General features: G+C 45.0%; 1 protein-coding gene across 2 annotated transcripts; it reads right to left on the bottom strand.

Annotated features, from left to right (window-relative positions):
• Positions 1 to 26,110: 26,110 nt before the first annotated feature.
• Positions 26,111 to 47,559, bottom strand: Mcur1 (mitochondrial calcium uniporter regulator 1). 2 transcript variants are annotated; one of them, XM_057787623.1, is made up of 9 exons: positions 47,101 to 47,559; positions 40,349 to 40,468; positions 37,393 to 37,496; positions 36,829 to 36,930; positions 35,356 to 35,397; positions 34,501 to 34,572; positions 31,041 to 31,094; positions 28,770 to 28,884; positions 26,111 to 26,839 (listed from the first exon to the last, which is right to left on the bottom strand). In XM_057787623.1, exons 1-9 carry the CDS (start codon positions 47,444 to 47,446, stop codon positions 26,793 to 26,795), a joined length of 1,002 nt encoding a protein of 333 aa, XP_057643606.1. In that variant the 5' UTR covers positions 47,447 to 47,559; the 3' UTR covers positions 26,111 to 26,792. The 2 variants fall into 2 exon arrangements, with proteins under 2 accessions (XP_057643606.1, XP_057643605.1); XM_057787622.1 differs by having other exon boundaries at positions 26,111 to 27,057.
• Positions 47,560 to 72,089: the final 24,530 nt, after the last annotated feature.

Genomic DNA, 72,089 nt, shown 5'->3' on the forward strand with positions numbered 1-72,089 from the left:
ACTTCTAGTTGACCATAAATAGAGTCAAGTGATAATGGACCATCACAATTACCTATTTTATTTAGGGCACTCAGGATTGGTACCTCTGACAACAGTTACTAGAGTACCAAAGGAAGGAAGAGGCTTTATCTGCAGAGGCTCTGTCCACTCCACATAGACAAATTACAGATTTTAAATCACAGCGACCCTCTAGTCTTTCTAACTCTACACGGTTGGCATAGCTCATGAAATATCTTCATATGGACTCCATAGTACTGTATTGAATAAGATACCTACATACTTTGTTAGATATATTTGTGTCTTGTTAATTAACTCACTCCACAACTGAATTTACATGGACTAATGCTGCCCTAGGGGATGGAAAAAGTTTTCCTGACTAAATGATATTTCAGGTAAAACCTTAAGGATGCTAGAGGCAGTCCAGGGAAGAGGGCAGGGCAGAGGTAGCTTACTCATCTTGAGGATGTCATTCTCTGGGTGACATGGTCCAGCCTTGATTTTCTAAGCACTGGATTATTGTAAACCAAAATTGTCCTCTGATCCTCTGTGTGGGCATTTTGGGGTATGCATGTCCTTTGTACCCTTCCCATGTTGTGATCAGGTGTGTTCCACACACTGATATTTTATTACAAGTTGATCTTTTTAAGTTTTTATTGAGCTATATAATTTTCTCCACTTCCCTTCCTTCCTCTCCCTTCCCCTTCTACTCTTTCCCATGGTCCCCATGCTCCCAATTTACTCAGGAGACCTTGTCTTTTTCTACTTCCCATGTACAATAGATCCATGTATGTCTCTCTTAGAGTCCTCTTCGTTGTCTAGGTTCTCAAGGATTGGGACCATTTGGAGTCCTGGCCTCCAGCTGTTCTTCCCTGCTAGTGATCTTTACTTTCCTTCTGATTTGAGTTACTAAAAGATGTGTCAAAGTTGTTTACCAGCTCTGCTTCACGAGCACGTGTTGCCTTGGCCTTGATCAGAGGATAAGGTTTCACCTGTTGGCCCACTTGACCGGTGGGTATATAAGCCTCCATGGTGCTATTGAATAAGGGGCTTCTTATCAGTGACTAGAGGTCCATGTCTCTGTCTGTGTGTCTTTGTATGTTTCAACCTCCAGCCCCTTGCCCAAAACTCGCAAACTGTATGGTAGTGCATTGAGCACAGACAGGCATTGTGTCCGGCAATTATACACTTTTTTTTTGGCTTTATGCCTAAAAGCCATTTATGAATGAGTACATATGATATTTGTCTTTCTGGGTCTGGGTTACCTCACCCAGTATGATGTTTTCTAGATCCATCCATTTGCCCGCAAATTTCCAGATGTCATTTTTTTCTGCTATGTAGTACTCTGTTGTATAAATGTATCACATTTTCCTTATTCATTCTTTGGTCAAGGGGCATTTATGTTGTTTACAGGTTCTGGCTATGACAAACAATGCTGCTATGAGCATAGTTGAGCACATGCCCTTGTAGTACGATTGAGCATCCTTTGGGTATATACCCAAAAGTGGTATTGCTGGGTCTTGAGGTAGGTTGTTTACTAATTTTCTAGAAATCACCATACGGAGATCCAAAGCAGCTGTACCAGTTTGCACTCCCACCAGCAATGCAGGAGTGTTCCCTTTACCCCACATCCTCTCCAGCATAAGTTGTCATCAGTGTTTTTGATCTTGGCCATTCTTACAGGTGTAAGATGGAATCTCAGAGTTGTTGAGCATTTCCTTAAGTATCTTTCAGCCATTTTAGATTCCTCTGTTGAGAGTGCTCTGTTTAGGTCTGTACCCCAATTTTTTATTGGATTATTTGTTCTTTTGATGACCAATTTCTTGAGTTCTTTGTATATTTTGGAGATCAGCCTCTGTCTGATGTAGGGCTGGTGAAGATCTTTTCCCATTCTTTGGGCTGTTGTTTTATCTTGTTGATCATATCCTTTGCTTTACATAAGCTTTTCAGTTTCAGGAGGTCCCATTTATTAATTGTTTCTCTTAGTGTCTGTGCTACTGGGGTTTTATTTAGGAAGTGTTCTCCTGTGCCAATGCATTCAAATGTACTTCCCACTTTCTCTTCTATGCAGTTCAATGTGGTTGGTTTTATGTTGAGGTCTTTGATCTATTTGGACTTGAGTTTTGTGCATGGCGATAGATATGGATCTATTTTCATTCTTCTATATGTTGATATCCAATTATGCCAGCACCATTTGTTGAATATGCTTTCTTTTTTCCATTTTATATTTTTAGCTTCTTTGTCAAAACTAAGGTGTTCATAGGTGTGTGCATCAGTATCCGGGTTTTCGATTTGGTTCCATTGGTCCTCCTGTCTGTTTTAATGCCAATGCACGCTGTTTTCAGAGCTACAATACTGTAGCTCTGTAGTAGAGTTTGAAGTCAGGGATTGTGATGTCTCTAGAAGTTCCTTTATTGTACAGGATTGTTTTGGCTATCCTGGGTTTTTTGCTTTTCCATATGAAGTTGAGTATTGTTCTTTCGGGGTCTGTGAAGAATTTTGCCGGGATTTTGATGGACATTGCATTGAATCTGTAAGATTGCCATTTTTACTATGTTAATTCTACCTGCCTAAAAACATGGGAGATCTTTCCATCTTGTGGTGTCTTCTTCAGTTTCTTTCTTCAAAATTTTAAAGTTCTTGTCATACAGATCTTCCACTTGCTTGGTTAAGAGTTGCTCCAAGATATTTTATGTTATTTGTGGCTATTGTGAAGGGTAATGTTTCTCTGATTTCTTTCTCAGGCCATTTATCATCTGTGTACAGGAGGGCTACAGACTTTTTGGAGTTAATCTTGTATCCTGCTACATTACTGAAGGTGTTTACGAATTGTAAAAGTTCCTTTGGGAATTTTTGTTGTCACTTATGTAAACTATCATATTATCTTTAAATAGTAAGAGTTTGATTTCTTCTTTTCTGATTTGTATCCCCTTGATCTCCTTTTGTTGTTTTATTGCTCTAGCTAGGACCTCAAGAACTATACTGAATAGATATGTAGAGAGTGGAAATCTTGTTCCTGATTTCAGTGGGATCACTTCTGAGTTTCTCTCCCTTTAGTTTGATGTTGACTGTTGGCTTGCTGTATATTGCCTTTATTATGTTTAGGTATGTTTTTTTGTTTCCCTGTTCTCTCCAAGAACTTTATCATGAAGAGATTTGTATTTTGTTGAAGGGCTTTTCAGCATCTAATGAAATGATCATGTGGTTTTTATTTTTCTGCTTGTTTATATGGTAGATTACATTGACAGATTTTCATGTTGAACCATCCCTGCATCTCTGGGATGAAACCAACTTGATCATGGTGGATGATTTTTCTGATGTTCTTGGATTCGCTTTGCCAGTTATTTTATTGAGTATTTTTGCATCAATGTTTAGGAGTGAGATTGGTCTGTAATTCTCTTTTTTAGTAATGTCTTTATGCAGTTTGAGTAACAGGGTAATTGTAGCCTCATAAAAAGAGTTTGGCAATGTTCCTTCTGTTTCTATTGTGTGGAACAATTTGAGGAGAATTGGTATTAGTTCTTCTTTGAAAATCTTGTAGAATTTTGCGCTGAAACCATCTGGCCCTGGCCTTTTTTTTGGTTGGGAGACTTTTGATGACTGTTTCTATTTCTTTAGCAGTTATAGGTCTATTTAATTTGCTTATCTGGTCTTGATTTAATTTTGGTAAGTGATATTTATTCAGAAAATTGTCCATTTCCTTTAAGCTTTCCAATTTTGTGGAATACAGGTTTTCAAAATATGATCTAATGATTCTCTGGATTTCCTCCGTGTCTGTTGTTCTGTCCCCCTTTTCATTTCTGATTTTGTTAATTTGGATATTCTCTCTCTTACATGCTGGTCTTTAAATGGTGTGTGTGTGTGTACGCATATTGCATTGATGCAAGTATGTGAAGACCAAAGATCGGCATCAAGAGTCTTTCACAATCTCTCGCCACCATATTTTAATTTTTTATTACTATTGCTGTTATTATTTTGTGTGTACTCACACACATGTGCAGAGGCAGGCATGAGTGTGCCTTGTGGCGATCAGAAGACTACTTTCTGGAGTTGGTCCTCTCTGTTCACAATGGGCTCCAGGGATTGAACTCAGATCATCTGGTTTGCACAATAAGCACTTCTAGCTGAGGAGCCATTTCATTGACCCTCCGACAACAGCCTCTCTCGGACCTGGAGTCCATAGGTTTGGCTAAGCTGGCCGGCCGATGAGCTTTAGGGGTGTGTTCATTTCTTTCCACCAGCCCTGGGGTTCCGGAGCATGCTGCTGCACCCGGCTGCAACAGTTTGGGGGATCTGAACTCAGGCCTCATGCTTGCATGGCAGGCCAACAGAACCATCTGTCCAGCCTCCCCCAAACCTGGAAAACACTCCCATTGTTCCCGATGTGTGTTTCCTTTAGGTCCTGAGGGTGACTGGCTTTGTCCCCTTAAATTCTTCATCCCTGCTTTACTGCCAGGCTTGGCTGGGCATTTATTCAGCAACATCTGGAAAATAACTTTCCTGCTCCGCGTTTTCGGTTTTGAAAATGCTGTTCTTTCGTCTCACAGCTGTATTGTGATGGCCTCAAGTTGTTTTTCTTTTTTTATTTTTTAACAAATCTCTGTGACAATTTGAAGAAAATATTATATAAGGGCTTTTAGCTCTGTGCTGGGTGGATAGAAAAGCGGAACTGTGATTATAGGTATACCCTGATTTGGAAAAATGGATACATGGAAATTCTTATAGTCCAGGCTTTATTTGGAGATCATTCGTGTTAAAAAAAAAAAAATCCCCACTGTTTTCTTTTACACAATTCCTTCAGTATAGTTAAAATAAGCACTTTTTAATTTTTTTTATAGAACTGCGTTCCCATCCAACTTGTCAACCCTTGTGGGAATTTATTTATTGGATGAAGGGATGCATGTGTGCACTCCAATTCCCGTCCCTCTACTGGCCACACACACAAGGCATGCTGGTCCCTTCTCCCATCCCACTAAACTCTCCTCGGTTGTTCTCTTTGTGCCTACATGCGATAACCAGCTTTCTCCCTCTGGAACAAACACCCGAGACAATCAGTTTACAAAGAGAAAAGTTTCACTTGGTTCCCAGTTTGGGAGGTTCTTTTTTTTTTCCTTCTAGGGTGTGTGTGTGTGTGGGGGGGGCGTGTGTGTGTGTGTGTGCATACTCATATGTGCTCTTGTGTGTGTGTGTGTGTGCATGCATGTGTGTGTGTGCATACTGATATGCGCTCTTGTGTGTGTGCTGGCCCATGGCTGCCTTTGAATGTCTTCCACAATCACTCCTCCACCTTATCTTTTGAGACATGGGCTCTCACTGAACCTGGAGCTCACCAATTCCATTAGGTTGGCAGGCCTTGTGAGCCACGGGGGTCTGTATATGTGTGCCTCCCTTGCTGCTGGGATTATGGGTGTGCACTGCCACGCCTGGCTTTTTCGGTGTGTGCTGGGGATCCGCGCTCAGGTCCTTGTGTGTTATGGCACTTCACAGCTGGTCCGGCTCCCTAGTCCCCAGCTTTGGAGCTTCAGCTCACTCTGCACTGGCTCTGTGACTTCTGGGCCTAGGTGACTCGGTGCAGTGTGTTGGTTTCATGTAGCAAAATGTTCACTTAAGGACCAGAACAGGAAAGAGAGGAAGAGGAAAAGACTGGTGTGTCAATATCCGCTTCAAGGGCACACCTAACGACCAGAAGACGTCTCTCTAGGTTCCACTCTTTAAGGGTTCCTCCACCTTCCAGAAGTGTCACATGCTGGGGACCAAGCCTTTAGCACCTGGATTTTCCAAACTGTAGCAACACCCACAGATCTGGCTCAGCACAGACTCTGGAGTCAGAACCAGGGCTTGCTAGCATATTCTTGGTCCAAAACCCACTCTAACTACTTCCTCTTCTCGTTGCTCCTGTTCTCATGAATCCCTTCAGAAGTTGTCCATACTAATTTTTCTCTCCTTTACATCTTGACTCCATGTAAGTCAGGTGACCATCTCCTAAACTGCTTTTATCAGGGACACCAACCAAATCTAGTGAGCACAGCTTAGTCCTCCCCTAAGCTGCCCTCACAGTGGCCTTTTACACTCTGTCTATTCTGAACTCTTTTCTTCTATTCATGATAGGGTCTCTTTGTGTGGCCCTGGCTGTCCTGGACCTCACTGTGCAGACCAGGCCTGAATTCAGAGATTCGCCTGCCTCTGCCTCCTGAGTGTTGGGATTAAAGGTGCCCACCACGCTCAGCAGAATCCTTTCTTGGCTTGGCTTCTTGACCATCATTGTCTGATGCTTCTCTACACTTCCAGATTACTCCTTGCTGTTTTCTCCTTATCTCCCTAATCCTACCCACTGGAATATTCTGCAGCTCAGTTCTCTTGACTGAAGGGCTTCCCACAGCATCTCATCACGGACCCTTCCCACGAACAGCACCCAAACTAAATGACAGAGAGTATGAGAGCCTGGCTCTTCCATCTGAAATACCTCTTGGTGTTCACTGGGTCCTCAGACTTCCCCATGTGGTTTTTGAAAGCATCCACTGTGCCACGTGACTCATCCTCTACGCATGCAGCATTGCTCCTTTCTCTCCTGCCGCTCGGAACTTCCTAATAAACATCACGTGTTCCAAGGGCCACCCCAGAACTGGATCTGGGGATCCAGTCAATGAACAGACCTCTCTGCTATTCTTCAACTCTCCAGGCACCCCTTTGCCTCAGAGCTTTAGCAATGGCTCGTCTTTGACTCATGGAACCCCATTTCCCTGTATTCACAAGCTTGGTCTTTTTCTTCCTTGAAGTCGCTACTCAAATATCCCGTGGCATTCCTTGACGACCTCACAGGGAACGGCAGCCACCAGCATCAACGCCAGCGCCACCATCTCCCTTAGGCATCTCAGGTTTCCTGGAGTATTTATCCTCAACAGTTCCACGTTTCCTTGTTTTTCTTCTCCTTGTACTCCAGCTTCCCAAGGGCAGAGAGTTGGCTATTTATTTCCTGCTATTTATAGAACAGCTAGAGCAGAGCCTGTTGGGTATCAAGTCAGGACAGTGGGATCTAGCCAGGACGATGATGGCACTGCTCTGACTTGATTCACGTCACTTGCTCACCTGCCTTATCCCTCGAGGGACACTCCCATCCCGGGGTCAGCTACTTTCTTTTCTTATTGTCACAGTATCTTACAGGAGCATCATAGGGAGGAAGGATTTTGTTTGGGCTTATGGTCTCAGAGTGTTCAGTCACTTAGCCCTGAGTGCTGGGATAAAACGTGGTGATAGGACCCTTCCTCTTCTTGAAGGCTAGGAGGCAGAGAAAGAGGGTAGGGAAGGGAGCCAGGAAACAGAGAAAATGGTTAGAGAAAGATGCCATTACAAGATCTACTGCAGTGACAAGCCCCCTGTGACCTACTTCCTTCAAGGAGACCCACCTCCTACCTTTTAGCAATTCCCAATAATGTCACCAGATGATAAATCCATGCAGGGACCTACCATGTGTTAGGGCAGAGCCCCCATCATGTAAGCTGTTTTCGGAAACACCCTTACAGATGTCTCCAAACCTTTGCTTCATTAAACCCCAAAGTCTCTCTTAATCTAATCAAGTTGGCAGGCAAAATGAACCACACCAACTGCTTTCTGTCTTGACTCCTATCATTCCACTGATTCTTGACGTTGGCATTGATCCCAGAGGGATGGGCACATGCCACTCCACTGAACTACCCATCTCCAGTCCCTATCCTATTATATCTTCCAAGGCTAAGGAGGTCTCCTCAGTCTTCCTAGAGATCATAATCTAGTACCCAGACCCCGATACCTATATACATTTTTTAGCCTAAAAGAAATCCTACCTCTCAGGCTCCAGAAGCCCTTGCATTGCCCGCTATTAAAACATACCGCAAAGACTGTCCTCATCAATGTCCTACGCCGGCAGGATCCAGCCAGCCTTTCTGAAAACCATGCTCACTTTAGGAGTCGTGCCTCAATCTCTGCATCTCAGAGGTGCTGGCACAGGGGAGGAAGTTCACACTAGGGCCAGGAGAGCCCGGGATGTAAATGCCAGCTCTGTTGCCTACCAGTTGGGCAGTCTTGGTGGGTCACTGTCTCCCTGTGTAGCAACTGCTTCCCTGGAGAAACTGAGTTTGTGATGCTCGTCTGTGCAAAGGGATGTGAGGACACATGAAAGTGCCCAGCACACAGCAGGCAAAAACTGACTCCTACTGTACTACGGTCCTTGGGAACACCTGCCCCATGGTGTTAACTGGAGAAGCACAACATCCTCAGCAGGACACTCTTGAGACCAGGCAACTCCAGGCTCGAAAATTTTTACACCAGGTAGTGGTGGTGCATGCCTTGAATCCCAGCACTTGGGAGACAGAGGCATGTAGATCTCTGTAAGTTCGAGGCCAGCCTGGTCTACAAAGAGAGTTCTCAGAAGGCCTGGACTGTTACACAGAGAAACCTTGTCTTCAAAACCAAAACCAAAAAACAAACAAACAAACAAAAAAAACAAAACAAAGAAGAAATAAAGAAAAGAAGAAAAAAGAAGAGAAAAGAAAAGAAAGCATTTGCTGTGGATCTTTAGTACAACATGGAGCTCCATGGTAATTCCACACATACTTTATGTGGGAAAATGACATTGTCAGCCAAGTTCGCTAGGTCCAGGAATTATCTCACATCTAGGAAAACGTGGCTTCCCCTCAGAAGGGTAGCCTTATTTGATCTTTTCAGTGCTAGGAATGGAATCTAGGGCCTCACTCCTATTAGGCAAGTCCTCTACCACTGAGCTGTATCAGCAAGCCCGAAGGGGTGCCTTTCCTGAACTGCTCTAGCGAATGGGCAGACTTCTCTTGACCGCCTCACTTTCGCCAGATCTAATGGAAACATTTCACTACATCTTGCCAAATTCACAGGAAGTTTCTCTAGTTCCCATCGCTGTGCTATTCGAAAGGAAGGGAGTTGCTGCTGGAGAGGTAGGGTGTGGTAGATTTACCGAGTGCTGAAAGCAAGCGCAACACAAATAACCAATGTGGGCAGATTGTGCAATTCTCAAGTTATTTTCGTGATGGGCAATGTTTTTCTTTTTCATTCCGCTTTCCTGCCTCCCGAGTTGGCTAATGATTTCCAATGACTGGAAACCTGTCCGTCAGGATCCTCTATCACACAGAGGGGACTTGCATCACTGGGAGACACTGTATTGACACTTCGTTTTTGATGGATTCCCAGCAGAGTAAATACAGAGAAGGAACCACTGTCGGGGGACTTTCTTTTGTGACTCGGTTGGGAAGTGGGTCAGCAGCTCAGCGAAGAGAACACAGCATCACAAAATAAGGTCGCAGAAACTTCTGGAGTCTTAGGGAAGCAAAACCATGTGTGGACACATTGTGAGAGTGTACTTAATATTCTGTGTGACTGGGTAGGAAGCTTCCTTGGCCAGCCCGGTGAGCTGTCTCATGTTGGTTTGGCAGGCGAGCACGGAGGAGCGTGTGATGCATGTACTCAGCTCCATGCAATCCGCCCCTGCTAGATTCCCAACCAGCTGCATCTATTTCTGCAATGCTGCCAGAGAGGCTGTGTCTAGAGTCATTGCTGATTACCCTTTAATCCACGCCGTGGAGTAAACAGAATTGAGCCTGACAGATATGGGTCCCTTCCCAACATGCTCCCTCCGGTCTAATGGATAGCGGGGAGGCTGTGTCCCTGCTTCTGAGAGGCCAGGTGGATCCCTTCCTTGTTTTTAGTACAAGATAGTTCAGCTTCCTAATAATTTGTTCCTGGGAAGCTGAGGGTGAGGTCCAGAAAGGGTATTTGAGTCAAGCACTTCCCCAAAGAAACTGAGACATTTAAACTCCACTTTGTATTTTTTGAAGTATTACATGCTACGTTTGAAAACGATCGCAGATAATCCGCATGAAGAATTGGTCTCTCTTACTTTACTGGCCCCTCCAGGGTTTTCTTCCCCAGAGGCCTCCATATGAGTCCCTTCCTTGTCCTTTCTGTGTCTAGGCAGAGAAGCGAAGCTCCGAGCTTTGAACGGCATTTTTATATGTTCAGCTCAAGTGGTTCATAAAATGCCTTTTCCAAATCTCTCTCCATGGCAACACGGCTCTGGAACACACACGGACAGACATGTACATGTCCCCACGCCGTCCTTCTTTGAAGCCCAAAATGGAGGGGAAATGATGCAACCGAGCGAGGAGTAAGAGACTAGGAGGCACGTTGCAGTCGACCGCAGTGGTTAGTGGCTTCTCAGACGGTTCCAGACAGCTTTTTATACAGAAATAGCTCCGCAAGAGCAGCCCAGCCTACTCAAACGGCAGAGCGGATCCCAGCGACCTGCCTTTGTGCAACTTTCCCCTGGAGCTCAAGTCTAAACACATCCTAGTTTGGCAGGGCCCTGCAGATACATTAGCACACAGACACCTCAGCTCCCCGGCTCGCCTCATTCTTTCTCGGTAGAACCAGCAGTTCTCCTACCATGTACACCTGTTTGCCCCAGCCCCAACTGCCACCTGGAAGTGAAAAGCCCTTCGCGTTTTCAGTCATGAGGTTGAGTGAAAACCCAATTCTCACGCTCTGAAGAGGAAAAGTAAATTCAGTGTTCTCTATCTATCTATCTCTCATATGTGTGCATTTGACAAAACCAAATTTAGAAAAATCCATTTTGAAGCTAAGCAATGAGTAGAACTATTGCATTTTTTTTTTTTTTTTTTTTTTTTTTTTTGGTTTTTCGAGACAGGGTTTCTCTGTAGCTTTGGTGCCTGTCCTGGAACTAGCTCTTGTAGACCAGGCTGGCCTCGAACTCCCAGAGATCCACCTACCTCTGCCTCCCGAGTGCTGGGATTAAAGGCGTGCGCCACCACCGCCTGGCTAAATTTTTTTTTTTCTTTTGATAATCTAAGGGAGTTTGCCTGAAGATCAGAGTGCAGAGCTAAGTCACTAAGTTACTGGTTAGCCATAGAGGCCAGGCAGTGGTGGCACACACCTTTCATCCCAGCACTTGGAAGACAGAGGCAGACGGATCTTTGTGAGTTCAAGGCCACCCTGGGCTACACGAAGTTGATCCAGACTAAATCCAGTACTTGGGAGTCACACACCTTTAAGCCCAGCTCTAGGGAGGGGGAAACAAGAAGGGATACGGCTAGGTAGAGAGAGGAACACAAGGCAGGAAGAGACAGGAGCTCAGAGGCAGGCTGAGGTTTCTTATAGGCGGCAGTCAGTCTGAGGATTCGTAGAGACAGGATCGCCCCTTCGATCTGAGCAATGGTGCAGGTAAGACCTCTCTAGTGACTGGCTGCTCTGCTTCTCTGATCCTTCAGCTTTTTCCCCTGATAGCTGACTCCGGGTTATTGAGACCAATTACAATTGGTGTTACAAACCATTCTTAGTTAGAATATTTGTCACCAGAACAGAGGTGGCTGGATAACGAGTGACAGTCATACAGTGTTCGCCGTACAAGCGTAAGGACCTGAGATCAATCCCCAGAACCCACATTTAAAATACCATGTGTGGGGGCATGCACTGGGGAAGAAGAGACATGTGAATCCCGAGGGCTCAATGGCCAGCTGGCAGGGCCTGCTTGCTGAGTTCCAGGCTGGGAGAGATCCTGTCTCGTGAAAACAAGGTGGAGGCACCCAAGGGACAATGGCCAAGGACACCCCCTGGCCTCCATCCGTACGTGCACACGGGTGCAGCCGAACAGACAGCTGCAGAAGCCCAAGGGGAAAAGCCCCTTATTGAAAGTTAAGTTCTAGCCCGGCAGTGGAGGCACATGCCTTTAATCCCAGCACCTGAGGGGCAGAGGCAGGAGGATCTCTGAGTTCAAAAAAAAAAAAAAAAAAAAAAGGACCATCTGGTCTACAAAGCCAATTCCAGGACAGGCGGGGCTACACACAGCAACTCTGCCTCAACCCCCATCCTCCCAAACACACATTAAAAATAAAGAAAGCTAAGTTTTAATACTGGAGCCATGTGGAAACAACAGAAAAAGCATGTTTTCATCCTACAACAGACACTCCTTCCTCCTGATAAAAGAAACAGCTATTTCCGTATGTGTTTTGGAATATACCAGAGAGATTAATTTCCAAGGAAATATTGCCTTATCTTCTAGCTAGTGCCTGGAGCTGTTTCATTTGTTGAGAAACATCTAAATCCTACAACAACAGATAAGAGCATAATCTGAGAAGGATAGCATCTGTAGTGCTCATTCCCATGGCCCTTAGGTGGGAGCAAGCCTTCCATGCCCATTGGGCAGGACTTTCCAGGACTTCCTTTAGTCTCTGTGGCGGCTGCCTCCCAGTGCCCCTTGCCTCTGTGTCTACATTTGTGCTCCAGTGGACGCCTTTCCTTCAGTAACCAGTAGGATGGGGCAGAAGTGACACTGGGTGGCCTTTCCAAGGCTCGATTAGGAGAAGTTGCATAGCGTCTGCATCAGCTTCTTATGCTCCTGGCTCTGAAGAAACCCAACTGGCACACTGGAAAACAAAAACAGGGACAGAGAGATGGCTCAGTCAGGAAGGGCTTGGTGCACAAATGTAAAGGCCTGAGTTTGGTCTGAGAATCCACATTAAAAAACTGGATACACCACCTCTAATCCCAGTGCTGGCGAGGCAGAGATGGGATTCAGGGAGCTTTGTAGCCAGCCAGTCTAGCTTACGAGAGACCCTGTCTCAAAAACTAAGATGGAAAGCAATTGAGGGAGATATACAATACAATGTTGATCTTTGGTCTCTATGCACACACACACACACACACACACACACACACACACACACGCATACATGTGCGCGGGCACGCATGCACACACGCACACTCCTCTTGAGATCGCCATATTGTAAAGGAAGCTCAAGTTTTGTAGAGAAGGAGATGCTCAGCCAACCCTTAGCTCTCACATGCCAGACATCTGAGTAAAAACCCCATCTTGGATGTCCAGTCCGATAGTCTGGATGGGTCTGGTCTCAACCAACAAAAGCATTAGAGACTCGGAGTGAAAACTGCCTAGCTGGGCCCAGTCAACCTCCAGAAACATCAGAAATAGTACAAAGTTGCAATTTTAAGCCACAGGACTTTGAGGTGCATTGTTGTATAGCAACAGGTTAATTAGACAATCTCCAGATTTCCTCTGCTAGGTTTTAAATCTCATGGTCCCCTCTCCAGCATCTATTTCACCCCCTTTTCACTGCGCATTGTGGGGAAATAAACCCAGGTTACCGGTATCCCTGTTTAATCTGTATGCCATTGTTGTCCAAGTGTGGTCCGATAGCACCCATGTCACTTCAGAACTTGTTAGAAAAACACATTCTCGGGCTTTCTCTGGACACGATGACTCAGGCTTTGGAGCTGAGGCCCTTACTCATGTCTAATAAGCTTTGGGGGTTGGGGTGGGGGCGGGGGCAGAATGATGCAGCTCATTTACAAACCCCCGGGTTCAATCAGCAACAACCCATAAACTAGGTATGGCCACGCTTGCCTGTAATCCAAGTACTCTGGAGATGGAGACAGGAGGATAGAAAATGTAGTTGCAGTCTTGTTTTTGTTGTTGTTGTTGTTATGTTTTTTTTTTTTTTTTTTTTGCCACAAATGAGTTTGAGACCAGCCAGGTTATACAAAGCCTGTCTCAAAACAGTTCTTTGGGGGATTCTGGTACGTGTTCAAGTTTTAGCCTATTCTCTACCGGACATGGTAATCTTGTGCCTCCTTGCTAGTGATTGGGTTGGAAACCCAGGCCCAAGCCAATCAGCACACAGCATTCCTTGATACCCGTAATTTTGCTGTGGCTGAAGCATGGCTCTCTCTCTGAGGGAGGTATTTCTTTATGAAGAGAGCCAACTGGAACGTGCTGCTGATGGAAGGCAGAGACTTGGGGAGAACACAGGTCTTCAATCAGCCCAGCCCATCTCTGAGTTTCTTTTTGGGGGGTAAAACAGAGTCCCTGTTGGTCAAACGTTTTTGAGTCAACTGTTGAGTTACTTGCAGCCACTGGTGCACGGCAGATACCATGGGCTTTGCATCCTGTATCTCACAGGGGGGGATTAAGACATTTGCACTAGACAGTTAGGAAATGAATTGCTAGAATCTGAACCCAGGGCTTCGCTGTCAAAGCCCATCATGAGATTAGAGCTGGCAATGAGAGATGGGCTCCACTTTGTCAACGGGTTAAGGCACCGAGAAGACTGGAAGGGCTCTGCGAAAGCGACCGGAGGGGACACAGGACTTTTGCCGGATTCTATCCAGAGCCCATGCTGATGCTTGCGTCCTTAAATCAAATGATGTTCTTCCTCTTCTTCTATCCCCCAAACAGATTGATAGAATATGTTGTTTTGCAAGACCCACAGGAGAAGAGCATAAAGCCAGTGTTCCTTGGAGAAGTAGGCAGATTGGTCCAAGTGCGTCTATAAACTGTAACCACCCACACGTACTGTTCCAAAGGCGGTGCATAAGACAAAAGTGCAATCTAGAAGATTCCCATTAGTGCAGTTGAAAGGTAAGATCCACAGACCTCATCTTCGACACACAGACAGCATGGCATAAATTTGGTGTCTTACAACACTGGGGGTCCCCAGACCATGTGCCTCCTGTTCACACCCCTGTTGTCTGCTTTGCGGTTAGCTTCCACCCACTCCCACCATGTTCCTGCTCTCTCTGGCGCCCCTTCAGAGCTTTGGAGCTAATTTTAACCTGTAAGCTGAATCGCAGAGCAAAGATGACCGAGGGCTCAGTGCGGCTGTAGCTAAAGGAAAAAGGACATAAGCTACCCACCTTTCTCTCTGACCATCACCCAGAATTTAAAAGTGAGGGCAGATCACCTTTGGTAAATATCTTATCATGGGAAACAAACTGCTACGGCAAACGGATAGCAGGCATTTGCTGGAATATTTGGAACGCGGTTTGGGAAGGGACCTGGTTAAAAAAGATATGCTAAGTTGTTTCCAGGCTTGGGGCCACACGTATACGAACTAATCGACTAACCAAGGGGAGGCAGGAGAAGAGCAAGTTATCTGGGAGGAACGCGAAGAAGATTGGCATGGGTCAGGAAGTTTTCCAGAAGTATGATTCTCCCAAGAGTGATGGCAGTTCAGGGAAATGTCGGGTATACAAAGTCCCTCCATTTGCAAACTGTTGTTCTGCGTGTTTGTTTTTTGATACAGAGGACTGCTACGGAACAGAGGAGAGGGACTCATCTCTACCCAAGGCACCGGGCAGGTGTTAATCGCTATTCAAGCACTCTTAAAAAATCAGTTAATACTAACGCCCAACTCTCGTTGGAAGCACTCCTTCTGATGTTCATTTTCCTGTAAATAAGCAAAGATGTTGGGGGATGGGCAATCTGACTTCCTAATTGGCAGCTGTTGGACGCTCCTTTGTTGCCCTGGCTGCCTTGAGCAAAAGGAGTGTCAATCAAAAGCCAGCTGGACTACACTTAATGCCAACACTGGCTGTGTCAAACACTCCACAGGCGCTTTGAGAGAACTACGCTCCGATTGCAGCTGGCTGTCCCTGCACCTGAAGGGGTGGCCTCCGCCAGGGTTGTTCAAACAGAGGGCGCTTGACTGTTTGATATCACAAGCCTCAGTGAACTCAGGTTATCGGGTAACCACTTCCAGCCTTGGCCAGAGGGGGAAGTGCCTCTGCTGTGATGGGGGGGAGGGGCTAAAGGGAAAATGCTCTGGTTGGTGCAAACACAAACCATCATTTGCATGTGGCTTGCTGTGATTGGTGCAAACTCGCCTCCTCTAGCTATATAGAAGCAGGCAATTTAGCAAACTGCCTGGAAGACACAAGGCCTTCTTGTACGTCTTCCCGCGTCGTGGTGCTAGGTCCAATAAGAGGCTTCTCTTGAGTGATCTTTCTTGCCTTTGTCATAGTGTGGGCTGAGCTGATAACACGCAGAAAGAGAATCAAGAGAGACGGTGAAGCAACAGCGATGATGGATGTCTGATGCGGCAAGCTGCCAAAGCGGTAAGGCCAGTGGCTATTGTCAGCTGAAGGACAACAGAAGGCTGCAAAGAGAGAAAAGACAGGGCAGGACCGAGTTACAGGAAGAGTTCTAGAGAGCTGTCAAGTCATTTGAATCACAGATCTCTGACACCCCAGGCCAGGAGCTATAATACTGGCCATTGTCAACATGAGCAATCCCGATCCTTGCCGCGGCAGTAAAGGATCCTAAAGGCTGAAGGATCCTGACTTTGTAGGATGTAGCTCAAAGTCTAATTGGTCCTAATAATAAAAACCCAGAGTCAGCTATCGGGGGTCAAAGCTGAAGCATCAGAGAATCAGAGTGGCCAGCCACTAGAGTTCTTACCTCTACCGTGGTTAGACCAAAGGAGTAATCCTGTCCTCAGACTGTATCCTTGGACTGACTGCCATGAGTTTCTGTCTCCTCTGCCTTATATTCCCCTCTCTACCCAGCCATAGCCCTTCCTGTCTCCAAGTCCTTAGGCTAGGATTAAAGGCATGTGATTCTCATGTACTGGGATTAAAGGTGTGAGCCAATACTACCTGGCTCTGTTTCTCTTTGAGAATGGACCAACCTAGTTTAGCCCAGGGTGGCCTTGTACTCGGGAGTTCCCTCTGCCTCTGCGTCCCGAAGGCTGGAATTAAAGGTGTGTGCCACCACTGCCTGGCTTCTGTGGCTAACTAGTGGCTTAGCACTGCACTCTGATCTTCAGGCAAGCTTTATTGGTTAGCTTACAAACAAAATATCACTATGCTAGACCCTATAGCAGCAACACTAGTAGAGCTAAAAATCCAGTTACCCAAGGCCTCCATAAGGTAGCTATGAACACTCTAGAGGGTGCTGTTTGCTGCTGGTGATTGCAGGGCTTCTGGCAACACAGTTGAATACAAATGCTGTTGAGACCAGCAAGCTTCCTACCTACCCACAATTTGTCATTCTTTTTCTCCTAAACTCTAAATGACATTGTTCTCAAGCCTCAAGAACAAATGAGTGAAACAAACACTCCTCCCCCAAATAAAAACCAAAGAAACAACAACAACAACAACCAAACAAAGCCCCCATGCTAGTTGATTGGTTAAAGATTTATAGCCAAGACTGGCCTCCAACTCAAGATTATCTTTCTGACTCAGCCTACTGAGTTCTGGGATTATAGGCATCTTCTACCTATTGAGATTAATTCACATTGCTTTTAATGACTGTGATCTCTCCCTGTGTGCTTCCCATCTGCTGAGTCCCTGAGTCCTGATGTATCTAGACTCTTCTAGATGGAAGAGCTTAGAAAGCAGTGGGCTGGGCAGGACGAGATTATTGCTTCCTTTTTATAGGTTTCCAGCTGAGGCAACAGAGAGAACCAGAGAGCCCGAGGTGACACACACTGCCTTCCAGTCTCTATCTTCCATGCTCTGAGCTTAGGGTTTGAGCTCTCAGTACCCTCTTTTCCTGAGGTACTTGGGAACAGAAGTGCAATCGGGTTGATTCTAAGGAGGATCTCTCTTGGCTGGAGAGAACCAGAGTCCCTTGAATTGCCTACCTGGGTCAGTCCTGGATTAGAGGGATAAGCAGGGACTCCCTTGAGGACTTTTTCCTGGTGTGCATGGTTTGAGCTCCCTGGGTGGCTAACCAGAACCTTCCTGCCCTGAGTCTGGACTCCCTCACTGAGTTACTACAGGGAAAACCCCATGTAGATGCCCATGATGGAGAGATGGCACCATAGATAAGTGAGTTTGGATTCCCCAGAACCCAATGTGTAAGTGAGCTCTGGGTTCAACTGCTTCAGCAAGTAAGATGGAGAGCAATTGAGGAAGATGTCTGACATCAACCTGGGGCATGAATATACATGTGTGTGTATACATATGTTCCTACACATTCATGAACATGTATATACATACGTACAACACACATATACATATGCCTTAGGGTTTCTATTGTTGTGAAGAGACACTATGACCTTGGTAACTCTTAGAAAGAAAACATCTTCACCAGCTTTCTGTTTTCAATGGTTTCCTTAATTGCCCAAATTTGGCTGTCCTTGAACTTGCTCTGTGAACCAGGCTGGCCTCAAATTTCTTGTCTAGCATGCTCCTTTTCATTATAAATCTTTATAAGCATGAACACTAGTAACCACTCAAGAGAGTCTAAACTAGGCTGTTTTGAGATGTCCTCTGTCAAAGGGATTAATATAAAACTCTTCAATTTAGCCTCAGGCAGACTTTTCAGACAAGGACAAAAATCAGCCATATTCTTCACCAAAATATCACAAGAATGATCTCTAGGTAACATCCTAAAATTCTTCTCCTCTGAAACCTTTTGAGCCAGACTCAGCACCACCGCCTACCATGCTCCTACTAGTCTGGCCCATTGACTAGTACTTAAAGTATTCCACTGCTTTTCTAATCTACAGTCCCACGTTCCATATTCCTTTCAACAAAAGCAGTGGTCAGGCCTATCACAGTACCCTAGTCCCTGGTACCAACTTCTGTCTTAGTTAGGGTTTCATTTGTTGTGAAGAGACACCATCACCCTGGAACTAGAGGTACACATGGTTGTAAACTGATATGTGGGTGCTGGGAATGGAACCCCAATTTTACTCTGCAAAAACAACACATGCTCTTAATTGCTGAGCCATCCCCCCCCCAATGTGGGGATTTGAAAGAAAATGGCCCCCAAAGGGAGTGACACTATTAGGAGGTAAGCTTTGTTGGAGTAGATGTGCCCTTGTTGGAGGAAGTGTGTCACTGTGGAGGTGGGCTTTGAGGTCTTCTTTGCTCAAGCCACACTAAGTGTGGTTGCCTGCAGATCAGGATATAGAACTCTCAAATCCTTCTCCAGCACCATGTCTGCCTGCATGCTTCCATGTCCCACCATGATGATAATGAACTAAACCTCTGAAACTGTAAGCCACCCAATTAAATGTTTCCCTTTTCCAGGGGACCAGGTGCCCTCTTCTGACCTTCAAGGGAACTAGGCATGCCAGGCTACATACACATACATATATGGACTAAACTAAAAAAGAAAGAAAGAAAGAAAGAAAGAAAGAAAGAAAGAAAGAAAGAAAGAAATGAGTTGCTTTCTGAAGTTTTATTTTATTTTATTTTATTTATTTTCTTAGTCAGTCTTTCACTTTGAAGCCCTAGGTGGCCTACAGCTTTCTGTGTATAGTAGGCTGGTCTCAATCTCATAGAGTTCTGCCTGCCTCTGCCTGCCAAGTGCCAAGATTAAAAATAAAGGGTGTGCCACCATGCCTGGCATTATAACACTTCTTTTTTTGGTTCTTGTTTTTCAAGATAGGGTTTCTCTGTAGCTTTGGAGCCTGGAACCCACTCTATAGACCAGGTTAGCCTCGAACTCACAGAGATCCTCCTGTCTCTGCCTTCCAAGTGCTGAGATTAAAGGTGTGTGCCACCGTCGCCTGGCCTTGTAATATATTTTTTATATACAGAAATTAAAAAAAAAAACAATGAAAACAACTGAGGTCCTGTTTTACTTGGGGAAGATTGAGGGCACATGATTTCCACAGACTCAACAGGAAGCTGACGAGAACCTAGAGGTGAGTGCTCTCAGAAACCCGGCTCCAGCTTCCCATGGAATTGTGGAAAAGCTGCCGAAGATTATTCATTCATTCAGTGCTACAGATGGTCCACTTAGGTGATTAAGAATGCCATGACACAATGAACAATGACTTCAGAGACGACAATGAGAACAAACAGCAAGCCTAGGCTTAGAGGACTCTAAGCCCTCAACAGAAGGACCCATGCTTATATCAACCCATTGGTAAGAAGACCCTTAAATAAAAATATGAACGTTGCCACCTTCCTTGGGACATGAATGAGGAGTACTCCCCCAGGGGCAATCTGTACTCTTCGACTTTCTATCACAGTGTGGTATGCAGTCTACCTGTTCCAAGGAGAAGGTTATTTTTTAGGCTGTTTATTGTCTGGGTCTCAGTCTGTCTGTCTGTCTGTCTGTCTGTCTTGGGACCCTGGTTGACTGGTTGCTCTGGAGCATTCGAAGGGAAATGTGTCCACCTGGGCAGTTGTGCAAACATAATTACAACCACGAGTGAATGATTCAGCTGTTGCACACAAGACTACACAATGGTTTCTAGGCAGGCTCAGGGTTTTCCTGTTTACAGAACATTTTCATCTTAGACTTCAGTTGATCCTCACTGAGTGTGGTGTTGATCTTCTGACAATAGCGTGTTTGGAGCAGTTACCATTTCTGGGCTGGATGTTTGGGGCAGGGGAGTTCCTTCGGTTTTCTATGCCTCTGTGCCCTCACCTGGGAGGTAGAGATGATTCCAGTACATTCTTTACCAGGGTGTGATGAATGAGGTGAACACATGGACTCGAGAGCTGTGCCAGGAACACAATGCCTCCAAGCTCTCCATATTCCTTGCATCACCACCATCATTATTCTAGAAATTTGAGAACTGTGGTGTTGGTCATGTTGACACCTGAGTCTCGGATGACTCTGCGAGGTGGGGCTTTGCAAAGAAATCAGGCCTTGATTACGATGTGGACACCTGATGAGATTAGTGCCTTGGTAAGAGACCAACTTTTCTTTCTGTGTCTCTACGGGGGAGTACTCAATACAAGAACAGGAGAGGAATGGTGGGCAGGTGTGCACATCTTTACACACGCGGCAACTGAGGTGAGGAAATGACTCCTTGCTCTCTCTAAGCAGAAGAGAACCTCCCAGTTCTCAGGTTAAAACAATACATCAAAGATGAGGACATATAACTGTGTGAAGTTTTGAAAAATATCCAAATGTGTATGTGAACTTTCCCCCTCCCTCTTCAAGCATCTAAGTTAATTCAGAATTATGGTAAGATTCTAGAAAACTGGTCATGTGATTTCGAAAACCAGTTCAAGAAATGGGGCTGGACAGATAGCCCAGAAATTAAGAACATTCACTGCTTTTGCAGAAGATCTGGGTGTGGGTCTCAGCACCCACATGGTGGCTCACAATTGTCTGTAACTCTAGCTCCAGGGAACCCATTACCTTCTTCTGGCCTCTGCTGGAACTGCACACACATGTGGCATATAACATGCATGCAAAATGGAACTCAAACACATAAAAATAAATCTTAAAAAAGTAATTAAAGATCTAGTAAAAAAAAAAACACTTTTGAAAGGGCTGGAGAGATGGCTCAGAAGGGCACAGGCTGCTCTTCCAGAGGCCCTGAGTTCAATTCCCAACAACCATATGATGGCTCACAATCATCTATAATGAGATCTGGTGCCCTCTTGTGGCATGCAAGCATACATGCAGGTAGAACACTATACATAATAAATCTTAAAAAAAAAAAAAACCACATTGTTGAAATGGAGTAAAATAAAATCAGTCCTATACTGCTGGTTTTAAAAGAGACATTCTCAAGTGTTTGTGACCACTAAGGGATGGCGCTCCATGCTGATTGTGGGCTTTCTTTGTGTGCAGCCTCTTTCGGTTTTGTAACATTGTAACCAACACTGTCGCATGCTGACCTAACAACCACTTCCAGCCTTATCAGGCTTGTCCGTTTCCTAACAAAGGGGCTGAAAATACTATTTGCTTTTGTCTGTTTACCTCAATCTGGCCCATGACATTTAAGGAGATGAGAAGCTTTCCCCCCAACCCTTATTTAAAATGCTATCATATGAAGGATGTGATGTCTGGAGTTGTGGCAGCCCTCTTGTGATCAGAAAATCTCCAGCTTGAAGCTAAAAGCTAACACAAAGGGAAGGAAGACTGGGAAGATGAAGAGTCCCTGTGACAAGAGTTTTCATGGGAAGACTCAACATAGACATCTGCTTACTCCAGACAGGGAGTCCAAGACAGACCAAAGTACGAATAGCACCGAAGTCCAACTTGGTGAACCACTGAGTTTTAATGGAGTTATAGTAATATGGGTGCAAAAATGGTTACCTGCAGGAGCAAAAATGACTCAAAGACAGCAGCATCACCAAGTCCACTCCAGCATGGGTGACAGCTCACAGACATGGGCTACGGCACACTGCACAGCTTGCTCGATGCAAGCTGGCCTTTCCAGCTCCTCTAAACAGCTGCCAGGTAGCTCAGCTGGTTTCTGTAGCACAAATTCTAATTGGTCTTAAGAAATAAAACCCAGAGTCAGATATTAGGTGTTGAAAGCTGAAGGAACAGAGACGCAGGGCAGCCAGCCACTAGAGAGACCATTTAGCTCTACCAATGCTCAGATCAAAGGGGCAATCCTGTCCTCAGGCTGTCTCCCCAGACTGCATCATCAGACTGCAGGGGTGATCCTAACACTGCAACTGTCTCCACCAAACCTCACGCTGCAATGAGCTCCTGTCTCCAGCCTTATATTCCTCTCTCCACCCAGCCATATCACTTCTGTCTCCACCTCCCTAGTGCTAACTAACTAACTAACCAACCAACCAACAGAGACCCCTCTGCCTCTGTCTCCTGAGTCCTGTTAAGGATTAAGGGTGTGTGCACGCCACCACTCCCCAGGCTCTAGGGGCTTAGCTCTGCATTCTGATCTTCAGGCAAGCTTTATTTGTTAAAATATAAACAAATCATCACTACAGGTTCCTGCTTCTTCCAGAGCAGCTGGTCTGGTCTAGTCTCAGCAGCTTGGCTCATGTAAGAGATGACTCTCCACTATCTTTATTGTTTGCAGGTGGAAGAGAAACATGCGTCTCTGGCAGTATAGCAAACAGGATAGATGGAAATCTGTTTCTAGAAAATGCCTTCCTTTCAAACACTTAGAAAAATCAAGGTGCCTAGACAAAGGTTTTGGTTTGCTGATGATGTGAAAGGGACTGAGGAAGTCAAGGTGCCGCGGGACTAAAATATAAAATGCTCCATTTGATATTGAGCCGAATCTCTGAACCAATCAGGGCCTCAACCTGCCTCCTCTTTGAGGAAGCACGGCTCGCTTTTAAAGGAGTTTCTTCTTCTCATTTTTTTTTTAATGGTCTAACTCTGTAACCCCAGCTAGCCTCAATTTCACGACAGCCCCCCAGCTCAGGTTCCTAAGTGATGGGAGGGATTGCAGGTATGACGCACCTGGTTGATCCCTAACAAGTACCTCTAGAAAAAATAGTAATAAAAAACCTGGCTACATCTAGTTTCTTTGATTGTCTTAACTTTGGTGAAAGATTTCTGGGTGGAAAAAAAAATAATGAGTCTTGCTCAACAAGAATTTTTTGGCTATCTTGACATTCCATTTCCCCACCTTTCCAAAGACTTCCTTCAACGCCTCCGGGGCAGCCTTTCCCAACTCAAGGTCAGCTTGGAGAGTCCCACCCAAGAAGAAGAATATTTCTAAGGCGGAGAATTAGCCTGCTGTACCCCGGCCCCACTGCTAGCTTCAAACAGACCCTGTGTGGCTTTTTCCATCCTATGTGTGCTCTGTCTGGTCACTGTGACTGCCCAGGGAAGGCAATCAGTGGTTTACCCTGGGTCTGAGACTCTGTCCATCAGGGACAAAGGTGAGGTACAGAGGAGTGAACCCTGCAAAGCGCCACTGCTTTTCCACAGCTCTGCTACCTTAACCCCGGGTGTTAACTGCACCATTTCCCCTCACAAAGAGTTAAAACGCTTTACACAGAGTTGCTAAAAATTCTTTCAAATAAATATTTATTTTGCAAATCAGACATTTACTTTCAAACATAGTTTCTCTGTAAATCCATTTTTTTTAGGTATTATATTTACTTGTAATTCACTAGAGGCAACTGAATGATATCATTTTACAACGGGCGGAATTAAGAGTGTAGATGCAAGCCGGGCGGCGGCGGCGGCGCACGCCTTTAATCCCAGCACTTGGGAGGCAGAGGCAGGCGGATCTTTGTGAGTTCGAGACCAGCCTGGTCTACAAGAGCTAGTTCCAGGACAGGCTCCAAAACCACAGAGAAACCCTGTCTCGAAAAACCAAAAAAAAAAAAAAAAAAAAAAAAGAGTGTAGATGCAATTGTTCCAGATAGAAGGTACATTAATTACACAAGCATAAATCTTTTAGCTTAATTAATAAAATATATTCATTCCATACAATAATAAAATATAATTGAATATTTGCTGAAATACTTAAAAGGTTACAAAATGATCTGGGTTATCACTGAAGGAATGTAAGTACAAATCTGTAAAAAGATATTTTCTGAGAACAATTGCTACAAGGTTTAACATTTCCAAACATCTTACATAAAGAATAAATTATTCCCGGTTAACACAGTTTTGCCTTAGGGCCATAAAAGCTGTAACAATTTTGAACACCTTAAAGTCCCAAATTTTCTAGGGTAGGTTCTGCCAGTTTGGGCACACAGCACACGCTGGTTGGGGGAGGGAAATGCTCACATTAATGACAGGGTTAATTAGCAGGCAAAGAGGCTTGGAAGGAGGGACAGGAAAACCAGAGGGAAGACGAAGCCAAGACACTAGACAGGTCAGGCCAAGCACAGGCTTGCTGCGGCTCATGATCTGGTGCCGAAAGCCATCTGAGAGACTCCGAGTCAGGCCTTTGTTCCTGAATGTGACTTACTAGGGTGCGTGACATACTTGAAGGGAAAATCATGTTGCCAGATTTTAAGCAAGAAAAGCACTACAGAAATCAAAGCAAATGTCTCCAGTAAAGAGCCCAAAGGGGCTTTGCATACAAATGCAGGGAAGGAGTGAAACTGGACTTGAGGCAAAAAAAAAAAAAAAAAAAAAAAAAAAGCCAGAGGGAGCCAGACACACTGCCTAATGCTTATAAGCCCAGCACTTTGGAGGCTGAGGCAGAATACAATATTCAAGACCTGTGGTTTGGTCCTCAGCAAGTGCCACGGGGGGGGGGGGTGGTGAGGGGACAGAAAACACAGTACCCAGCAGGAAGGCAGAGAAATAAGAGGGGGAAGCATGCTGCCCACCAGACTCTTCTACCCCCCTAGCAGCTACTGCTAAATGTCCCATAGGCTGGACCCAAGGCTGCTGTCGTCCGGAAACCTGCCAGACATTTCCCAAGGGCTCTGAAGCCTCAGCGAGGAAAGTTCAGTTAGTGTGTGGTCATGGCACCCACACACTGTATGTCCAAGGCAGCGACCAGAGGGCATGCATAGTTATTTATAGCTCAGTGCTTTTCAACTTTATTAGGAAATAAAGGGAACATAGTCCTGCACGCTCCTAAGTTTCAGATATGCACGACACCCACACCCTCAATGACAGCACAGTTTCTAAGGCCAAACAAAACTGTAATGTTTGATAAAGGACTCTAGAGCAAATCAGCACAGCCCGCAGAGATCAGGAGGGCTGCAGAATGCTTTAAGCAGACACAGGATGTGATCCTTAGCATACCTAATCAGGATGCGGGGAAACAGACAACTGCACACCACCGTGCTTTTCCCTCTAGGAGATGATACAAACATCTGGGCTTCGAGGCCTTTCTCCAGAGCTGTGCTGTGGTTAACTGTGGGAAGACATTCTCGGAGGCCTGCAGAGTGTATGGGGACAGCTGGACGGAAAGACTTTGGGGACTCTTTTTTGAAAAGGGGAGAGCATACATCAACAAAGTGTTTTATTGGGTGGTTAAGACCTTTTTTTTTTTTTGTCTAGTTTAAAAGGATAAACTTCTATTTCACCCTGATACTCTTCTAATACAAAAGCACTTGATTTCCATAATATGTGGGGGTCAGAATCTTCTTACACAAATGTTTTCTGAAGAGGCAAGAACTTAATGATTTCTAAAACTTGGAAATTACATTCAAGGAACAAAAGGTAGCCTTTATTTTTAGCAATGTGGTTGGAACCGTGACAAGGGCTGATTTATTCCACATATCTAGTGGTGATGTCTCTGGGGTTTCTACACTGTGCACCAGCTTGTACATTCGTGCCTGCATAAGAGAAAGCCAGGAAGGGTCCCTTGGTGTCGCCGCTTCCCAAATGTTCACTCTCATCCATGTGCCAACACCTTAAATAAGAGGAGAACACGCTTCTCCAGAAAAACCCTGCTGCACCAGGATCTGTTTGTTTTAAAGACAGAGGAAAGGTGGATGTGAGGTCATCTCCAGCCACAAAGAAATCAATGCACGTGAGGCGCATGGCAAGCGTGGCGGCTCTCCCTGGGCGAGCGACAGCCTGAGCTGGCACAGGCACAGGCACACTCATTCTGGGCGCTGTGCACACCATCTAGACAGCCCACGGGGGGAAAGTGCAGTGTGCCATTAAAAAAAAAAAAAAAAAAAAAAAGGTGGATAACCAGAAGGGCGTTTACTCAAAACCCCAAACTGAAGCGGGGTTTCATTCTAAGAATTCTACGTTTTCTAGGGAGGTAACGCCATGAGTGTGGTGAGCTCCCACATGGTGAAGGAAAGTAAGAGGATGAAGAGGGGAAAGCTAGCCGTCTGAAAGACAGAGACTAGGTGTGGCGGCACTGACGCGGGACTGAGTTCAAAGCCAGCCTGGACTAAATAACAAGCCCTTGTCTCAATACCAGAAACACATGATTGGCAGCAGTGAAAGAACTTGTGCTTAGATCACAAAGCTGCGTTAGGCACCAGGACTCCCAGCTGCAGGCGCAGCAACAACAAGCACCGCATTTTCACCAAGACAATGAAAACAAAGGCCCCTAGGTGCACCAGCGCAGCCTCCTTGACGCTGCAGCTCCTGCAGCTGGAAGCTAGGCCAAGGGGGAGCGGCTGTTGATGAGGAGGAGAAGAGCTGGTATTCTGGGTTGGACTCCAAGGATTCTTCAGATTTAAAGCTATTTTGTCTTCAAAATGAGTTCCCGAGTTCTCCACCTTACAAACTACTTAAAGCGGCCGAGGACGACACCAGTATTTATTTTTGTCATATACTGCAGCTTTAGACCAAGTCCACTGCTTTGGTCGAATGGAGTCTTGAAAGCGTGGTCCACACTGCTCGGTCAGAAAGTCAACTAAAGAGGGGAGCGCTGAAGAATTACAGAAATCCCGACTTCGTCACCTTGGTTACGGATCCACAGTTGCACAAAAATAAGCAATATGCATGAAGTCAAATTAGGATTAAAACTTGAAACAAGAAGCAAAAAGTAGGATGGGGTAGATGGGACAACAATCTTGTACTCTTAAGGCAAAACGATAGAAATTTCTTTAAATAGGCACTTTATTATATCCACAGGCGATAAAATCCCAGAGCTACTGTTAGGCACGTAAACACAGACCCTGCAAGAGAAACAACCGAGACAGCTGTTAGCCCCGAAGTCACTTTCAGGGATTTTCTTATGTGTCAGGAGCCAGTTGAGGGCTGAGTGAGGAAGGGCAGGGACTACAGGCACTTCTTCCCGCTCCTTGCGCCAGTCAAGACCTGAAAACAGTGCGCCAAAGGGTGCCATCCATGAAGCACTGTTAAAGAACACGTCTCCACCCGGCAGCCAGCACCAGCATCTTCCCAGTGCAGACGTATTCAGGGGTCAGGAAGACCTTCCAATGTGAGCTAGAATCACCACAACTGGGAATCAAAGTGTACACATGTGTGTGATTCACTTCCAAATAGGGAGCAAAATTTCACTACTAAATACTGCTATAACTTTAAAATACTTGATTAATCGGAAATGGTAGCACTGACTTGAAATAGTGATTTTTAAAAAATATTTTTTTTTATCATATGTGAATGAGTGTTTTGCCTGGATGTGTGTATGTGCAACGTGTACATGCCTGGTGCCCATGGAGACCAGAAGGCATCAGATTCCCTGGGACTGAAGTTACAGGTGATTGTGGACTGCCATGTGGGTGCTGGGACTTGAACCTAGGTCCTTCGCATGAGCAGTGATGTTAAGCACTGAGCCATCTCTTCAACCCCCTGGTGACTTTTTTTTGATGCCAAAATATTCCTTCTTTGGCTGAAACATTACAAAAGCAAAAATAACTTTACAGGATTGCCCTGGGGCTGGAGATGGTTCAGTGAGAGCACCGTGAGTCTGAATCTCTAGGACCCGGCTAGACAGCTGTGCATGCCCATAATCTGGCTGTGGGTAGTGAGATTTCATCTGCATTTTGATTAATAAAGCTCGCCTGAAGTTCAGAGAGTAAAACGGCCGCACTGATCAGCCTTACAGACCAGGCAGTGGTGACATACACCTTGAATGCCAGTAGCCACACTAGTTTGCCACAGAAACCGGGTGGTAGTGGTGCACAGCTTTAATCCCAGCATTAGAGAGGAATATAAAACGGGAGGAGACAGCTCTCAGGCTCATTCTGAGATTCTTGAAGGCAGGATTGCCATTTTGGACTGAGTTGAGGTAAGAGCCAGTGGCTGGCTGTTTTGCTTTTCTGAACTTCAAGTTGAACCCCAATTTCTGTCTCTGGGCTTTTATTAATTGTGCTACAGCCGTGTGGGTGGGTGGGTGTGGGGAGGGGAGATACAGGACGGCAGGCTGCCAGCTTCACTCCAGGTTCAGAAAGAGACCCTGCCTCAAGGGAACAAGGGAGAGAGTGACAAAGTAGGGAAGCCATGCCCTCCTCTGGCTTCTTCAGGTACACACATGGGTACCCCCTCCAAGTGTCACCAATGGAGTAAGATGGTCACAAATTGAAGGTCTTCCATTCTATTTATAAGCTATTTTCTGTACCGAGCTTCACTGAAATCCCTAAACTATAAAGGACAGCATCCTATCAAATTTAAGGTCTCATTATAAGGTTAGCATAGTATCATATAAAGATACTATAATAAAGTACCTTTATTACTAAGGAAGAAAAAATACAAATTAAAGGAGCTACTCCATCTACTGGAAACTGCAGGATGTGCTGCAACACAAGGACGTTAGAGCAGGAGAGACGGCGTGGGTCAGCGACGTGAGCGGCCCGCCCCTGACTGGACTACGATGCTCACTCTTTCTTTTCATCTGTCTTAAATGCCTGGGTGTGAAGCAGCTCACCTGCTAAGTATTTGATCGTGTCCAGCTTGTGCGCCTCCAGCAAAGTCTTGAGGCCAGCCACCTCAGTTTCTATCTTCCTGTCTGTCTGGGTCAGGGCTCTGTCTTGCTGGGCGTGCTTTGAAAGCAAAGAGGTTGAGAACATTAGAGTCTGCGGGTGCTGATCTGCGCCCCGGTGCTCTGACCCAGAGCTCTTTCTCAGCACGGTGCAGTCCCGGATCGAGAGCTGGAGCTGGCTTTAATCTTGGCTCTGCCGTTCTCTGGCCACACTGCACTGTTCAAGGCCCTTAACATCCTCTGCCTCGGTTTCTCTCTGTTTGGAAAAAGGGATTAAAAACAGAACAAACTAACAGCCCACCACTGGTCTTGTCTCCAGAAGAGCTATTCAGAGAATCGAGAACAATAATCTATATGGCAAAGTTGTTGAGAACCAGAATGCTTTGCACTACCCGCTCTCGACGGTAGTGATGGTAGTCCCTGTCTAGCCCTGCAGGGGACAGAAGACATGGAAGTTCTGCTGAGAGAGGAACACAGCCTTAGATCTGACAGCAACAGAGCTGACTCAGTATTATTTCTAGCCATGCCTTTTCAGGCTGTCTTGTCTCACAGGTCAAACGTCAAGTGTTCTATTAACATCCAGCTCAGCTACGAGGGGCCGATTTATGTCCATCTCCAAATGTGAGAAAACTCCAGACCACACATTCAACCATCAGTGGACAATGGCTCTGGCTGTCGTGTTAATGCGTGAAAACAGTGAGAGTGTTATACTAAAAGTCCAAGGACGAGAAGGTTCTTTTTGGTTTTTCAAGGCAGGGTCTCTCTGTGTAGCCCCGACAGCTCTGGAACTCACCCTACAGACCAGGCTGGTCTCAAACTCACAGAGATTTACCTCCAAGTAGCTTTTTAACAGCACCAATGCGGTTAAATAATAAGAAAATGAAGCCATTCCAGAGAAAGACCCTTGTATCCCAGGAAGGTCCTGCAGCACAGGTTCCAGGCAACACAATATATATTATTACAGGGATCTGCCCTGTAAGCTACACTCGCGCCACTCAACCGCTAAGGTATGTATGCATGTATGCATGTATGTAATGTATACAGAAACACACACACATCAATTAACTCATGCCTTAAACTGAAAATACAAGTAGTGTCTTATATTTTGTCATTTGTCAATCACTGAGACTTAACATTAATTCATAAACATGATTTTGTTTTGTTAAGTTTGAAAGTTTTATGGTGTTTCAACTACCGGGTATTTATCCCAAATAACCCAAGCAAAAAATAAAATCTAAACGTCTATGCATCCATGCTCGTCACACTTCACACAGCAGCTGAGTGACAGAAGGAACCCACATGTGCGTTAGCAGATGAGTGAACGAGCTGTGAGACCACGGCAGAACAGCACCGTCTGAAGATGGAAGCTGTGCCATGTGCAGTATGACGGACCCGAGGAACGGTACTCACTGGAGTCAACCAGCCATGGGAGACAGATGCGCTCTGACTGCTCTGACTGCTCTGACACAGGTCAGCTGGAGGAGCAGACCCAGAGAAAGCAGCAAGGAGGCTGTGGGACTGGGAGGAGGAAGAGTGAACTAGGCTTTATGGGACACGGCTGGGGGCCAGAGAGATGGCTCAGGTGTGTGCCCATGACTCCAGGGCCGAGAGGTGGACAGGTGGACCCTGGAGCTTCGGGCCAGCCAGTCTAGCCAGCCACCAAGTTCTGGCTGCAGTGAGAGACCTAACTGTGGGGGAGAGCTATTCAGGCAGACACTTGATACTGACCTCTGACCCCTACAGAAGCAGGCACAGTTGTGCACCCCTCCCAAGGAAAAAACGGTTTCAACTCTGCAGAATAAATGACACTGGGGACGGAGATGTGGCTCAGTAGTTAAGAGGACTTGTTGTTCTTCCAGGGGTTTAGAGTTTGTTCCCAGCACTCATGCTGGACAGCTTACAACTTCCTGTAACTCCAGCTCCAGGGATCTAGTGACCTCCGCTGGCTTCTACAGGCACTTGCACCCACAGACAGACAGACACCACACAGGCAGACACACAATTAAAAATAAAGCAAATCTTCAAAACACGCTATTGAATTACGCACTAAACTTCTTTCAGTGCTAATTCTTGCATACATTTTGCCACAATGAAAAAGGATCCCACAGTAAATATGCTCATCTTCCTGCCACACGTCAGACACGGTTAACCCCAAAGCCATGCAAGGGGAGAAGCAAAGCTGAACAGAGCGGCAGTCAAGTCGGCCCCGGTTCTTACCAGGGACACCATTTCTGTCCTCAGCTGCAGCATCTTCTTCTCGTTCAATGAGTACTGAAACAAACATGCACGGGTTACAGTCGGGTCCACTGTCTTTCTGCGGCCCAAACCTTTCGTTCTCACCGCTTCCCAGAACATCTGACAGGAGACGTCACCCTGCACCCCTGCAGCCCGCAGCTCTTTCTCTGAGCCTTCTTATTTATGTCCACTGGCTGTGCCGGCTGTTTTAATATCAACTTGAGTCATTTGGGAAGATGGAACCTCAGTTGAAAAAAACTGCCCACAAGACTGACCTCAGAGCATCTTCTTGATTTGATGTGGAGGCCCAGCTCACTATGCTGATGGTCCAGGGGCTCTAAGCTGGCTGAAAAAGCCGGGGGGAACAGGCCAGTGAGTAGCACTCCTCCATGCCTCCAGGTTTCTGCCCTGACTTGGCTAAATGGGGGCTGCACATTGTGCGCTGGAATAAACCCTGTCCTCCCCAAGTTGCTTTCGGGCGCAGTGTTTTCCCCAGCAACAGAAAGGAAACCCAGACACTGCTGATGTGTGGCCCCCCCACTTCTCTCTGCTGCTTCTCGTTCTGTCTCTTGACTGTGATATCGCTGGGTCCTGCCCACTGTTAGAACAGCATAGCTTGAGTCCAATTTGGATGGGTTTGAGAGGACTAATAAAGAGGATGGGCGCCAGCTGAATTTAGGAATGACGCTGCCATGGCTACAAGCCTGACAGGCATTACTGACAGAGGAATTATAGGAACAATATAATATTAGGAAAAAACTGTTCAAAAAATATGATCCTGCCGGGCGGTGGTGGCGCACGCCTTTAATCCCAGCACTCGGGAGGCAGAGGCAGGCGGATCTCTGTGAGTTCGAGACCAGCCTGGTCTACAGAGCTAGTTCCAGGACAGGCTCCAAAGCCACAGAGAAACCCTGTCTCGAAAAACCAAAAAAAAAAAAAAAAAAAAAAAAAAAAAGAAAAGAAATATGATCCTGTAACATGACATACTATTGCTATAAAGTATAACAAGAAATACAGCAAAGCAGCTGGGCGGTGGTGGCGCACACCTTTAATCCCAGCACTCAGAAGGCAGAGGCAGGTGGATCTCTGTGAGTTCAAGGCCAGCCTGGTCTACAAGAGCTAGTTCCAGGACAGGAACCAAAAGCTACGGAGAAACCCTGTCTCGAAAAATCAAAAAAAAAAAAAAAAAAAAAAAAAAAAAAAAAAGAAATACAGCAAAGCATCACAAACTCTCCTAACAACAGTAACCAAAAGAACCCTGCTGTGGGAAGCCACAGCCCAGCGTTTCTGAAGGTCCTTAGTTATTAATGGTAGTAAAAAGACTTACTATGGCTCTTTTGACAATAAAATAAATATCAGACATATTTCCATAATAACGAGCATTAGTATTTAATCAAGCAAATGGCAACCTGTAGTTTAAATGAACTTTTTAAAGAACTAACATTGCTAACAGGAAAAATAGCAATGCCTTAGAGTACCTACAAAATTTCTCACTGCAAAATGTCCTATTCAAACCCCTGGAGCAACAGAATGTAGTAAGGCAGTGGTCAGGAATAAAAATGCATCCCCAAACTCCAGAATCCTGAACTAAGGACCAGGCTGGTGACTCAGGACCCTGTTACATAAACTGAAAGGGTTTCAGATCTGTGCCATTCATCATATCACCACCAGAGGGCAGAGTGGAGCTGGATGGTCTGTACACCTTTAAACTCACAGCATTAACAAATCCAGGGATAAGGAAGGCCTACTCTCAACACCGTTACACTTATTAAAATGACGCTCTGGTGGCCCTGTCTCCTGGAACTCCAGAACAGCAGTATTCTATACTACTATGGACATGGTTGTAATATCACCACAACTAATTTTTGTTGGCTGTATCAAACTCAGGGCATTGCACATGTTACCCAAGAGCTCAGCCAGTGAGTTACAACCTCAGTCCTAATTTAAATTTGAAATTAGCATTTTAATCTCATCAAGAAGAAAGTCAAACTCTTCATTTGCATTCATTCGCTGTACGTTTAGGCACCATGCATGCAGTTCTGTCTGTTGCTTCACAGACCCAAGCCCGACTTCCTCCCTCAGCAAATCCTACATGTTCACAGGCTTTCATCTGTATCCTCGCCCTGCAGCTCCAGTCTCTGAGATATATTTCTTTCCAGCTTGGTTATGCACAAGCACACCTTTCTAAGCCAAGTGAACTGCAGCAAAACCTAGCTGTCGAGGCACAAAGGGCTCCCTGTGCAGGAGACGGGTCTTTGTGACTCAAAGGTATTTTAAAGACAGCCAAAGGGCGCAGCAATTACTTTGCCTAACAAAGCTCAATTTAAGCAGCTCCAGTGTAAGGCTGACTGGTCTGAGCTCCAGTACTAGCTTCATCCACCACTGTGACACACTCTGACGAAGACCCAGTGAAAAGTGATGAGCATGAAGGGCTACTTGGGCCCCAATGCGTGGATCCGGTTCTCACTAAGTGCAAAAATGCTCCACATGCCCCAGCTTTCTTATGCCCCAAGGAAGTTACGTTACTGTGTCACTCAAGCTAAAGAAGGGAGCTGTTGGAGGCCACAGAAGGGCTCCCAATGCAGGGGACTGGAGCAAGATGGGAGAATTTGGACAGGATAAAAAGTCAACAGGGCATGGAGGGGATTAGAGCCCAGGAGGAGCATGGGATGGGGGTCCTGTGGTTTAGCAGTACAACACGGGAAAGTGGGAGGCCCAGAGTCTGAGTCTCAGAACTGCTAAAAATATGAAAAAGAAAAACCCGCCAGAGCAATCCAACATACATCACTGAAACACACTAGGACTCACAGAGATGGTTGCTGGTCCCTGAGCAATGGCTGGTCCCAGGCAGGGAGACACATGGCGGGCGGGCAGGAGACAGAGACATGTATATACACGACATGTAGAGTGAGGTTGAATATTTATTCAGGGGTTTATGGAGGGGGAAGGGTGAAGGGGGGGGCAGAGAGAGAGAGGGAGACAGAAGAGGAGAAAGAGACAAAGAAGGGGAAGCAGAGAAGTGGGGAGAGAGGCAGAAGTGAAGCTGCCTCTCTGAGAGGAATATGGAAAAGAGAGGGAGCTCAGGCTGGAAGCTAAAGATCAGCCTGCCTCAGTGGATGGGGGAGGGAGTGGGCGTGGCTTGTCTCTTAAAGGGACCAGGGACCAAAACCATAACACTAACATCTATGTAACAAAATCTATTATCTTTGAAACAAAAAGATTTAAATTCAATTTGAATAGCTTTTTAATTTAAATGTTACTTTTGAAACCAAATTTAAGTCTGATGTAAAACATAATTAAAATTTAAAATCAAGTTGTGAACTCTGATAAATGGACAAGTGTCTAATGATATTTGTATCTTGCTTCTAAGACTAAGACTTCAACAAGCATTTCATTCTAAAAAGAAATAAATTAATGATTTACTTTTAATAAAGGAACGTACCAATTCTTTTACTCTGCTCTTCTCTAGATTGAAGTTTAATTTGGTGTCTGTCCGGACTTTGAGTATTTCATCCTGGGCAGAGGGCAGAGGACAAAGAGAATGAATGAGCCAGCTAAGAAATCTGAACCTCCTGAGGGCTTACACCCTGGACTGCCCGCTGTCTGTCCCAAGGGAGCTGGCCCAGCAGGGACTGCCAGAGGCCTTGAGACTGGGACTCAGGACTCTTAGGTCAGCTCTGTGTCTGGCCCTCCCAGTTATCTGCACAGATAATCGTCACCAGCCTGGGGGTGCTCAGCTGTTATAACCTCCCTCACTGGAATCTGAATAAAATTCCTCCAACCATTTTTGAAAGCAAAGACAGACCAAGGACAAATAGTCAACTCAGGTTACATTAAGCTTTCTCGCTAAGACGCACCAACATCTTTTCTAATGCCACCGTTCTTTCCTGGGCGAGCAACCATCTAAACCCACGTGGAAGACTATGAAGCCAACCTCTTCTAGAACGGTCTCAGGGACCCAGTTCTGATTTACAATGACTCAGCCAGGCTTGGTGGCAGAGGCTATCAACCCCAGCACTCAGGAGACACAGAGGGAGGTGGAGAGCTGGGATCTGTAACTTTACACACACTGAGACCTAATCTCAAGAAAGAAAAATGCACCCTCCTACAACACAATTTCCTTAATGACCGTGGCCACAGACAAGGGTAACTGATACACCACCTGATGTGTGCTTTGAAGTATATTACACAAATTCCACAGCATTGCATGCTCCAGCACACGATGTACCTGTGACATTTTATCTATTCATGAATTATGGGATTACACACACGCTTGAGGGCAGGAAAGAGAACTTACCATCATTTGCTGTTTTAACTGGTGGAGTTCAAGTTTTATTTTCTGAAGACAGAGTAAAAGGAAAAGAGTCAGGGACGTGAGACAGGTAAGGAGGCAAACAAATGTCACAGCGGACATCTAAGCACAGGTGCCCCAGGCCCTTCATTGCCACACCCAACCATGCTCAGGACACAGAACTCCCTGAGCTGGCTGTGGAGGTGCAGCCTCCAATCTCAGCACTGGGGACACTGAGGCAGGAGGATGTGCAATGAATTTGAGGACAGCCTAGCTATATTCTGAGTAGAACACCAGTCTGGGCTATATAATAAGACTGCTTAAAAAAAAAATCCCCAAACCCAACCAACTAAAACGAACACCCGGTTTACGGTCATCCTACAATGCACGTGCAACTGGGAAACCAGCCCGACTCCCCCTTTTCAGTCACATCAAGTGAGGAACTGTGACACACATTTGTCCTCAGGGACCCCATTTTCTTCTTAGTTCTTTGGCTCCCCTTGCCCCCACCAATTCTGCCCTCAACAAGTTGAGTTTAAAATCAACTGTGTGACTTTCCCTTACAGGACTTCAACGAGACTGAAGACGAAAGCCATGTGCAAAGAAGCACTTCCTTGAGCCACACACTACACTTTAAAAGAGGCAGAAAGCGGGCTGGTGGAATGGCTCGGTGGGTAAAGCACTTGTCTTGCAAGCCCAACAGCCCGAATTCTATCCCCAAACCCTATCGGAAGGTGGAAGGAGAAAACCAGCCCCACAAGGTCGTCCTATGACCTCCACAAGCATGCTCTGGAATTCACACATGCACATGCATACACATGCATTGTACACATAGTCAATAAAAAAATTGAGGCTGGAGAGATGGCTTGGTGGTTAAGAACCCTAGTTGCTCTTATAGAGGACCCAGGTTTGATTCTCAGCCCCCACACAACAGCTTACATCCATCTGAAATTCCAGTTCCAGATGATCTGACACCTTCTCCTGGCTTCTGTGGGCAGTGCATGCAAGTAGCACACAGATATACATGCAGGGAAAACACCCGTAAACATAAGAAGGCTTAAAAAGAAATAATACTTATTGATCTACTTATTTTTGATAGGAAGGTGGTATTCTCTAGATCTCCTAACCTACCAGACTGGGGTAAAATACTAATACCCACTTTAGTAGGATGATGTACATATTAATATAATAGCATAGACAATGAAAACACAGGTTGTGTTATGCAGCACACTGTATACATCTATCACACAGAAGTCTAGAATGGGCACAATCAATGGAGGGTTAATCAGCCGGGGTTGTTCACTTCTCGAGAGGAGGCACGAGAAGGGGTCTGGGCTGGGTTTCCAGGACTAGGAAAGTTCTCACCTTGATGTGCTCAGCAGTGTAACCCTGAACAGTCACTCAGTTATTTCCTTGTGCCCTTCTAGGTGTGTGCAGCTCAGCGCCTTAGCAGAGAGAATGTTAGCATAGCTGCTTTACCTCATTTTCTGCTCGGAGGGCCGAAAACTCACTCTTCTCCAGGATCACCATATCTTTCTTCACGTTAGCAATATTAGACATTATCTGCTGAAGAGTGATCTCCTAGAGAAAGAGAAATAAACATGGCCTCTAGTCCCACTTCTTTTCATCTCTACCTGCTAAGACAGCTATGAACAAACTAGAGCAGCGGGGCAGAGTGGGACTGGTAAGGGCGCCCTCTGCCCCAAAGTGAGAACCTGAGGAGGACACTAATCCGCAGCAAAGCAAGCGAATCACAGCTTAGTGGGAGAGAGACTGCACTCAGAAACACGAAGCTGTCACCTACAGCTCTGGCCACATCTCCATTAACGTGAGCTTGCCTGGAACCATCATGTTGACATAATCCCATAACTAACTAAATGGCTTTCATGAAGTAGTTTTGTTATGATTTTTGCCTCTGAACTAGAGTTAAAATTACCATACATTTTTTAATGGGACATCATCCAAGAAGTCGCTTGAGTATTTATTACAAGTAATATCCTGCTTTCGGATTTCCAATGTGCCAACCCACCCTGCCCGCATTACCTGCTGCACCTTGGTGACCGTATCGCTGTAGATGATATTCATGTTGGTCTCTGTGATCTTGACCAACGCAGACATAATGATTTCCGATTGTTGAGTGGTAAATCCTAGGCAAGCAAGCACATGGAAACAACCGGACTCAGAAGAAAAAAAAAACAAAGACAAAGGTGTAGGAAGCACACACGTTTCTGCGGAGGCCTGAATTCTGAAGAAAGAGGAAAGAATGGCACTGTGGGAAAGGCTGTGGCATGTCTGCCACCTTGACCAGAAGGAAACACATCAGCAATATCTAACATCGTCCTCAGGTTCCAAATCAAACAAAGTAGAACACGTCTGCTTATTGAGACGACTTTATATGTCCCCCATCTCATCTCTAGTTTTCTCTTAAATTCGAGGCTGAAGGACGTTTTGGTGGAAAATGCCTGCTGTTTCATTCGACGAGAAAAGCTGAACAAACTATACCATGGTGCTTGACCATTTTTCCAAAGCCCACTAAGAACATTACCGCATTTAATACCCGACAGGATCTTGGGATTCTTCTTATGCCTGTGGTACAGGTGGGCAGGAACACAGAAGCGGAGGAGGCGGGGCTTCTCCAGCTACCCAGAAACCAGGGTGTCCGCCTGCCCAACAGAGGCCGCAGCGCTCACCTAGCGCAAATGTGTGCAACTGGTAGATAAACTCAGTGAAGTAAACACGGACATGTTTATTTCAAAGGCATACTCTATGTTAATTCAAAACCTGGTTTTGGGAATGCATGTGCCATATAATAGAGAATTGTAGTCAGTATATTTCTCTGAATATTAATTATAAGGTCATATCCTGTGTTCCAAGTGTACTTTAATGACCGGCGTTTGTGTCACGGCAACCTTTCTGGTCTATGTGTGAGAGTGTGCACATGTGTATGGGAGTCAGGGGTTGATGGCTGACGGTCATCCTCAATCATTCACCACCTTATTTTTATTTTTTAAGCTAAGGTCTCCCATAGGACGTGGAGCTGGCTGACTCAGGTAGACAGGCGGGCTGGCAAGCTCTGCGGATCATTTCATCTTCCCTGCCAGTGCTGGGATTGCAGGCACATCGTTAGGCATGGCTGTTTACAAGGGAGCTAGGCATCTGAAGTCAGGTTAAGAGAACTTGCTGCTCTTCCACAGGAGCTGAGTTCAACACCCAGCACCCTAACTTTGGGCAGGTTAAAACTATCTGTAACCCCAGTTCCAGGCAATCTGATCCCTCCTTCTGAAGGCACCCCCCCCCCCGCACCACATACATAAATAAAAATTAAAGAAGAAAAGAAAACAAACAAATGCAAAAAATCAAACCACAATCCCAAACAGCACAGATGAGATGAGTCAGAATTTAACGGTGCTTGGTGTCCAGACTGGCAAAACACGGTAGAAGGAAGAACCAACTTCTGCAAGTTGTCATCTGATCTCTCCCTGACCACAGTAAATATACATAAAAAAACCAAACCAAACTAAAACCAAAACCCCCAAACCACTCAAAATACAAAACAAAACAAAAAACAATCCAATAAATCCCCAATAAGCAAAAATGTACTGGCTTTTCCACAGAGAGAAACGGTTAAGAAAAGTTTCCATTGTATCGATGTGGGATTCCCCTCTGTATACCGTGAATATGTTTTATTACCATTGGTTAATAAAGAAACGGTTTCGGCCAATGGCTTAGCAGAGCAAAGTCAGGCGGGAAATCTGAACAGAGATAGAGATATAGAGATAGAGTGGAATCAAAGGGATGCCATGCAGCTGCCGAAGGACAGAGACACCAGCCAAAACCTTATCTGATAAGACACAGTCTCATGGTGATACACAGATTAATAGAAGTGGATTAATTCAAGATGTAAGGGCTAGTTAGAAATACGCCTAAGCTATTGGTCAAACAGAGTTGTAATTAATATAATTTCTGTGTGATTATTTGGGTCTGGGTGTCCGGGAAACGAATGAGCAGTCTCAGTTTAGAGTGAAAGCTTCCTTATGCGGGGCTGGGGACAGTTCAACTCACAAGATGCTTACCCAGCAGGCACTAAGCTCTGTCCCCTAGCTGTGCATAAACTGTGTGTGGGCATCTGTAATCCCAAGTAAAGGCAGAGGATCTGAAGTTCAAGGTCTCCCTCAGTTACACAGTAAGTTTGAGGCCAGCCTGGTAAGGATACATAAGTACTTAAAGTGTCTTTCTCAAAAAAGTCCTCAAGCCGAAAAAGAGAAAAAAAAGTAAGAAGTGAATTTAAAAAGAGGCTAGCACTTTGTCATAGTTAGCTTTGGCTGTCGATTCTACACACCTAGGAAGAGGAAGCAAACACACTTAATCGAAGAACTGCTCCATGACCCATGAGCATGTCCGTGGGGGTAATCTTTTTCTTTTTCTCTTCTTTTTCTTTTCTTTTTTTGGTTTTTCCAGACAGGGTTTCTCCTGTCTGTTTGTCCTGGAACTTGCTCTCTAGACCAGAGTGCTGGGATTAAAGGCATAAGCTACCACTGCTCAGTCAGGGGGATCTTTTTAAATTGCTAATTGATCTGAGCAGGCCACGCCCACTGTGGGCGGTGCCATCCCTGGGCTATTTAAGAAAGGGGGCTGCTCAAGCCCATGGAATAGGCCAGTAAGCAGCATTCTTCTGGGCTCTCAAGTTAATTCCTACTGAGTTCCGGTCACACTTCCCTCAATGATGGACTGTAACATGTAAGCCAAATAAACCCTTTTCTCCCCCAACTTGCTTTTGGTCACGGTGCTTAACCACAGCAACAAAAATCAAATTAGAACAGCAATCAAAAAAGCTTTCTGAAGGCTGAGAAGTCGAAAGGGAAATACGGGAAAGGAAAAGCAGCTAAGCCTGAGAAGTCACTGAGAGCTGTGCTGATCTAGCTATGCATCCAGCAACTGGGGGGTGGGGTCAGGAGTCGGGGGAGAGGGAGGGAGGGTGGACAGGGGTCGGACTGCTTACCATTTGCTTCAAGTAAGCACACCAAAGCGTGGGTGTCAAAGTAGAGCTTCCGACTCACAGAAGAGGGCAAGTTCCCCTTTCTGTGCTCCAGCTGTGGGCACCCAGCAGACAGGCTGAGCTCTAGAAGGGAAGAAAAAGGGAGCCAGATCAGTCTCCATGAGAAACAAAAGCCATCCGAAGCTACAGGTTATGTTTCAATACCTCAGAAACCCGTCTTGTTTTTACAGTGCCATAATCCACATATATGATGTAACCCCATTTCAGACATAAAATTCAGTGGTGTCCTGTATATTTAAGAGTGGTGCACTCATCCCCAAGTCAACTTTCCCCATCCTGATTGGAAACTGTATCCTTCAGCCAGTACTCCATCTTGTCCCTAATGCCTCAAACAGGGTCTCACTCTGCAGTCCAGACTGACCTAGATCAAACTACATGGCCCAGACTGGCCTCGAACTCAGTGATTCTTCTGCCTCATCAGCCTCCCACATCCTGGGATCTCAGGCTGGCGCCACTACACTCAACCCTTTTCCCCACTCTCCATCACCGCCTTAGACGACCAGACTCTGTATGTTTCATATGCATGGAGTCCCAGCGTGGTCTTGGCATTACGGTCAACAGTCATCCACGCTGCAGAACGAGCCAGCACTCTGTTTCTGTGTCACTGAAAGTATCCCACTGCAGAGCTGGCCCACACTGCTCATGCATTCGGTAGCTGGAGGGTGTGTGCTGTGTGCACATCACGGCTCTCACGAACGACCCTCAGAGTAGAATTGCAGGGTCACATGGTACCTGTTTAAGAAACTGCCAGATTTTTTCCTAAGTGGCGTCACCAATTTTCTTGTTTACTCACAGCCAAGGAAGCTGCCAATTTCTCCACATCCTCACTAACACTTGCTATGATGTCTGTTCTGTAAATTATAACCACCCTAGCAGGCACAGACAATATCATGTAGCTTTCACTGCACTGCTCTCCTCTCTAACAGTGCTGGTCATCGTCTCAAAGAAAATGTCCATCCAAGTCCTTTGTCTACATAAGAACATATTTATACAGGTGTAGTGGCACTCGCCTTTAATCCCAGCACTCAGAAGGCTGAAGCTGGAGGATTTCCATGAGTTCAAAGCCTGATATACACAGGGTTCTATGACAACCAGAGCTACATAGAGACCCTGTCACGAACAACTCAGTTGTAAGCCACCCCACGTGTTTTTTTTTTTTTTTAAGTCAGAGTTTCTTTGTATAGCTCTGGTTGTCCTAGAACTTGCTTTGTGGACCCTGGCCTCGAATTTACAGAAATCCACCCTTCCCACTCGGCCTTCCAAGTGCTGGGTTTGAAGGCGTGGGCTACCATGCCCAGCTTGCTCCTGACTATTGAGCCATCTCTCCAGACTTTTTGTCTATTTCAGTCCATTACTGACCCGAAAAGTTCTTCACATATTCCAAACACAAGTTTCTTATCAGACTATTTCCAAATACTTTCTCCAATTATTAGTTAGTTAATAGTTTTATTTTTAAATTTTACATTTTTAATATTTATTTTTTATATATTTTTTGTTTTGAACTTTTGAGAAGTTCAATTTTGATGATGCCCAAATAACCTATCCCCCTTCTGCTGCCTCTACGCTTGATGTCATATGGAAGAGACTATTGCTAACCTAAGTGTACGAAGATGGGCGCCATGTTTTCTTCTAAGAGGTTTCTAATGTTAGCTCTGACATTGAGGCCTACGATCCAGGGAGAGCTACATATGGCATGAGGTAGCCTCGCTGTTCTGCATAAAGACATCTAGTTGTGCCAGCACCATCTTCTCTATGACACTGTCCCGTCAAGCTGGTTAAAGTCAGCTGCTGTGTGTGAAGGTTGACCTCTGGACTCTCCATGTGTTTATTACCCAGAACATCTGTCTCATCAGGACGTGGATTGTGTTCTTTATCCTGATTGTTGGTCTATTCTAGATGAGTTTTAGGATAACTATGCCATTTTTTGCAAAGAGGCTCTGAGATATTTGAGAATTGCATTCTATGAATTAAGGGGTACTGTCATCTTAGTAATGTAGTGATAATTACTATACTCAGATTAATAAGCACGAGACCTTTTTCTATTAATTTAGGTCTTTGCTCCAATCATGTTCTACAATTCTCTGAGTGTGGGCTTTGTAATCTTTCCCAAACGTATCCCTAAGGGTTAAGGTCACGCCCCTGAATCAACCTGTTTCACTTTTAGAGTGTGCACTGCGGTGTATAAATATATACCTGACTCTGGACTCACAGGTGCCTTGGTGGACTTTGACTTTTCCTAGTAGTTCAGGGCGTCCCCAGCATTTTTTACAACCAAGGCCATGGCCTCCGGGAAGGAAGCTTTACTCTGCTTTCCAGCCTGGACGCCAGGTGTTTCATTTTCTTATCTATCCTGGCTAGAACTGCGAAGGACAAGGCTGGACCCTGATCTGGGAAGGAAAATTCAGTCTTTCTTCACCACACACACACACACACACACACACGCGCGCGCGCGTTTTAAAGATACTCCTTATCACTTAAATTCCTACTCTAGGGACAGCCCCCTCCCTTCCCCGCCTTTTTTGGTTTCACTCAGTAGCCTGAGTTGACTCTGAACTCAAGATTCCCCTTCTTCTGCCTTCCAGGTCCTGAGATCACAGATCCAACCCAACCTGTAAAGTTATTTCAAGGTCTCCATCTGATACAGAAAGCCAAGCACATTGTGACATTTACCTGGCTTTTTTGCTTTACCAATCAAGTTTTGTTTTGTTTTTAAATTAGAATAACAAGGGGGGGGGGAGTCTCTCTATGTATTTATTTCTGGTTCTTCTGGAACTTTCTATATAGATCAGGTTGGTTTTGAACTCTTGAACTCACAGAGATCCTCATGCCTCTGCCACCTGGCATCAGCAATTCTTTCTATTGTGTGTGTGAGTGTGTGCAGGACTGTGCCACTACTAGGTGCCCAGAGCCCAGATGAGGCTGTTTGCTGTCTTGCTAGCATTCTGTGCCTTACTCACTGAGACAAGGTCTCTCCGTGAGCCTGAGCCTAGATGGGCAGGGAGCTAACCACAGAGATCATCTTAGCTCCCCTTGCAGCGAGGTTAAGATGCAGGCAGCCTTCCCTGACATTTGGCACAAATGCTGGGGATTTGAATCCAGGGCCTTTTGCTTATGCAGCAAGTGCTGTTACTGCTGAGCCATTTAATTCTGTCAAGAAAAGGTGTTTCTTATTAAAAGAGTCATTTTGACACAAAACAGGGCTAGTTAAAATAAGGAATTTTTGTTCAAGCTACAGACCTTTAGGCACACGACAATCTTGCTAGATTTGTCTTTGCTCTTCTAATGCTGGCACAGTGTGGCTGCATTGGAGAGAGTAGGAGAATTCTTTAATAACTCAGGGATAAAAGGGTTTCTTCAGCAGGCCTCCCTCATGACCAGAAAAACACTTAAGCTGTTCAACCACCTCTCTTGAACCTTTAAGGTAGAGTGGGCAAGATAACACAGGTCTGGTGTTTCTCTGTGGCCTTCAGCAATCATCCCACATGACTTAGGGAGAAGTAGTTGTCACAGTGAGCAGCGAGTTAAGAACAAAAGATGCTATAATTGTATCAGCAATGATTGCTGCCTGACAAGATATAAAAGGACCTCTGCGTTCCCAGCTTTTATGTTTTTACATAAACTTTGTCTATTTCCTCCACCCAGGTAAAGAACAACCTTTATTGTGCCTTTGCCCGTGTTCTCAAGCTAGCACAGGAAGCCTTGCTCTAGCACTTATTACTGTATTTCCACATCTGCATCATCCAGTAACCCACGTGGTCCAGAGGCAGCCAGATTCACTGTTTTCAGTTTTGGCATCCCATCAGAAGGCTTTCTATACAGCAAGCCAGGAACAATTTTATACTTTGCAATTAAACTATAACAACATCCAGGATCTAGACTATGACACTAGCTAGTCTACCTGTTCATGAGTGAATTCACATCACACTGGGCCTTTTCCATCACCATCCATCTCTAGAGCAGGACTAGAGGCAGCTAAGACAACAGCAAGTATATGAGGCTTAGTTGAGCGCTTGCCCGGTCCACATGAGGCCCTGGATTCAATGCTCCACACCACAGAAAATCAAGTGTGGTGGGACACACCTGAATTCCTAGCATTCAGGAAGAGGCAGGAGGTTCAGGAGTTCAAGGTCATCCCTGGCTACAGGGGATGTTTAAGACCAGCTTGGGTTATATATACTATGAGACCCTGCTCTGCTCCCTGCACCCCTCCCCACCCCCCAAAAGTTCTGCCCAACATAAAGCAGACCTAGCTTTAAAAAACAGTGTGGAGTGTATGAAAGGGCTCCTCTGGGGGTCCTCCTAGACCACCTCACTCATCTGGCCATCTGCTGGACGATTCCACGGGTTGAGGTGCTTGACAACATGAGTCTAGAGTGTGTGGCAGCCAATTCCTTGTGTCGAATGAGAAGGCAACTCTTGTGACTTACAACATCAACACCAGCCTCACTCTTCCATATGTACACAGCAGAACAAAGCCAAGCACGACAGGGCTGGAGAAAAGGCTGAGCAATTCCCGGCACCCGAACGGTAGATGGTTCACATGTGTGAACACGTGTGTTCGGGTGCATATGCAACATCTGTGTGTCTGCCTGTAGAAGCCTGAGGTTGATCTCTGGCATCTTTCTTGATTAAATCTCTACCTTATTCAGCCAGGCAGGTTCTCTCAAATGAACCCAGAACTCATGGCTGTGGCTAGAGAATGCCCCCAACTGCACCTTCTGAATGCTGCAGTGACAGGCAGATCACTGTGCAAGCCCAGCATTTATGTGGGTTGGGGATCTGAACTCTGGTCCTTCCGCCTGAGTATTTTATCCACTGAGCTACATCCCCAAACCCCCACTTCACCACTACTATTAAGAGGTAGCAGGCATTTGTACACTTATGACTTTTTCTCTCTTTTTTCCCAAGACAACTGGAACCAGAAATAGCAAGCTTATTTCAAGAAAGCTGTCTTCTAAAAAGTAGGGAAAAGGGCTGGCCACTTCTCAGCTGGCATTCCACTCCTGCTGAGGGAGGGGAATGCTCCTTGCTCTCTGTCAAATGACAACAGCGGGGACATAGCAGCTCTGAATTCCGGGGACCACAGCAGGAAGTCAGTAACTTGAAGTGTACTAGAATGCAACATGTAATTCTCCTTTCTGGAGATCTTCATCATAGCCCAAAGATGTTAAAACCCTTAATTACAAAAGGAATTCAAAGTTAACCTTGAATAGATGAGAAACCAACTGCAAATTTTCAAGGCACAGCATCCTGAAGTGAATCTATCTACGGGGGCCTCGGGCACAAAACCAACCAACCAATCCTGAGCACAGAACAAAGGGACAAAAAATGGGCATGAGGGCCGGAGAGATGGCTCAGTGGTTAAGAGCATTGCCTGCTCTTCCAAAGGTCCTGAGTTCAATTCCTGGCAACCACATGGTGGCTCACAACCATCTGTAATGAGGTCTGGTGCCCTCTTGTGGCCTGCAGACACACGGACAGACAGCATATTGTATAAATAATAAATAAATATTTAAAAAAAAAATGGGCATGAAACCCTCCTACTGTCTCCTTCTTAGAAAATGCATCTCTCCTCATGTCTGCATGAAGAATGAATGACATTAAAAGGGGGCCATCTTGCTAATGCAATGAGAAATTTAAATTCATATATTTAAAGAAGCGAACAGATAGGAAGACAACAGCTTGTCACTAGTACAGTAATCAGGGTGTGGTAGCCTAGACTTTAATCCCAGCACTTGGGAGGTGCAGGAGATCACTGTATGTCCAAGGCCAGCCAGGGCTACACAGTTCTGACCCATCTCAAAACAAAACAAATCAAAATAGCACATAGAAAGGCAAGGTATGGAAATAAGATTCCAGACCCACCTCCAACTCCTATTTCCTGACATAAAGTTCGCTGCTCATTTCCTATCTGTGTATAAACCGTCTTTCATCTTTCATAAGTATCCATTTCTCCCCTAGTCACAGGTATTCTTAATTTTAGATGCCGGCAACACTCATCGAAAAATACGGAAACCAAAGCGTGGGTGCGGATGGCTACTAATGGACAGAAACGAGTTACCCAAGGTGTAATTATGCCGCATTTTCTGATTAGCCGACACGATAAGATTTTATCTGCTACTTACTGAGAGCAAATTCTAGTTAGTTTACTTTCAAAATCTTACTCAGTTCAGTGATGTCCCTCCCTTCCTTCAAGTATTTAAATGACACATCAATGAATCAGACTTTGGTCACCCAATTAAAACTCACAAACGGAGATCCTCTTCAATTCCTAAACATACTGCTTCTATTTTTCTCTATAGTACTTGTCAAATTAGTACATATAAAGTTAATATGGACAAGTACATATACATATAGAAAACACACATACATGCTGTATGTCTTGCGTGATTTTGTGGATCTGTTACCCCGAACAGCTAGTAAAGTGCCAGCCACAGAATGGGCGACGCCATGAAAGAATCAATACAGTTTGGAATCAAATCAAAGCGTAATGCCATCCTTTCATTCCCGGATCTGCTCCTCTAGGACCTGCACGCCTAGGCACCCGCATCCAGAACTTTTCCCAAGTCTCCCTGGCTCCAACATGTGAATCGGGGAAGACCCGAGCATGCGTGTCAGTGGGTGCCCGGACACACGGGCTCTGCGCTCCGAACCTTCGCCCGGGCGTGGGTGACCTGTCCTCCCGCCTGTCTCACCTCTCCGGCTGCTCGCCAGCGCGGCCACACGCCCGGCGCCCAGTGACAGACGGCATTGCGAGTTCCTGCCGGCGCCGAGCGCGGCCACGGGGACGGCGTGCCCCGGGCGCGTGCACTCAGCCAGCGTCCTACGCGGGGCGGTGGCGGCCAGGCGCGGGGAGGGCACGAGCAGGAGGAGCAGCAGCGGGGACGCGCGGGCGGCCCGTAAGCGAGGCCTCAGCCAGCTTCGTCCGCCGGGCACCGGGGAGATGCCGAGGCGCACAGGAACTCTGCAGCCGGAGGGCAGGAGCCGCTGACGGCCCGGCGTGCGCTTCGGCCGCTCGCCCGCCACGGAGCCGCTGTCCATCCCCGAGCGGGTCACAAGCCCGGGCGCGCAGGCATGTCGCTCCCGCGCGGCCCCGACCACGAGTCGCCGCGGGAGCGAGCGGGAGCCGCGGCGCAGACCTGCCCTTTCCTGCCGGGGCGGGAGCGGCGGGCGCCGTAGTCCGCGGTGACCACGCCCCCTCCCATAGACGCGGGCTCGATTAGCCCCGCCCTGGCCCCGCCCATCTCCGGGCCATTTACTACTCTTCCCTTCAAAGGGTCACCCGAACCACGCCCCTTCCCAGTTCTTGCCCATAGCCACACCCTCTCCGGGGCCGGCCTCTGAGTTGCCACGCCCCTCGTCCCCTTGCCGTGTCCTGCGGTTACCTCCTCTTTGGCACAGGGTTGAGGGCGCGTCTTAACCACTTTTTGCTGCTGAGCGTCGTGGTTGTTTATTGTGGAGACACTCAGAAAATTACATTGCGCTCTTTACCGCAACGATCTACATTTTCATTACGCGGTTGTCCTTAAAGAATAATGACTCCTTTGACCTTCGCAGATCTGTAAAAAGTCCTAGGTCACTCGACTGGTTTAGATTTTAATTAACTACCCGAGTCTCAAATTCTCTAGTGTTGCGTTTTAAGAACTTATTCACAGAACGTAGGGAACTACACTTTCAGAGTCAATACACTTATTAACTTTTCAGAGCTTTGTGTTTTGAGACAAAGTCTCCCTCTGTAGCCCTCAGGCTGATCTTGCTTCCTGAGTGGTGGGATTAAAGGTATACACCGCCACGTAAAGCTACAGTTTTTGTTTTGGATTAGAGCACTGATAAACATTAAAAGGTCCTAGCGTGGAAACTTGGGGCTCTTAGTGTAAAACCTGGAGTGTGAATGTTAAATTAGACTGTTGGGGTACTTGAAACAGGTAATGCTTGATTCCAATTTTTTTGGAAAGATTGTTGCACTTTACAGTTACTGGTCCTTTGTGTAAAACTGAAGGTTTGTTGAATGAATGAGTAAAACACACAAGGCACTATGCTAGGAGAGAGAGAGAAAAAAAGAAATTGTTGTTGAAAAAAAAAAGAAGAAATAAAAAAGGAAGGCTAGGACTGCTCCTAGGTGTGGTTGGAGGAGACCGTCTGTAATTGCTTATAAAAGGGAGAGCAGAGGCAGAGGCAGAGACGTCTGGGAGAGAGTCCAGACTGAAGTGACCTTGAGCCAGGCCCAATGTGGAGAGTGGGGTGGAAACAGAGGAGAGTCAGGAGTGTAAAGAGTAGAGGAAAAAGGTACCCCAAATGGTTGAATTATATAGGGAAGGGTAGCTAAAAGAGCAGCCCAGGCCCAGGGTTGGAGAAGTTTAGGATAGGAAGCGGGGTGAGTTAGTCAGAAGGACCCTGACAAGTGAGGACTGAGGGATTCTGGGAGAACCTGGCAGCCAGGTCCACTTTGTTATGTTAATAGACACCTCAGCCAGTCTTCAAGTTTGAGGCCTACCAGCTGTGCTCCTGGAGCGATCCGTGATAAGCCTGTGTTTTGCTTTGTTTTGTTTTTTAGTTAAGGGCTGTCCCCTTTACGATCTGCCACGCAGTATGTGCTTAGTAGGGCAGTGGAGTGTGTAAACAGAGGGGAAGATGTGCAGGGTTTCTCTGTAGCTTTGGATCCTGTCCTGGAATTAGCTCTTGTAGACCAGGCTGACCTCAAACTCACAAAGATCCGCCTGCTTCTGCCTCCCGAGTGCGGGATTAAAAGCGTGCGCCACCACTGTCCCGCGAATTAACAATATGTTGTCTTCAAGAAACTTGTGTAAATTATAATGTATCTGGGTTAGAAACAGGGTGAGGAAAGGGAGATGCCTTTTGTCCTCTTTCTGAGTTGTATGCCAACAGAGATTATATGAAAGCTCTGGCTTCTCTATGGCTAAAATGTAGCACAGTGTTGGCTACAGTGGATAGAATAATAAGGAGCAGAAGACATTTGGTGCTCTGGTCACAGGCATGGGGTGGGCAGCAATGCTTTCTACGGCCCATGTGTTTTATACAGTATGTTAGCAAAAATATTTCATATATTTGTGTCTATGCCATAAATTAATTTTCTTTCCTTTATTTCAGCAAAATCGCTACTTATGTTATATTATGAAGAATTTCACATAATTTGTTATTTTAGACTAGAGAATACTTAAAAGATTATGGTATAAAAATTGAACAAAATGCTGGGTGATGGTGGCACACACCTTTAATCCCCAGCACACAGGAGGCAGAAGCACGTGGATCTCTGTGAGTTGAAGCCAGCCTGGTTTATGAGTGAGTTCCAGGATAGCCAGGGCTGTTACACAAAGAAATTCTGTCTTGGGGGAAAAATGAACAAAAGTTGAAATATCTACATCAAAAGCATTAAGTAAATGTAAAAAATGTTTAAATTTAAATTGTTTTAGTAATTTATACATATTTCTATTAAAACTCTGAAAATTTTTATTGAAAGACCAAACTATTGCAATGATCAAAATGATTCCAAGTTGATATTTCTGTTTAACATTTAAAAAATTGCATTCAGGGGCTGGAGAGATGGCTCAGAGGTTAAGAGCATTGCCTGCTCTTCCAGAGGTCCTGAGTTCAATTCCCAGCAACCACATGGTGGCTTACAGCCATCTGTAATGGGGTCTGGTGCCCTCTTCTGGCCTGCAGGCACACACACACACAGACAGATTATTGTATACATAATAAATAAATTAAAAAAAATTGCATGCAGCCTTAGTGAATGTTTTGATATTGAAATTCTATCTGTAGTTTCAGCGTTCAGTGCCCACTGTCTATGTAGTGTTATATAAGATAAAGAATTGGGCTCATGATTTACCTGTGCCATGTCTCACCAAACACTGTGAGATGTGGCTAACATGTCATGTGTTGCCCTGACCCGCGGGTTAGTTAACGGAGACCCTAGGTGGGGGAGTGAGAATTGAAACGGACAAGAGACAGAAGAGATGGAGACAAGACAGGATTCTGATCAAGTCTCGTTTATTAGGGGAATAAACAGGGTAGATACAGGGCAATGGGAAAGAGCGAGTGGGTTCTTATGTCAATGGGTTACTAGGCAGCTATCATAAAAAATGTTCCAGAGGAGATTGCAGTGAAAGTCACTAATTGCAAGGAGACAGATGTCTTTAGCAATTAGTCAGAAAGAGGGATTGTTAGTAATACCAGAAGGTTAATAAATCAGAATAATCAGTTCTTGGGCTGGGAACTTAGAAGATAGCAAAAAGTTTCCCCCAATGTGCCACATCTGTAAATAAAACTCTAACGTTTTGTATCTTCCAGACCAACAAATTGAACATAAAAAGTGGAAAATGGATGACTGGCCTTCCAGGAATCAATACTTTGTTAGGCAAGAATCTATTGCTCCGTCTAGTGGTCTATTGACTGGCCTTTCTTTGCTTGGTGCCTTCCTTCCTTTCTTTTATCACAGATATCTTGGGAGCAGATAATGCATCAGGAACACGTGTTTATAAAATTTTATTATATATTATTTTTATTATCATCATTATTAATTTTATCTTTAGTATTTTAAATATTTTATTATTATTTAGTATGCATGGGTGTTTTGCCTTCATGTATGTCTGTGTATCATACAAATGCCTGGTGTCTGTGAAGGCCTGAAGAAGGCGTCAGAGCCTCTGGAACTGGAGTTACAGATGTTTGTGAGCCACTCTGTGTGTCCTAGGACCTGAACTTGAGTCTTCTTCCATAACTCTTAACCTCTGAGCCATCTCTCCAGCACAGTTACTCTATCCTAGAAATGCTCTTACAGACACACCCAAAAGTGGAGCTCTTAGGTCAGTGATTCTAAATATGTGGGGAGGGGGTCGAATGAGCATTTCATAGGGGTCTGTGATCTCCTGCTTATCAGATATTTACACTATAATTCATAACGGTAACAACGTTACCATTATGAAGTAGCAATGAAAAAAATATTTGTTCTCTTTTGGTTTTTCCAGACAGGATTTCTCTGTGTAGCTCTGGCTGTCCAGGAACTGACTCTGTAGACCAGGCTGGCCTCAAACTCACAGAGCTCCTACTGCCTCTGCCTCTCCCTGAGTGCTAGGATTAAAGGTGAACGCCACCACCGCCTGGCTAGCAACAAAAATAATTTTATGGTTTAGGGTCACAACAACATGAGGAACTGTATTAAAAGGTCGCAGCTTTAGGAAGGTTAAGGTTGTTCTAAATCCAGTCTGGTTGACAATGGAAATTAAACCATACCGCACACATGCAATTTTTACCCTTAATAATTTTCCAAGTGAGGTTGCTTGGTTTCCTCTGTGTGGAACCTGCAGACAGAGTCGTAAAGCTGACAACGTTTTGGAAAAGCAAGAGTTAATCCACAAGCAGCTGGAAACTGCTGTTTTCATCTGGAGATCTATGCTCCTTTCTGCCGCTGGCCACTCAATGTGGATTTCTAAGATGTTCCTCATATTTTGTTCTTTCTCCAAAACATCACTTACACAGGGTATTTCGGGCACCAGACGCTTTTAAAGTTTGGGGGATAATTATAGCTTAAACAAAAGAAGGTCCGATCCTTCCCTCCCTCTCCCTACAATCCTGTAACTCTCCACTGGGGGGAGCTTTCCCCACTTTCCATGAGGCCTAGTCCCCTGTTTTCTGTAAACTCCATTCCTTCAAGTTCCTTCCACAGCGCCAGCGGGTAATTCCAAAATTTCTCAAGAATTCATTTTGCTTAAATATTTTCTCTGTTTCCCTGCTTAAGCTACTTTGAACTTAAAAGACAAATATCTTGCTGTTTCTAGAGGGGCACGCCTGCTCAGGTTTCCGCAAGAGGGAAAAATAAACTTGTCGAACATAGAGAACACCGTTTCATCTGGTTTTGCCGGTTTTGTTTCTGGGCAGGTGCAGGAAGCCTCATTATCAAGCCGAGCCCCGTAGCGTTCACAGTTCTCGGGTAACGGGAAGGCTTTACCTTGTGGGAGCAGACGACCTTCTGAAAGTTAAGATGAAACGGCTGGTGTTATTTGCAGAGTGCACCATGGTTGAGCGCACAGTGCCTGCACCGCCCCTACTGTGTCCTTCCCGCAAGCTTCCTTCCACTCTTGAACTCTGCCAGAGTGATGCCAGCTATATCTTAGACAATGACAATGAGGCAATGAACCATTGCTCCTGTAGTATGTGCTCCATGAATAAGGCCTGCTTGGTTATTTGTACTGCCTAGGAATTCACAGAGCCCGAGGACGGAACTATACCTCTACAGGGTAAGATAGCCTTCAGAAATGGCTTTGTGCATATGTGTGTTTCTGTGGAGGTGCACATATGTGTTGGTAACATGCATGTGTGTGTGTGAGTGTGAAGCTATAAATGTCTTGTTCGGGACAGGGTCTCTCATTGGCCTGCAGCTTCACCAAGTGGGCTAGACTCCTCGGTGGGTGAGCTCCAGGGATCCAGCTGCCTCTGCCTTACATCCCACTGTTGGCTGATAGCTAAGCAGGATTTTTGGGGCAGAGAAAATGCTGGGTGGAGTCTGAGGAATCTCAAGCTAGATGCAGAGGAAACAGGATGTGTAGAAGATGAGGTAGTAAGCCATGAGCCACGTGGCAGAATTTAGATAAGAAATATGGGCTAATTTAAGTTGTTAAAAGCTGGTTGGTAATAAGCCTAAGGTATCAGTTGAGCATATGTAATTAATATTAAGCTCCTTTGTGGTTATTTGGGAGCAACTGCTGAGACACAGAGAAACTCCGCCCACATTCCGAAGATAGACCCACATAGAGAGGACTGTCGGCCTCCTGCTGCCAGCCCTGTGAGAGCAACGTATTGGATGAAGATGACCCTGTCTCAGAGGACCCTTCAGCTGTCAGTGGCCCTGGCTAACACCTGAGTTGCGAGAGACCCTGTGCAGAATGGCCAGGCCAAATGCTCCCTGATCCCGACTCACATTCAAGAAGAATATATGTAAACTGCTTTAAGCTGCTAGGCTGCTTGGCGGGAGTTACACAACTAGAGATAACTGAGAAATATTTCCTCGGCCTCTGGAGTGCTGTGATCGCCTTCACACCCAGCTTTCAGTATTTCGCTTTCCATAGAAGTGACCTTTGATTTCATAACCTTGATTTGAGATAGGACACCGTCAGCAGATTTGACATAATTTTTAATTTTGAGACGCTTTGTTTTTCAACACAGAGGAATAATTAAATATCTGAGTGTCTCATGTCAGAATTCATTGCTCCTTGAAGTAACAGCACAAAGAGTAACAAGCTGATGAATCTTAACACCTGCTGACATTTTATACTTATTATCATTTCATAAATAAATGATTGCTGTAACGCAACGAATCTGTCCTTGCTTAGTCATTTCTGATTAATTTCCATATGTTAGTTATATCTGTGAATTATTCATGCTAACTAATGATGATACCATCCTGGCTTGGCCAGAAACAATGCCCTTCTTGTTAAGTGAATGAGAACACAGAGCTCAGACTCATTCTGGGAAATTATTTTCATTCTAGCTCTTCCAGGGTTACAAAGAATTTCTACGTCTCACCTTTTCTAGGACATATGTAAACTCCCGCCCCGTTGCCTTACAGCTGGCTAGGCATGGTTCTCAGGGTTGCTGTGGGTGATGAATGGGACCCGAGAACCCATGGTGAACTGTTTACTGGGAAGCAAACTTTTGAATTAATGCTTGGATCTGGTGCCAATCATTCTGTTACCTTCTGAAATTTATTCAGGTTTACTTTATGATCTCACTTTTGAAAAATAAAAATGGTTATTAGCAAGTTCTCATGCTAAACTAATGATTTCATTGGGTGTATACTGTGCTGGCTGTTCTTTGGTCAATTTGACACAAGGTAGAGTTTATGTGGGAAGAGGGAACCTCAACTGAGAAAAATCCCCACCTTATTGGCCTCTGGGCAAACCTGTGAGGCATTTTCTTGATTGATTATTGATGTTAGAAGGGGGGATTGTCTAGTTCACTGTAGGAGGTACCACTCCTGGGCTGGTGGGCCTGGGTGCTATAAGAAAACAGGCTGAGCAAACAACGAGGAGCAAGCCAGAAAGCAGTAGTCCTCTATGACTTCTGCCTGGGTTCCTGCTTTTTGGTGGCCTGCCTTGAACCCTTTCAATGGTAGAATGTAATGTGGAAATGTAAAGAAAAGAAGCTCGTTCTTCCCCAAGTTACTTTTGGTCACGGTGTTTCATCTCGACAAGAGAAGAGTAACTAAGACACATACTGACATTTTGTCTTCCCAAACTTTTCATTCAGTTGGTTGTTGTCAGTTTTGAGACAGGGCCTCATGTAGCTGAGGCTGACCTTGCGCTCTTTATTCTCTCGCCCCCACCTCCCAAATTCTGGGATTGCAGGTGAACACCCCTCCTCCCTGTCTTACTATTGCTTTACAAATGCTTTGCCTTCTGTGCAGTCGTGAGGGGTACTGACTGGAAAGAAAATTCTATTCTTCTTAGGAGGGTCTGTGTGTCTTTTTTTGTTTTTTTTGCATGCATGTGAGATCTTTCTGTATGTCAGAGAAAGGAACATACATGTGTACGTGTGTACACAGTTCCAATGATCTGAGACCAATCGAGGAATGCCATTGCGGAATGCCATTGCTGCTCACAAATGCTGCTCCACTTCCTGTCAGGCCCATTGCTGCTTGCCAGACACAGCCAGGACCCCAACCTTCCAAGCGCTGTCACTTTTGAGACTTGGAGAAAATGAGCATGCATCGTGTAGCATAGTGCTATTGATTGGCAGGTTCATAGTCTGTGTGTTTAGCTCAGGAGGCTCATATGCAGTGGAATAAACACCGTTCATAAACCCAGCTTCTCCACTTGTTAGTGATTGCAGGGCATGTGTGAGACTCAGTTTGATAGCCTTCCCCATGAGAAACTGCACCTTCTAGTTCTGGGAATTTTCTAAGCCCCCAACACCTAAACCATGTCACCCCGAAATTCTGGTAAAAACCACATTTTTTTTTTAGATTGCATCCCACATCATGTTGACCTAAGATTTAGATTTCAGGAACCACTTCTTTTAAATTTTTTATTTTTTTATTTTATTTTATGCATATGGCTGTTTGGCCTTCATGCATGTCTATTTACCATATGCATGTTCAGTGCCCTTGGAGGCCAGAAGAGGTGTCAGATCCCCTAAAACTGGAGCACAAATTCTAATTGGTCTTAATAACAAATTTGGAGTTACCTATCAGGAGTGAAAACTGAAAGATTGGAGAAGCAGAGCAGCCAGCCACTAGAGAGCTCTTTTTTTGTTGTTTTTTTTTTTGTTTTTTTTTTTTGTTTTTTTTGTTTTTTTTGGTTTTTCGGGACAGGGTTTCTCTGTGGTTTTGGAGCCTGTCCTGGAACTAGCTCTTGTAGACCAGGCTGGTCTCGAACTCACAGAGATCCATCTGCCTCTGCCTCCCGAGTGCTGGGATTAAAGGCGTGCGCCACCACCGCCCGGCCACTAGAGAGTTCTTACCTCTCCCAGTGCTCAGACCAAAGGGGCGATCCTGTCTATGAATCCTGAGACTGAATGCTCTCTGCCAAGCCTCAGACTGCATGCTCAGACTGAACCCTCAGACTGCATCTGAGCTCCTGTCTCCTCCCATCTTATATTCTTCTCTCCGCCCAGCCATATTGCTCCTGTCTCCACCTCCTTAGTGCTGGGACTAAAGGTGTGTGATTCCAAGTGCTGGGATCACCTTTGTGAGAACTCTGTTGATCTTTTAGACAGATCCAATCTTGTGTAGCCCAGGGTGACTTCGAACTCACAGAGTTCCATCTGCCTCTGTCTCCTGAGTGCTGGGATTAAAGGTGTGTGCCACTACTGCCTGGCCTCTATAGCTAACTAGTGGCTTAGCTATGCACTCTGATCTTCAGGCAAGCTTTATTTGTTAGATTACAGATAAAGCATCACTGCATGGAACTGGCATTATGGGATGGTTGTGAGCCATATGTAGGTGCTGGAATTGAACCTGGGTCCTCTGGAAGTGTAGCTAGTACTCTTAAGTACTGAACTATCTCTCCAACCTCAGGAGCCATTGGTACCACTTAACTATATTGTTTTAATGACTGTACTTAATCAAAATGACCAGTCACAGCACATTGAAAATTATATTTGCCGGGCGGTGGTGGCGCACGCCTTTAATCCCAGCACTCGAGAGACAGAGGCAGGCGGATCTCTGTGAGTTTGAGAACAGCCTGGTCTACAAGAGTTAGTTCCAGGACAGGCTCCAAAATCACAGAGAAACCCTGTCTCAAAAAACACACACACACACAAAAAAAAAAAAAAACCAAGAAAATTATATTTAAGATGCTTCATTCTGACCTGCTTAAGACCTAAGCAATGTCATATTCTTCATGACTAGCCCAGAGTGGCCCCGCACAGCTGGCATGGCAGAACATCCTGGACTCTCACACCCACTTCCCATCTTGTCATGACTCATCAACTCCTCTCACACCGGATTCAGAACAAGGACTCTGTTCTCTCCTGGTTTACTGCTGGTTTGTGTGAGTGTGTGTGCTCCCACGCGCACGTGTGTGCGTTTCTGGGAATGAAAGGTAGGGCCTTGAGTTTATTATGTGAGCACTCTACCACTGAGCTACCTTCTCCCGGGCCACTGCTGCTCTTTTGAGGTGAGCACAGGGCATCTTAGGGGCTAAAGATGACTGTGTAGGGAGATAGACATGACTTTGAGGAGACAGACAGACAGACAAATAAAAGAAAAAAAGGAAGGAAAAAAAGCAAAAAAAAAGGATGCTTGTTAAATCCTCCCAGACCCTGGAAGAAGGGACAGCTATATAGGGCTGGGAGAGCAGAGAGGGCATGGAAGAGAGCCAGGGAAGGAGTAGTAAGGTGGACCTGGCAGGCTTGGGACTGGCTGGTTTGAAGGCATTCAGCTTGTTCTAGAGACCTAGGTCTTTCCTATTATCTGCATGGGCCCAGGGATGGTTAGTGCAGGGGGAACTGGTCTTAAGTGGGACAGAACGATTTTACAATCTCCTGAAGAACTGTTTGAAAAGGAGCCAGAAGTTGGGTGTGGTGGTGTGTGCCTTTAATCCCATCATTCAGGTGATAGAGGCTGGCAACTCTCTGTGAGTTCAAGGCCAGCATGCATGGTCTACCTAGCAAGTTCCAGGCCAGCTGAAGTTACATCCTGAGACCCAATCTAAAGGAAAAACAAAAACAAAAACAAAACCCAAACCCAAACCCAAAGGAAGGGAGCACTGGGGAGATGGCTGGATGGGTAAAGAGTCTGCCATACAAACATGAGGACCCAAATTTAACCCCCAGCATCCATGTACTTTGTTTGCTGGTGTGTTTTCTTTGCATTTGTGACCCTCCTAGAACTGAAATCTGTTGCTACTAAAATATGGGATGGTTATTGCTGCAGCCAACAATGATTTGAACATAAAAAATTGTCAAGTATTAAAATAAAAGTGTTACATCTGTTTTCACATCTACCACTGTGATGATAAACATTTTTCTTTTTTTTTTTTTTTTTAGTTTTTCGAGACAGGGTTTCTCTGTAGCTTTGGAGCCTGTCCTGGCACTAGTTCTTGTAGACCAGGCTGGCCTCGAACTCACAGAGATCCGCCTGCCTCTGCCTCCCGAGTGCTGGGATTAAAGGCGTGCGCCACCACCGCCCGGCTACATTTTTCTTTTTTAAAGAATTCTTTTGACTAAATAAGTTGTGTTGTTCTCCCTGTAATGATTTCTGCTTGAGAGAGGGACCTTGGCCACAGGTGGATCCAAACAGTTGCAGGTGGGAGCCCACGGTGATTCTGCGCATAAGAGACCTTGGCAGGTGAGAGCCATAGCCCTCACAGAAAGGTTCAGAGTGGAAGAGGAAGAAGAGAGGCAAATAGGTCATGCAGGCAAAGCTTAAGTGAAGAGATTTATTGAGATAAAGGGAAGGGGACGGAAGAGAAAAAGAGAAAGGGAGAAACAGAGAGAAAGAGAGACAGGAAGATTCAGAGAGGGGAAGAGGAAGAAGAGGAAAATAGGCGGAGTTTCGCTTTTTAAAGAGACAAGATACAGCCTGCCCTGCACACAGGTGTGACCCAGGGCATCTGTCAGGTCCTCAAGCTGCGGGGCCAGGTTCCTCTGTATGTCTGTATGTTAACACTCTCAATAGATTTTATTTTTAGGTTTTAGAGTAAAAATACTGGTTTTTGATTAGCATCTTATATAAGGAGGGGAGATGTTTTTATTTGCCAGGAAATTAGCATTGAAGAGCAGAATAAGGCCTCGATTGTTCTATGGCTCCTCAACAGTTGCAGTATTGGGTAAGGACGGCCGGGAAATGAATGAGCAGTCTACATTTACAAAACACAAATGAGTGAATGTTCTCCTGAACTCAAAGGCTGTAATTCTAAGTACTTGAGTTAGATTGACTATCCAGTCTAAGGCATGATTCTATTACAAACCTGTGAGCAGGTAAGTTACCCAATTCCTTTGTGCCTTTCCCACCTACAGCATGGGATTGATCGCAGTGCCTACAGCATAGCTGCAACAAAACAAAACAAAAACACAAAAGAAAAAAATGACATTGCAAAGGTAAAGCACAGATCACTCAACAAAGGCTTCCTTGATTACTATCACTAACATTGTTGTTTTATGAAGGTGCCACTTTAGTTGGTTAGAAATACCTTAACATACTGTTAAACGTTTACATTGTGTGTGTGTGTGTGAGAGAGAGAGAGAGAGAGAGAGAGAGAGAGAGAGAGAGAGAGAAAGAAGACAGAAGACAACATGCCATATGAGTTCCAGTCCTGAGTTCAGATTATCAGGTTGTTAGCAAGCACCCTCACCACCGGCTCATTTCCCAGCCCTCAGAAATTGTCTATAATGGGGCTGGAGGGATGACTCAGAAGTTAAGAGCACTGGCTGCTCTTCCAGAGGTCCCAAGTTCAATTCCTAGCAAGCACATGCGGCTCACAGCCATGGAAAATGAAATCTGGTGCCCTCTTCTGGCCTAAAGGCAGAACACTGCATACATAATAAATAATTGTCCATTACGTGGTAGAATGGAAAGAGCTAGGTCTGGAGTTAGAACCAGGGGGTCAGTTCAGGTTTGCTACTACTGCTTGGGGGTTCCTCAAATTACATTGCTTCAGTCTCCAAGTCTAAGCTTTTTCATCTAAAAACAGAATGGATGGTTTCTAAATGTGCTTTCAAAACATAGTCTATGCCTGGTCTACAAGAGCTAGTTCCAGGACAGGCTCCAAAACCACAGAGAAACCCTGTCTCGAAAAACCAAACCAAACCAAACCAAACAAAACCAAACAAAACATAGTCTATTTGTCTCCTTTGGTGACATCTGCCCTGTGGAGTTGCTTAAAGGGCTTGTCTTAGATTTTGGAAAACACTAGGAAGCTTGACTCTTTGCCACTACTCAGTATATCTGTATGAATTCAGTAACTCATGACATTACAAACTTGGTTGTCAAGTTTATGTGGAGGCAAGGGTGTCCCCCCCTTTTTTTTTAAATAGAATTTTTAAACTGATGTTCACAAAGAGACCGAATTCTTAGAACCTTCCCACTATGGAAAGGAAATCCTGGCTGAGAGGATGCAGTTTTTCACAGCGCTGTGCCATGTCATCCTCTGGGCCCTCTGCTGGAAAAGCAGAATCGAGTCTCAAACAATGTGTGCACTAGTATTGTAGACATAGAGTGGACTGTAGCACTCCTCTGTGCGTGGGAAGTAGTGTGCACCTGCTTTAGGATGGACAGTACTGACCCTGCTTTAGAATACTCAGTACTGACCCTGCTTTAGGATGAGCAGTACTGACCCTGCTTTAGGATGCTCAGTACTGACCCTGCTTTAGGATGCTCAGTACTGACCCTGCTTTAGGATGCTCAGTACTGACCCTGCTTTAGGATGAGCAGTACTGACCCTGCTTTAGGATGTTTAGTACTGACCCTGCTTTAGGATGAGCAGTAATGACCCTGCTTTAAGATGCTCAGTACTGACCGTGCTTTCTAGAGCTGATTTTAATGATGCTCCTCAGAATGCTTTCTCTCCAGATGGTGATTAAGAAACTAATTTTAAAAAATGGTATCTGGCATTGCAGCTAAACCAGAACTGTGCTCTTTTCTAAGACTTTGCTTTTAGTATTATTATTATTAATTTTCCAACACAGTATCTTGGATGTCTCTACAATTTTGCTCAAATGACTGTAGAACTTGAAAAAACTGTTGCTGCTATGGATACACACACACACACATATACACACTTACATACACTTCTACAGATGCATAACATACTACATTACTGTGTGCCTACTCTCTCTCTCTACACACACACACACACACACACACTCACACATGCTGCTACAGATGCATAACATACTACATTATTGCGTCCCCACTCTCTCTCCACACACACATGCACACACACATACACACACTGCTACAGATGTATAACATACTACATTGTTCTGTGCCCTCTCCCTTTCTCTTTCTTTACACACACACACACACACACACACACACACACACACACGCACATACACACTTGAATTTTTGAAGGCTGTCCTCTTTTGAAAAGAGTGTCTCAGTTTACTATATTGAGTTGGCATCACAGAAATTAGCAGCCATAATGGTCTAAAAATGTTAAAACTTAACCTCCTTCCCCATTTGTATAGGGGTAACAGACTGTCTAAAGAGCTCAGCTACGTGAGTTTGATTACAGAAACTAAGAAAGCAGTGTCTAAATGATGAAAACAAGAAACTGGTTTAGTACTAAGACAAGACCAGTAGCATCTATAGACAACATCCAACACATTCTAGGACAGTGGTTCTCAACCTTGTTAAAGATGCCACACTTGACCCCTCCTAAAAAAAAAAAAGAAAAAGAAAAAAAAAAAAGATGCAACACTTGAATGCAGTTTCCCATGTTGACTTCCCCAACCATAAAATTATTTTGTTGCTACTTTAGAATTGTAATTTTGTTACTGTTAAGAATCACAATGTAAATATTCAGGATATCTGATATGTGATCCCTGTGAAAGGGTCGTTTGATCCCCAAAGGGGTCTCCACCCATAGACTGAGAACCGCTGCTCTCGGGTGTGGGACATGTGGAAGTTTGTTGACTGTTAGTAGACTCTAAAAGGTAAGGTTTCTGCATTTCAATGCTGTGCTTGCTTATACACAATTGACATAGGCTCTCGGAATATCATCTCTTCACGGCTGTGGAAAAATCTTGTTCTGGTCAGCAGTACAAACAGGGCCCTTCTAGTTGAATAGAAAAAATTGAAATGTTTAAGGGATTCGAACTAAGTAGCATTTATACATTTATAAATATATATTTATATTTAAGGTATATAATATGATATCTTGGTATATTTGCCTTGACATAACTATGTATCTGTATTTATATCATTCTGTGTCCTTGGGGAACTGGCTCCAGGAACTTATCCAAGAAACGATTCAAGTTTCTTGTACAAAGCGGCCTTGTATTTACATAAAGCCATATAAATTCTCCTGTAAGCTTTAAATCATGTCTAGATTACTTATAGTCCCCAATATAGTGTAAATGTTATAGTACAAGTAGTTATGACATTGCATTGTTTTAAGATTTGCATTATTTTTGTGGTGTTGTTTTGATGTTTGAGGCAGGGTCTCATTATGTAGCTTAGGCTGTTCAAATCTAGATCCTCCGGCCTCATCTTGCTGAGTCAGATTACAGATGGTGTGGGTGCAAGAAAGTTAGGGGGAGAGTGAGAGCATGAGAGTGAGCGAGAGAGAGAGCGCGAGCGAGCGAGAGATAACTGGGGGGAGGGGGAGAGACCTAGAGAGAGAAAGGGAAGGTGTGAGGAAGCAGACACTTCAGAGGTCAGAGGACAATCGTAGGAGTCACTTCTCTCCTCTCACCTTGTCGACTGTAGGGATTAAACTCACGTGGTCAGGCTTGGCAGTAAGCCCCTTTACCCGCTGAGCAGTTTCATCTGCCCTAGAAAAATATTTTCAGTCTGTGGTTGGTTGAATGACAGATGTGGAGGCCTGAGGATGCAGAACCATTGACACAGGGGTCAATTGTACCTGGTGAATTGATAACTATAGTCAAGTAAATAAGTACCACCCATTATTTTATCATTTTAGATAGACAGCTGTTCTGTCTGTCTCTCTGTCTGTAACACCTAGAATGCCCTGTCCCAGCAAACTGTTTGCATGCCTTGTTTATCTATTATTTGATGGGCACTTGACTATTTTCATCTTTTGGTTATGGCGAGCAGAACATCATGAACAAGAATGGACAAATACCTGCTTTCAGTTTTGGGAGGCATATACTCAGAAATGGAATTGCTAGGTCACATAATAATTTCACCTTTAGAAAGCTGTATTTATTTCTATTTTATGTGTATGGGTGCTTTGCCTGAATTCATATCTGTGCACCCTGCTAGTGCAGCATCCACAGAGGCCAGAAGAGGGTGTCAGAACCCCCCAATCCTCACCCCCACCCCGAACTGGAGCCACACCACATGGGTGCTGAGAATCAAACCTGGCTCCTCTGGAAGAACAGCCAGTGCTCTTAACCTCTGAGCCATCTCTCCAGCCTTAATAATTTCAGTTTTAGTACTTGGAGAAATTGTCAGACTCTTTTCCAGTGGCTACACTCACCCATAGTGCCCAAGGACCCCTGTGTCCCAGACCCTTTCAACACTTACTTATCAGTCATTACTATCATTTTTCAAACTCTAGTCATTCTAATGGGTTTGGAGCACCCCTTCTCTTCTTATCAATTTATTTTTCTTTACTTGCTTATTTTTACGTGTGAATGCATGTGTGAATATGAGTGTACATGTGTGTATGTGTGTGTATGTGGAGGCCAGAGTCAATGTTGCTTGCCTTCCTGTTCTCTCTTCCACCTTAATGTTGAGATAGAGTCTCTCATCTAAACCCAAAGCTCTCCCATTTGCCTGGTGTAGCTAGCCAGCTTTGGCACGCTTTTTCTCCGTTAATTGGTACAAAGACTGGAGGGCTCTAATTACACGGGATCCATTGCTGCAGTTTCTGTGTAAAGGGAGCCAGTAGCTCCTGGCAGTGATTATGGAAATGGGGCACAAGATATATTGAGCTAGAAAATGCTTTGCCACACAGAAGTTAATTGGGATCACAGAAAATGGCTCATCACAACCATTTATTGTACTTTAATAGACGCGGGCAGGATAACAGGGAAACAAAAGCTCCTCGGTTATGGTGCTGTGTGAAGTATGAAGAGAGGCTGCGCATGGCCGTTTTGTTTGTTTCAGAGTTCCTGTGAGAAGTAGAAAGTGGTGTGCATGCAGGAGGAATGCTGGGAATGCTGGGCGTGGCATTTGGGGAAGTACAGTCAGAGTGGGTGCAAGGCATACTTTGGTGCTATCCTTCCTTTGAAGAAATCAGTGACTGTTCTCATTAATGTTCACCATGGAAGGAAGTTTAAGGCAGTGGAAGAGAGTGGTCCAATCTGGTGATACGGGGTCTTGGAGCTCAGTCATCTCTGACACCATTGGCTCCCGCATTCTTTATCCCGTTTGCTTCTGTGAGGATGAGTCGAGGAGCTTTAGGTCTGTGTTTAATTATTTATGCAGTCTTCCATGTAGCCAAGTTGGTCTTGAATGTGGTCTTAGCTGAAGATGACCTTGACCTTTTTTGTGTGCCTATGTAGGTCACAGGTCAAGTGTTCCTCAGAAACCACCAACCTTTTTCCTTTCTATCTTTTTTTTTTTTTTCCAGACAGTGTCTCATGAAGATCAGGCTGGCCTCAAACTGACTATGTAGCTGAGGATTACCTTGAACTTAAAAAAAAAATCATTTTTATGTGTATGGATGTTTGCCTGAATGTATGTCTATGAATCATGTTCATGTGTGTAGTGGCCTCAGAGGCCAGAAAAGGGAGGTGGATCGGATCACTTGGGACTGGAGTTCCAGCTGGCTGTGAGCTTCCATGTCGATGTAGAAATTGAGCCTTGGTCCTCTGGAAAAGCAGCCGGTTCTCTTAGCCATTGAGCCATCTCTTTCCAGCCCCCAAATCTTGATCCTCTTTCTGATCTCTTTTCCAAGAACTGGGATTGCAAGCCAGTTCCACCAACCCAGGGCTTCACCATGCTGGGCAAGCACTCTTCCAACTGAGCCGGTCTACAACCCTCACCTTTTCTGAGACAAGGTCTCTCACTGGGTCTTGAGTTTTCCCACAAGAGAGCCCCAGGGATCCATCTGGCTCTGCTTCCCTAGCACTGGGATTATAACGTCCTATCAGCAGGCTGGACTTTTTATGTGATTTCTTGGTATCAAATGTGAGTCCTCCTGCTTATATCACAGTTTACTGAGGGAGCTGTCTCCCCAGACTGATGACCTTGAATTCTGATCCTCTTGCCTCTATCCCCACCCTGGATCACAGGCCACCATGACTGATTTATGCAATGCTGGGACGTGAACTTGAACCTAAGGCTTCCTGAATGCAAGCTAAGAATTCTCGACAACTGAGCTATAACCTCAAATCCTGATATTTCTTACTATGCATAGGGGGAGTGTTTACCTGTCCCTCCCATCTTATGCAAGGAATTAATGGTCACACTCACACAGAAATCATGAACCTTTGTGATTTCCCAGGCTGGGGAGAGCCTGGGTACCATGAAGCATGGTGGGCAGGGATGTCAAAGGGTTTCTGAAAGGCACACGGTGGTTAGAAGGCAAGGAAGAGCGTTTCTCTCTGTTTCCAACACTTGGGACACCAGCCCTGCAGGCCAGGCAGGAGAATGCCTGTTGTAATAAGAGCGGCAGGGCTGCGTCTCCGGCACCCAGCCGCCCGCATAGCTTATGCCCCAAAATAATTACACAAAAACTGTATTCTTTTGAACACTGCCTAGCCCATTAGTTCCAGCCTCTTATTGGCTAGCTCTTACATATTGATCTAACCCATTTCTAATATTCTGTGTAGCACCATGAGCTGGCTTACCAGGAAAGATCTTAACCTGCGTCTGTCTGGAGTGGGAGAATCATGGCAACTCCACTGACTCGGCTTCTTTCTCCCAGCATTCTGTTCTGTTTACTCCATCCACTTAAGGGTTGGCCTATCAAATGGGCCTAGGCAGTTTCTTTATTAATTAACCAATGAAAGCAACAGATTAATACAAGATCCACCTCCATCAAATGCCCCTGTTGCCTAAACCAGGGTGTTGAGAATTCCAGAACCATGGCCACTGGGCACGCAATGCCAATCCTGCTGTCCCAGTGCAGAGCAAGAAGCGGCCGCTAGAGGCCGCCAGAACCGAGGCCTACAGGGAAGAAATCTAAGAGCAGGTGAGGTGGGTAGAGGAGCGCAGGATGTACAATGTTGCTTGCTGACAGAAGTACGCTGGACAGCAACTGTAGCCAGTGAAACTCCCTCAGGACACACTTTCTCGTCCAGGTGAAACCACAGTGCACTCAACCGGACTGAAATGACCCGAAGAGATTACAACACTTAATTACTAGCTTTTCAATTTTCTTCTGCTCCACTCTGCCAAAAAGCGAGTTTGGGCACAGTTCCACAAGACAAAGTCATCATCAGTTGCCAAGAAGAGGAAATTGCCTCCCATTGAGCTGATAAGCCTTAGCCTTGAATAAGAGTTCGCTGAGGGACCATCTCCAAACAACCATCACGTACTTCCTTGACATACAAAGCGGTGCTAACCACGGCTGTGCCCGTGAGTACCTGGACTCTAAGCAGGACTAAGCTGGGGACCGCTGTGCCAGAGGATAGTATTAAAAACTCCAGAATAAGACATTATTAGATATACAGAGGGTCACTTCATAATAACACAATATTAACGTAACAGGAAAGAAATAATGTATGTAAGCACCAAAAGAGCCTTGATATGCTTCCAAGATAACTGAGAGGGGAATTAAAAAAAATAGACAAATCCACTGTCATAGGGAAGTACTTTGCATTTTTCTTGAGTATTGATGATGTATTATAAATCAAAGGCCATGGAATGTAACTGCCCAGCGGGTCAGTTATTCTAGGGTTGTAACCCGCCTGGCAGGTCAGTTATTCCAGGGTCCCCAAAGAGGCGCTATCTGAAAAGACATGGGCGGGAGAGAGGAAGGAGGCCAAGCAAGAAAGATCTGTTGTCAAAACCTCCGTTTATTAGCGTAATGGCAGCAGCTTATATAGCCCTGGATGAGGAATTTGGCTTGGGATGGGGGCAGGGGCATGGCGAGGGCAGGAAGGGGTCTTGCAGCACGGTCACGAGTCGACGCTTGGTCACGAGTCGGTCACGAGGTCTCAAGTCGTCAGTCAGGATGTCACGAGTCGACACACCTAGTGTTCTCTATGCAAGCAGAATCGTTCCTTTTGTGATTCCAACCACAAACAGTTCTCTAGATAGTTGGAATGCGGGGCAGGTTCTGCTAACAGATAATTCTCAAGATAGTTGGGTGTGGGGTAGGCTCTGCCAACAAACAGTTCTCAATACCGTTGGGGTGTGGGGCTCTCTGCAAACATCCCCAGGACAATGGTCCCTGCTACACTTTTTGGGAAAATGGCTCCTGACAATGGAAGATTTCGACATTGCCACATACACTTGCAATGTATCAATTCAATGCATTATAAAATCCTGTATCCAGGGCTGGAAAGATGATTCAGTGATCAAAATTGCTGCTCTTTCAGAGGACTGAGTTCAGGCCCTGGCATTCAGACCAGACAACTCACTACGAGGTTGATTGTAGGGCTCTAAAGCCCATCTCAACAAACTTCAGAGACTACATTCTAGCTATAGAGCAATGAAAGTACATGTCAACAGAAAAAGGGCAGAACTTTCCTATTTACCTAGTAGAGAGCACATTTCTAAATACCTGGTGGCTTTAAGTCAGAAAGCCTGCAGGGCACGGGGCACATGCCACTAATCCCAGCACTCACGAGGCAGAGGCTGGAAGATCTCTGTCAGTTCAAGGCCAGCCTGGTCTACACAGCAAGTTCCAGGACAGTCAGGGCTACATAGAGAGATACTGCTTTCAAGGTGTGTGTGTGTGTGTGTGTGTGTAGACGAATAGAAATTTAAAACCACTATAAATATAATGACTCATCAAGATTTAAAAAAAAAACAGCTAAAGAATACTTGTGAGAATTTTTAGTCTTAAAAAGGAACATTAAAGTTTGAGGTAGGAAATAAAGAGAGGCATGGTGGTTTGGATGAGAATTGTCCCCATATGCTTGTATATTTGAATGTTTAGTCCTTAGAAGATGGATTGTTTAGGGAAGGATTAGGAGGTGTGGCCTTGTTGGAGGAGGTATGACACTGGGGATGGGATTTGAGATTTCAAAAGTTCATGCCAGATCCAGTGTCTCCATCTCTCTGCAACTTGTGGATCAGGATGTAAAGCTCTCCACATCTGTCTGCTTCCTGCCATGATGATAATGGACTAACCCTCTGAAACCATAAGCAAACCCATGGTTATGTGCATTCTTTTATAAGTTTTGCCTTGGTCACGGTGTCTCTTCACATGAATAGAACAGTAATTAAGACAAACAGAAAATTAATGAAACAAAAAAATGGGGAAACAAAGAGTATGAACAAAAATTGTAGATGGAAGTTTCTGTCCCTTCTAGTCCTGTAGCTGTTCAGTTCCAAAGAAACACACAGAGGCTTATAACAATTATAAACTGTTTGGTCTGTTAGCTCAGGCTTATTATTAACTAGCTCTTACAACTTCTACTAACCCATAATTCTTGTCTATGTTTAGCCATGTGGCTTGTTACCTTTTATCAGTGAGGCATTCTCATCTTGTTTTCTCTGCATCTGCTTGGTGACTGCAGACTGAGCCTTTTCTTTTCCCAGATTCTCCTAGTCTGGTCACCCCATCTGTACTTCCTGCCTGGCTGCTGGCCAATCAGTATTTTATTAAACCAGTATGAGTAACAAATCTTTATAAGGTACAAGAACATTATCCCACAGCAAAAACAAACAAACAAACAAAACAAAACAAAACAAAAAAAAAACCAAAAAACAAAAACAAAACAAAAGCTGATTTATTGGAACATTGAATTTCTGGCAATGCTAAATAAAAGGAAATCTTCAACAGAAGGTGTGACATCACAAAACATCAAAGACAAAACAAAAATCTGAAAAACCTACAGACCAACAAGGAACAAATTGTGCTGTCTGTGATAGGGTCAAGAACAAAAATAGCCAGATGTGTCAGCTCATGCCTGTAATCCCACTACTCTGGAAGCTGAGACAGGGTGATTGCCTGGGCCACAGTGTGAAGCTGTAGTGTGAAACCATTTCTCAGTAAAACTAAGGCAAAACACAACAACAACAACAAAAATCAAGAGAATCAAATAGGAGCCAGAAACGAAGAAAACACCACGTTCCCCTGAGTAGCATGTGCACAGTCTCCTTGATGTAACAAATCATGCTCTTTATCCATTATATAAAGTCTGCACAAGTGTTTTCCTCTGCTCTACCTTCATTTTTTTCCTCCTGAAATCCAGAAGCTCCCCTCCTCTGGAAATCTCTCTGGTCTTCACAAACCTCTTTGGACACCCCATCCTTACTGTAGTTTGAGCATGCTTAGCTTTTGGAAATGATCTTTAACTAGTTCTAGAAGTTTCTAGTGCTTTCCTCCTCTTAATTGCTCTTGGTTTTTCTCCAACACGGTAGCATTTCTTTCCAATTAGCAGGTGCCAAAAAACATGGCCACGTTTCTTCCCCTGGCTCAGAGCTAAGTTAATTTACTTCATAAGTGAGCCAGTCCTTCTCTGAGTATAGCTGGTTTTGCTGTGAAGGAGACAAAAAGTCAAATCTCAGAATCTAGGAAGGTTGATTTTTAAGGGATATAGTGTTGTTATTGTTTTTTAAATTTGAAACATATAGTCCCCATCTGTAACACCATAGTTGTCAAACTGTAGTCAGATGAAGGTCTTACCAAGAAAGTACAAGGCTAGGATCCCTTCCTGTTCAAGTAGAATCTTTAAGGAGTGGGGTCTCGTTGTGCCTTCATGATTCTAATCTGTCTGAAATGATTCCCATTGTACACTTATCGTCAATGGTTGCTTGTCCATGTTTGGAATGCACTTCCAGAATGCTCAAGCCTTGGAGAATGCCTGAGAGACAGCGGGTGCTCAGAGGTGAGCGAAATATAGCAGGTGCATCATACTTGTGAGCTTGTTTTTGTTCCTTTGACTCAAAGTCCCTTATAGCCCAGGTTGGTCTTGAACTTGGAATGCAGCAGAGGCTAGCTTTAGATGCCTGATTATCTTTTCTCTATTTCACAAGCATTGAGATTACAGGCATGTACTGCCACCATGCTTGACTCTTGATTTTTAACTTCATCTCCATAGCAACCTAGTAGGATGGATGTTATTCTACCCGTTTTATACAAGAAGAAACTGAGGATCAGATCAATATTTTTTGCCCCGAAACTTTGCTGGTAGGCCACGACCTCGTGGTGATGCACAGATTAATAGAGAGAGGTTAAATTCAGACATAGAGTTAACCAATAAGAATCTAGAGCTAGTAGACCAAACAGCGTTTTAAATAGTATAGTTTCTGTGTGATTATTTCAGGTCTAAGATAGCCTGGTGGCTAGGAATGAACAAGCAGCCCCTCCTTGCAACAGTGCCCTAGTGGCCTGCAACTGCTAACAAGGTTACTTGTCCCAAAGGCTCTACAATCTCCCCCAGTTGTGCCACCAGCTGTGAACCAAGTGTTCCAGCACATGAGGCTGTGGGGACATTTGACATGAAAACCACAGCACTCTGCCTCTTCCTATCAGAATTCAGATTATACCAGCCCCATTTAAATAGCCTCATTTTAAACCTAATTACCTTTTTAAAGGTCCCATTTTCAAATATAGTCACATTCGGAGGTACTTTGGGTTAGCTCTGTCTTGGTTACTTTTCTGTTGCTGTGATAAAATGCCATGAGCAAGGCAACTTATAAAAGAAAGAGTTTAATTTGTCTTGCAGTTTCAGAGAGCTAGCTTCCATGATGGTGGAGCAAAGGAACAGTTGCGAGCTCACATATTGATCCACTCTACAGCCTTGAGGCAAAGAAAGCTAACTAGGAGTAGTATGAGTCTTCTGAAAGCTCACAGCCTGCCCCAGAGCCACACCTCCTGCAATAAGGCCACGCTCCCAGTGCTTCCCAAATAGTTCCACTACCTGGGGAACCAGTATTCAAATACATGATGCTATGGAGGCCATTCGGATCCAAACCACCACAGGACTGAATCCTGTTCACTATACTCTCACCTCCCTGGGGACAGCCATGCTGGCTCCACACTCCCTGAGGGTGAGCTCAGGTCTCTGCTATGGTTACAGAGGGAAAGAGCCCTCTCTTTCTCAGTCTCCACCTTCCTCATTTTCTTTCATTTGCAAACAAACCTCCTTCATTTCATCCTTATGATTTGTTCTGAAAGAGCTTCTCTGTGACCCTCAAAGGACAAGAAACACAGGTGATTTATTTCATCTCTACATAGCAAAGATTCCAGTCTTTCTTGGGGGATTTAGGACTGAAGAAGCGACTCTCTGGGGAACCGAATGCCTCATGAAGAAAAGGTGAGATGACATTCCAACCACAAGGGTGATATTTTTATAATCCTTTGTAGTTGAGGAACCTCACAGAAAAGATTATCAGGTGACATTCAGCCACAATGACCCATTTTATACACCTCTTTTCTCTTTCTTTGAGTTCATTTTTGGAGTCTTTACATTGCTGAAAATATCTGGAACCTCTTTTAACTCCAGGGCTTTCTTTTCAGCAGGAGCTTATTTTGTTGTTGTTGTTGACTTTTTTATCCACCAACCGGAGTCCCCCTGCTTGCCGCACGGCCCACGGGCATATTGGGTGTTAGGCGGATGTTTAAAATATCGTTTTACCTGGCAGCTCTTTCAAGACAAGGAGGGTTATGCTTGACTGGTACTTGATTGTAGATTGTGGAATAGCTCAGTGCACTAAGGCAGTAGCTTAATTATGGCTTCCCGAAGAGGACATGAAGAATACAGCAATCCATAGATCTGAAAATGAATTAAAATTCTTACCACGTTTCTAGGTGGACTCTGGATCGAGGGTCGTTTGGGTAGTCATGACATAGACATTCCAATACTCATGGAAGGTCCCAGCTCTTCTGGCATCTTATCCTGCTTTCTCTGTAGGTAATTTTTTTTCGCTTATAGAGGCCACCAGCTGTTCTGTCACGAGGCATTGGCTAATCATAGCTGGCCCTGCATGCATTGTGCCAGGAATTTGAGGAGCCTTGCAGTCGTTTAAATTATGCATCCAAGTTTGGGTTGATAGACTGTGCCAAATATGACTTTAGCCAAAGTATATTTATTGAAGTAAAAACATGAAGCCCAGGAATTGCCAGGGCTCAAGTACTCTGAAGCACAGCCTGGAAACCTTCTGAAACACACACACACACACACACACACACGCACACACACATGCTTAATTAAGCCTATGTCGGGTTTATGAACTCAAACATTTGTCAGTTAATGCATGTTGAGTTTGTTTCTGCCGCTGAACTTGATCTTGACCTGGGACCAAACATTGAGAAGACAGTGTTTGCCTCTTCTAGGCTAGGAGTGGTGAACTTTTCATATGGGCCTGTGGCTCTTACTTCCCTTGTCATTGTGCCCAGGTACCTGACAAAAGGGAGGGGGATTTATTTTGCATCATGGTTGAAGGGATACAGCCCATTATGGCAGCAGG

This window comes from Chionomys nivalis, chromosome 13, assembly GCF_950005125.1.
Source record: "Chionomys nivalis chromosome 13, mChiNiv1.1, whole genome shotgun sequence".
Classification (NCBI taxonomy): domain Eukaryota; kingdom Metazoa; phylum Chordata; class Mammalia; order Rodentia; family Cricetidae; genus Chionomys; species Chionomys nivalis.

Excerpts from the sequence above, each read along its gene's own strand:
- Mcur1 (XM_057787622.1), bottom strand. The coding sequence starts at position 47,446 with ATGGACAGCGGCTCCGTGGCGGGCGAGCGGCCGAAGCGCACGCCGGGC. Across the intron at positions 31,095-34,500 it reads AGAGCAGAGTAAAAGAATTG|TACTCATTGAACGAGAAGAA; the intron begins GTACGTTCCTTT and ends TGTTTGTTTCAG. Across the intron at positions 27,058-28,769 it reads CACGATCAAATACTTAGCAG|GGTCTGTGTTTACGTGCCTA; the intron begins GTGAGCTGCTTC and ends TTTCTCTTGCAG.